Below are 60948 nucleotides of genomic sequence, written 5' to 3' on the forward strand. Positions count from 1 at the left end.
GTAGTACATGCTAGGGTTGGATCGAGCGACGAACCCGGATGCTTATTTGATTTTATAGGACAGATACAGGAACCAGTTCGATGAATAATAACGAAACGGAATATTATGTGATCGGTATGCGTAACTATACTATTTTTTGAAGGTATACTTCTTTAGGCGCGTTATGAAAAAATGAGTACATGAAATTTTAAGATGCGCGCGCATCACTATAACACAAAAGTAAGTAGTAAGTAGGGTGAAGTTGGTTCCTAAAATTTTCTGACATATAGTCCATTTCATAAAAGAAGAAGTCTCGCAGCCGCGGCGCCTCAATCAACTTTTTTTTTTATTATTTATTTAGTGGCACGGGATGCAAGTCCAAAGGCCTCAATCATATTTTTGTGAAGAAATGTGCCTAGTGATTGTATTACACTCTTGGGTCTCTTCAGGTTTTGACTCCCTTAAAAATTCATTGATAATTTTAACATTTATTTTACTTGATTTGACAATCCACGTAATAGAATAATATTTAATTAGTTCCATTTAATGCTGCGGGACTTCCTTCATGAGTCTGTGCGACATTCGTTATTTTTTTTTTTGATTTCTTCGTCTAATAATGATTTGGAGAGGCAAACGGTGTAAGCCCGTACAGCCGTATTCGTTATTTAATAATTAATTGTCAAAGCCATCGTTGCAAGATTTTTACAATATTGTTATTTCTACAACTTGCTAGGCCAAAGAAATATAACTTCATGTGTGCAAACATAAGTACACACACACTTTTTTTTAATATTATTCTGTGGCTGTAGTCTTATGGCGTTCCATCTATTGTATTCTCCCTACTGTGCCTTCCGTGGAAGGTATACCACAATTTATCCAATGTCACGTTAAAGTGGACTACCAAGCTTAGAGTACCTATTTGTTCTCTGATTTCTATGGTTATGATCGGTGCTAAAGATTAAAACAAGTTTTATTTCTTTATTTTATACCTAAAACAAATATACAAGTTGTTAGACTATACCGGCCTTACAAATAAACTTGGTATAAAGTTATAACTGATGACAAACAAAGAAAATGCAAAATGTTCACATTATCGTTGACAACACTGTCAATACAATGATAATTCTGAAGTTTTCCTAATGACAAATTGAAAAAATGATTGCAAATAAACGCGGGAAACGATATACGTCCAAACGAACCATTCGTAAGCAAAATGTCTATTTGTAAACATTTTACATATTCTTGGTTTATGATTATTTATAACTTTATGCCAATTTTATTTGTAAGGCCGCATAAGTACATTATTGCAAAGGCCGGGAAGTAAGCAATTGCAGGTCGAGTATGAGTTTGAAATCAGAGCCGTAGGCGAAGACTTTACTTAAGGCGACACTAAATGCCAGCGACCTTGAGCGATGTTAGTTCACGGCTGCCGCCATCTATGTAACAAAGCCAATATTTTCAAAATTCTTGCCTGGAAAACAGTTTATATGCTTACAATCCTCGTTATTCACTACTAATCTGAATAAATGAACCTACAAAAAAAAGTACAAGCTATAAGAATAACTTTTCTGAGAGAAGTACCAAAAAAATGCGTCACGCCATGCCAAAAAACTTGTTTAACTTCAAAGAAAAGTGGTAGTTCAAAAAGGCTCGGCAGTGTTAACTATAACCAACAGCAAGCATTAGCAACCTACAAATAAGACTTAAGGATATGTGTAACAGGATTAAGTAGTGTTCATAGCTCGAAATGCTATACTTTCACCACAAAACTTGTCTAAAAACATCCTGTTTGCGTGTTTTCTGCTTACTCTTCGCCTTAACACGAGATAGGCAATTGCCATTTCTCGCCAAGGCATACATAGTGCTTTTCTCAAAAGAATGCAGGGAAATAAAAGACACTTTTTATATTATACATTAAAGTAGTTAAATTCCCATAATTTTTCAAGTTAATGCCGTTTTTAAAATGAATTATACATTTCAGCATGGAATAAATTGCTCATAATGAAGATGGCTTTTTAGTTTTAGGAATCTCATTAAAATACGCCAAAAATACTGTCTTGTAGAAAATTTTCACTTTTTCTCGTTTTTCCAACTCATAATCTGTGCCGACAGGCAAACGCAAAGAGACTATGGTATGCCAAGAATGACAAAAGAGATCCGATCAAAGAGTATTTGATAACCCCAGCACGCCGTTTCATACATCAAATCTTCAAAATTCATTACAGGAGCGTTTATTTACAACGCTCCTGCAATGAATTTGATTTTCTTTGACCGAAAATTCGATACTTCGTGTGATCTTTTTTCGAAAATAATGACAATATTTCCATGCATGTGAAAGAGACATTAATTACCTCTAAGCTTCGTTTGAATTCCTGACACATGATTTCAACAGCTATGAAACACATTACTATCACCGCTACCATACTTATGTCCTCCTGGTGTCTGTGTAGTAACACGTCGTGCGCATGACCTCATAATATATTACAGTATACTCGCGTCATACTTATGACAATCTTTTCTTCAACTTTTGTACCTAAACACTATATAATGCTTCCTATCTCGTTTCCCCCCACTTTAAATCTTATGAATTTATGCATCTGCCTCTTTTACTGTCGCTTTTTCGTATCATCAAAATTCAATAGATGTAAACTATTGCATGATGAAACCTCAGAATACAGAACAAACTCTGTATTCTGAGGATGAAAAATAGATTTTTGTTTCCAAGTCATGCAAGTTAATATATATGTACATTGTATTAAGAATATTATTGTTTAGCACCTATTAATTTGTGTCAAGTGACAACAAAAAAAAAATAAACAAATGTCCGATGAGCAACAGTCAAATAGAATATTTCAGGCACTATTTCGGACTAATTCCTGAAATCAATATACTTCTGTTTGTTACAAAGCTTAACGATCCAAAAATCAGCAAAGTCAACTATATCTTTTTTTATAAGGTACGAGACGAGCAGGACGTTCAGCTGATGGTAATTGATACACCCTGTATTACAATGCAGTGCCGCTCTGGGTTCTTGAAAAACCCAAAAGTTCTGAGCGGAACTACAACTGCACTCATATGCCCAGTAATTACACTAGGTACGGCACCCTTCAGACCGAAACACAATAATGTTTACACATTACAGCTTCACAGCAGAAAAAGGCGCCGTTGTGGTACCCATAATCTAGCCAGCATCTTGTGCAAACGAGCCTCTCACTGGTATATTGACTCTCACTGGTGAGCCTGACATCTACGGATGTCGGATATACTTTAAGGTATGTACGGATTGCCGTACAGTTCAATGGACCAGTGCGAATATTCAAATTGCGAAATCAAGTGAGTTAACAATATTAAATCCCATTGTAGAATATAAAAAAAAATATTGTTGTCGTATAAGATTAGTATACGTAGCGACATCTATGTATACGCCTTAAAAGTAAAACGCAAGTTCCAATCTGACCAAAGGCGCTGACCTGAAGTGCCGCGGTGTTGGAGAGCTGCGCTTACAACCAAAATCTATAGATGGCGTGCGAGGCTTGAATATATATTAAAAAATTTATTTCTCGTGAAGGTAGCTAAGTATTTCATTAAACGACAAAGTAATCCATTAATTCTCATTTGTAAAAATATTTCTTCAAACTTCAACGTTTGACAAAACAATTCAAACATTATTATTTAATGAACAAAGATCAGATTAAAAAGTATTTTTATAATAAGGTAGGTACTTATGATATGTATTATGTATAGTACAATACCATCTTACATTGTTTGATTTTTTATTCATGACATGAAAAAAATGTAGGTAGTGATATTAGAAACATCAAATTGGTAACGTGGCTCTGATTTTAATTTATAATAAAATACTACAAAATATGATTAACTACTGTCTATCATTCACTAGATATTATAATTATTAATTATAATGTGTTACAAGATCAGTTAATTTTGTGAGATTTGTATCTTAAACTGTATATTTGACGTATCATACAACGGTTCCATGGTGTAATGGTTAGCACTCTGGACTCTGAATCCAGCGATCCGAGTTCAAATCTCGGTGGAACCTGTACTTTTTATTGTATTGATAATTGATTTACGATACATAATTTGTACTTAACTTTTTGTCTGCACTATTTATTATAATCACAGAACTATTTAACAAAAAAAAACCTCTGTTATATTCGGACATAACTAGAGTGAATCCCATACAATATTATTATGATACAATACAACTACGTGAAAAATATGCGATTTCAATAGAATCTTCAAGTGATTCAAAATATTAGCTGTGTTTTATTTATAGTAGATGGAAGTTCTGAATCAGACTGTATGTCCGCCCTCTCCGCTCTTATTGGCAACATTCATGATAACGACGAATTTATTTCGGTATTCAAATCAAACTTATGCATAGGTTTTGAAGTTATGCTTCTTTAGCGTTATGAAAAAATGATGAGAGTGAAATTTTAAGATGCGCTCGCATCACTGTAACACAAGAACAACAAGGTAAAGCTGGTTCCTAAAATTTTCCAAAGTTTGCGACATTCGTTATTTTTTTTTTTTGGTTTCTTCGTCCATTACTAGGATAGGCAAAGAGTTCAAGCCCGTACAGCCGTATTCGTTATATATTTTTCTTTTTACAAACACAAATTGAATAGCACGAGGAATAAATAATTTTAAGGTATTTTGCTTTGTTAGGCCAAAGAAGTAAAACTTCTTGGGTGCATACATAAGTACACACACAGACTTTTTCAAATGAGCCTGTGAGCATTTCACTACTCAATTACACAGTATACTGAAACCGAAATAGAAACTTAGCGAGTTAGCGCTTACGACAGCCTTAGCGCAAACGACCAAACAATACGACTGGGAACTTTCAACGTTAGTACATACACCGAACCTCCTGACAACTGGTGTTGCAGATGCCCATGGGGGGTTGCCTCGCCACTTCTAACCACGTGAACCTTTTGCCCGATTGCCCCCTCTTATATTAAAGGGTGCATATTGTGTTGCCATCCGTACTCTAAAAAAGAGTATTCAGTAGTTTACTCTTTATATTTTTTTATAAAAATAAGGGACGAGACGAGCAGGATCTTCAGGTTCAGCTGATGGAAATTGATATGCCCTGCCTATTATAATGCAGTGGCGCTCAATATTATTGAAAAACCCAAAAATTCTGAGCGGATCTACAATTCTGCTCGTCAACTTGAGACATAAGATGTTAAGTCTCATTTGCCCAGTAATTTCACTAGCTACGTCGCCCTTCAGACCGAAACACATAATATAGCCGGCATCCTGTGGAAAAGGAGCATCCCACTGGTAGAATTGCGATATTATATCCCTATAAAAAAGGTGCATCTAGGGTTGCCATCCGTACTGTGAAATAGAGTATTGTACTTTATATCATGTATTCGTACTCTATAATCTATAACATTAAAAGAGTATGCTAAAATACTCTTTAATATTGCGTTATAACTAGTTAACTTAAACAGTTTACTATACTAGTGCCAGTCATGTATTATTATTATGCAAACCCATTACCATAAACAAAAAAGTCGACTATTTACGACGTTTTTGATCGCAGCCACTTAAGTCATTACCTATGTCAATGTCATGCACAAATGAATTACTTTTTAAGAATTTTAAATAAATGATACTCTTTTTTGGAAGTCCGTACCTTCTTTGAATTCAGATTATACACTCTATTTCTTATAAAAGTTGCCAACCCTAGCTGCACGCGACATTGTCACCTCGCTACAATAAGGCCTATAATTAATGTAATGTTAATATACCTGATCTTTAAGTCAAGTTTTTGAAACCGGGGTCAACCGGTTTTTATTTGCTTCTGGAACCGATTCAATACATAGCTTTGAAACAAGTGTCTAAAAACAGAGTAGAACCTCTGAAAACAAATTGTATCCTAATCAGATTTAAATGTCTGGTTCATGTAATATACCAGCTTTTAAAAAAACAACTCTACTAGAAGAACATCTCTAACGAAGATTCAGAGAGATAAATAAGATTCGAAAAGGTAAGCTAAAAAAAGCGCGTACACTTTCCTTAAAGGCCGGCAACGCTCCTGTGATTCCTCTGGTATTGCAAGAGATTGTGGGCGACGGTGATCACTTAACACCAGGTGACCCCTACGCTCGTTTATCCTCCTATTCAATATTATAAAAAAAAACAACTGATACTGTAACCGATTTTTATTGACAAGTCGTAAACATTCAGCTACACTTGAAAACAGCTCCTCAGTGTTTGAATATTAAACCACCTAACGCACACATTGACAAATCAAATCTGGTCACGCATTATGGGGCTGTCAGGTCATCAGCCAAAGAAGCCAGCTCAAAGAAAAAAGCTATTTACTCGATTGTATGAAACGTGCAGTCATTGATAGATTGACAGATGACGGCTATAATCTTGTAAAAAACGGAGATATCGGAAATCCACTACGTTTTATGCAACTGTTGGCTTTCAATCTTAGCCGGATTATACTTCGCCGCCAATCAACATACTGTAACTACTACCATTTCAAACTTATGCCAAATTACTGCTACGTTTCATACTAAACTTAATTTCAATTTTTACTTAGGAGTCTTTATTACATAGTATTTGCATCCTCTTTGGTATCTTGACTGGGACGGCGGCACAGTAGACATAATATGTACTACTGTGACAGCGGTCTCAATGTACGTACGTATTCAATTGGTGGGTTCCTTCTGTCTGTTGCCTTCTTCCTCTTCCTATCTTAGAATATTAATATTCTAAGATAGCTATAGTACGGACGGTGTAACGAAATGTCATCGTCGCCATAGCAACTGTCACACACACAAACACTAACAATAAACAATTAAATAGTAACTCTTGGTATTATAAAATATGAAGTTTATTGTATTAATACAATAAAATATAAATGTAGTGTATATTATTTGTATTTTTACGTAAGAAGGAAGATGAAATCTCAAAAATTGAAAATATTAATGATGGGACCATCTGAAGTACGTAATAGTTATTAAGGATTGGCCTCCGCTGCGCTCCAACTAAATACCGCAGGCGTAGTCGAAAAGTGCGGCAACTAATACCACGCCCAAGTAAGCGTACTCGAGCCAGTCTCGAACAATGTGTGACGTTAACGTGCCCCATGTTCTGTTAGACTTTGCCAATAATTATTGAAACTAAATTGCTGGGATGCGTAGTAAAACTTTGTAAAAATAAATACTACAAGAATTAATATGAAAGACACCCAGTGTCTTCATATCACATAATATCATCAGTAAGTATTTTGTATTTTATTAATTTCAATGTAAAATACCACGAAGCGTATGTTACAAAATTGGAAAGATGCCATTGAGTGTTAAGATGCCACGCACACAAGCATCTAATAGTTGCCGTTATAAAAAAGTATCTAGTTGGAGCGCAGCGGAGACCAATCCTTAATCTAAGTAGTTGACTAAGCGGGAAGTTCGTGAATATTTACAAACATATTTACGTCGTTAATTCAATGTTTGTAGAGCGGCAAGACATTGATATCAAATATAATATCGGAATCAACAAACAACGAGGAATTAGGGACGCAAAGGCCGACCCAAGGTGTGAGGATTCTTGAGTTTGACACATCTGTTATGACCCATAGTGGAAATAATATTAAAATCGATATTGAGTTGTGGGATTGTAGCGGCGATCACAAGTAAATATTAATTATGCTTTTTTTGTGTATAATTTTGAATTAGACGTAATTCCAGAACAACGTTCCAAACCACAATCATGTCGAAATTGAGTTAAGAACACAAAACTGGTCACGTGATTCATATTAACGGACTAATATAAAATAGCAGCCCTACTGTCACTCTTTAAATGGCATCATGACTTAGTAGCCCAACCCACATGTATGGAATACACTAATATGGGTATCAAAATGGATATATTTTATCTATATAATATTATATTACTCAAGCATTTTTTATATATATTTTTATTAAATACTTGTGTAGCTAGTGGGGATGTACTTTAATGCGTGTATCCGCATCACTACGTGATATATATTTTCTTTTCAGATTTATAAATTTATTAAGTTCTGAGCTTTGTTTGTTAGATATAGATATACGATAAATATTTAAACATTATAATTATTTTTTCACACATTACTGCCAAAATAGCTTGCACGGAAAAAAAAATTAGGAAGTTCATAATATCAGTGTTAGGAAAATACGTCCTAACGTTTGCTGAGAACTTTCCTTTATGCGAATCGCGCTGCTGCCTCGTTTTCTAGTTATTAAATAATCCTTACATGTTTTAAAGCATTAATATCTCTGTCTTTATTGTTTTTTAACATTTGTATTGTTATTTTTTCTTTTCTTTATTTAATGTTAATTGTTCATATCTATTATAATTAAAAAAAAATTGGTGGCAGTTTTTCGCAAATAAATAGTTATTATTAAAATTTCGTAAAGTTTATAGTGTGATGTTTGTGGCTTGGAACGTTTTTCAGGAACTATCTACGTCCAATTATGAAGTGAATACGGTGGAAACCATAAAGCACGGCAATGCTTCAAGCCAGGCCACATTCAAGCGCTCTACAAGGAGCAGGTCCGGCCACAAATATGAAGTATTGCTGTCATCTCTGGTCTGGCGCACCCCAGTATCATCTCGAAACATTTGACCGCGTGCAACGCAGAGCAGCTTGAATTTATTGACGCACGGTTTGACAGTTCTGCTGTGAAACAATTTCATTAACAGCTCAGTTAACAACAGTGAGCAATGACGTTCTATACATAATATCGAACGTCATTGACAGGGAGCATATTTTACAAAATAATTTTTGGTGTTATGAAATATAAATGACAAATTCATAAAAAATAGTATGTTATTTATTATGCACAGAACAACGTCTTTCCGGTCAGCTAGTATATATATACTAGTGGACCCAACAGACGTTGTCCTGTACACACGTCTTAAATTTGAAAAATCTGTCCAGCCGTTAGGAGGAGTTCACTAACATACACATTAGCAGGAGAATTATATTATATGGACGTAATTGAGAATCTAAACCAATCTCAAATTCACTGAAACAAACAAAAAGTCATCAAAATCGGTCCAGCCGTTTAGGAGGTAGTTTAATTGGGAATCTAAACCATTCTTGAATCCACCCGAAGACACACATCAATCTCAAATTCACTGGAACACACAAAAATCTCATCAAAATCGGTCCAGCCGTTCAGGAGGTAGTTCAAATGTGAATCTAAACCATTCTCGAATCCACCTGAAGACACACAGAAAGTTTCAATAAAATCGGTCCAGCCGTCTAGGAGGAGTTCAGTGACATACACACGCACACAAGAATTATATATATAAAGATAAAGTTAAAACAAAACTAGTGTAAGCGTGTCTCTACATTGGATATATTTTTTATAAATACCGATTGTAGGTGATACAGGCAGTGTAGCAGGGAACATAGCTTAACCATAATTTATGTATTCTGTGGCTGAACACAAATTACAAATTTTATAAAAAAAAATGTCCGACTGTCTTTCTGTCTGTCATTTATTAATCACTGGACCTGCTGGATAGACTTTCAACTTTCATGATTTGATACCAAGGTACCTTACGTGTGGAGGATTCCCGGTGAGGATTTCAATATCAGATCTTTAATATACGATTAATTAGAATCTAGATTAATTTATTAAGATATCATCTCTCTATCGATACTGAATCTGCATTTCAGTTACATTCTGTAATAATAAACTTATGATGATAACTAACACATCATCCCACAGATGGATTGAAAAAATAGTTCACCAAAAAGTATTATCGCTGATTTAAATGTTAAAAGCATAGTAAATAACTTTGATCAACACACATTTATATAAAATACTTTTAAAAGTACCTATTAGAACGCGTTTAATTGTTACTTTATTAAAAGTTTAATTTTTATTATATTTATATATTATATTATTATATAATAAATATACTTAGTACAAAATGTACTTTAAAAAAATCAATTGAAATGATTGTTAAAAGCACTCAATAAATTAAAATGTCAAACTCGGCTCGGCAATTTGGGATTGCAATCGAAATTCAAAAATAGAAATAATGCCGTTGACGGTGGCAAATGGAGTTTCATGATCACTGCCAACTGCTTTTAGACACAGATAATATTATGATCATATTTCTAAGTATGTATGACGTAACAGACAGCCGCCTTTTCGAAACGGTTGGTAATTAATAATTATATTCTAAACTAGCTGACCCAGCAAACGTTGTATTGCCGATATTATAATCGCGATACAAAAGTAACTGTTGATCGTAGATGAGAGAAAATTTGAAGTTGTGTGTATTTTTTAATGCTGACTCATAATCAAACAAATTTAAAAAAAAAATGTCAAAAAAATTAAAAAAAAATTGGCGTGGACCACCCTTAACATTTAGGGGGATTAAAATAGATGTCCGATTCTCAGACCTACCCAATACGCACTCAAAATTTCATGAGAATCGGTCAAGCCGTTTCGAAGGAGTTTAACTACTTACAAACACCGCGACATGAGAATTTTATATATTAGAAGATTACTTCTCACCGCGACTACATTTACCGTGTTAATATAGGGCACATTTCGGGATAAAATGTGCCCTATATCTATAAACACCTAACAACGTCTGTACATAATTTCATGATAATCGGTTCAGTAGTTAAAGCGCAACAAGCATAGGTACAAACTAACTGACAGTTCGAATAATGAATAGTTCGAATAATGCTTTGTGAAAAATATAATTGTAAAAAAATACTGTATTACTAGGTGTTATCTAGTTATCTAATAAGCCGTAAATAATTTATGTATCGCAATAATGATAATGAGATTAAGTACAAATATAGGAAAGATTGTACAAAAATGATTTTGCACCTTACGCGTATAGCAGGTGCCTTATTAATTGAAGCCACTTTTGTACCAAGAAAAAAGGTTTTTGCAACGCGACCGCACCTACCTACTTGGTTAAATTTTTTATCGAAACCATCAAAGTCCCGCTCAAAAAACACATACCTAAAGCGGCAAACAGCAAGTTTTTATTAATTTTTGCTTACAACTTACTTTAATTAACTTCTCGCTGTCCTAGCACATTCTAAACAGTGACTTTGTGAAAAAAAAACCTGTATAATTTTACTATAAAGATCAAAACAACTGTATAAATTAGTACCAAAGCTTAAATTAAAATTAAATTAAATAAGAGCGCCATTTTGTGTTTAAGTTTCTTAATACTTGATTACCTATATGCCTACATAATTTTTAAAACTCTTGTTTTATAGGTTTGAGTCGTGTTGGCCTGCGTTACGAGCAGGTGCTGACGGAGTTATTCTTGTGTGTTCACCAAATACAGCAAGTGTGGCTTCTAGAGAATTAGAACTGTTCTATAACTATTTCGTATCGCAACCGAAACTTACTTCGAAACAATGCGTTGTGTTTTACAACAATCTAGAGGATCAAGATGATTTCGACCTGCTGAATTTGTGTATGATTTTTTCTACTAATATTATGAGTTGAAAATTGTAAATTCCAATAGTCTAACTCTATCTACAATGATATACCATAATACTTAACTGATCGAGAACGGCTAACGACCTCTGGTGGCGTTTATCGGGAATAATAATACCACTTGGACCTTGGCTTTCATCTGTCGTCTGTTTAATTAATCTTTGTCTCCTTAGTGGCTGGTATTTTACTTGTAGACCGTGGCAAGTACCTTTTCACCTAGGAGTTCTACGCTATAATGATAATAATTGCACAAAAACGACATCGAGATTAACACGACATCGTAATAACTTTTAATGAATATAATATGTTGTATAGATAATAGATCCCTACTTATTTCATAATTTTGAAAGTCGGTATCAAAGTTTCTCTCGAGAATAATGACTAAAAATACTGTCATTGTGTGATAAGTAATATTTCATTTATAAATTTTATTTCAGCGTCTACATTCTCAAGGGTATCGAGAGCAACAGTCAATTTAAAAACGGGAAGAGATAGACTAAAAACAGACTTCAACAATTTTGTAGTTTCAGTTGTGCAGTCAACTCACAGAGAAGATATTAATTAATTTTATATGACTTTTCACTTTGTTGAGTGTGCCCTTGAGTATACTTACGTCATACAGTATGTGATGGTAATCATCCAAAGTGAAGATATCATACATTTTTATTGAAATATACACATTTACGAACACTCATTGCTGCATTTCATTGTATTCCGCTGAAAAACATCAACTGAAAAGAACCAACCTACTTAACACAACTGCCCTCCCTGTCTACACAAAAGGTAAAAATTGATACATTTCCAATTTATATAAATAGATTTATTTAAAAGTCCACGGCTTTCATCTTACATGTGTAATCGAAAAACTAAAAAATATGATTCTTACCCTTATCAAGTATTTTAAACTACATTTCATGGGACCACGATTAGAAATATAGCTCTCTAACTTTATTGCTTTTGTCTATAAGAGAACAATAGTTTAATTACAGCTGTAGGTACAATCAATCGGGAATAGATCATAAGGACATATACTACTTTAACACAGTTCATTTTCACTTTTAATCATAATAAAACTAAAAACATTAAATTCAGATATAACCCACATTCAGTCTTAAAACTTTTGGCTCGTATGAGTACCTTTTGCATAAACATAATTAAATTAAGCATTATTAATAAAATAAAATTATATCGAATATGTCTATGATTATGCTTATGTAACTCTAATTTAAAAATATTATTAAGACGTATTTATATACACTATCAATTATTACTTATTGACATGAGATATATTTACTAAAGGATAATCATGAAATGATATCCATTTGATCACATTACAATGGAAGGGAAATTGAGTACCTAGTAATACCTATAACATAACTTCAGCCTAATATTAAATATGAAGTATTTACAATTTAATATATAACAGACTTAATTCTTCCAACCACCGCGTTCGTTGAATTTCTTCCGATCCCTTTGCCCTCTGTTGGAACCTCCCCGGTTCCACCTATCGTTCCCGCGACCGCGAGGGCCTCCTCTGTTTGAGAATCTTTGAAAGTTATGATCACCGTCGAAGTTGAAATCACCCTGCATTGGACCGTTGTAGCCCATGTTACCGAAATTATTAGGGCCCGCGAACCCATGAGGTATGTTCGGTGCGATACCTAGCAGACCCGGCGTCGGCCCACCCCTGTGATCCTGTTGGTTGTACCCGTGTAAATGATTCATATTATTCATACCCCCCATACCCATCGGAGGGCCATTCATCATGTTCATATTTGACTCAATACCCCCATGAGGCCCGTTCATATTATTCGTCATGGCGAAAGGGTTAGGATTAACAGGAGTTTTTAATAAAGGTTCTTTCGGTTTTGGTAAATACGTGAACTCGGCGTTTTCACCCAACGAAACGCCCAAATTCGTAAATATATTACCTAAAATAGTATTGCTTTGTATAGACGCAATATCAAACTTCTTCGCAGGTGAAGTGTCCTGGTGATACTGTTTTATTATTTGTGTAATTGGAGCCAAATGTTGATTTACGAATATCTTCTGTGTTGAACTCAATTCTTTGTACCAGTTTGAATTTTGGAGAATTGTCTGCAAATCCAACGAATTGGTTTTTGGTTCTAAAGTTTCTACTTCTTTCGGCTTTCTTCTTGGGTCAATTCTTGGACCCGTACTCACTGGTGGCTTGACTGTAGCTTTTTCATTGTCGCTATTTGACTCGTCTACCGATAGGCGGAAAACTTTTCGTAATCTAGGATCAACCAAAGCCTGTGATTTCGCTGTGCTATTTTTTATGTCAGTATAGTCAGGTCGAGGTATAAAGACAAGCGATAACTTAAAGGGTATAGGCGGATGACTATTAATAGAGCCATTTATTTCAGACGCTGGAGTGTAATTAGGAAGTGGTTTAAACGGCAAGCTTAAACGTAAATCAATATCTCCACTAGCACTCTGCCTTAAATCAGTGTCACCGAAATTTGGTGGAAAATCTGTTTGTCTTAAGTCTACGTCAGTCCGTCTCCGTCCATCTGTGGGTTCACCTTCAACACATTCGTATATTGATACACGATTTGACTTTTTGTTTGTGACTTTAGGTGCTTCAGCGGTCTTGTCAGGAGAACGTCGCGATCGAGGATCCCGTGACGAAATCGTATTCGCACTTTCTGTAGGAATTGGAGTACTTTCGTGTAAATTATTTTTCATTGTATTTAACAGCTTAGTTACTTCTTCAGTTATATCAATTTTAGAAAGATCACCAATTTTACTTAAAACTGCTGAAGGTTCTATAACAGGTGTTACAGAGGGAGGCGACATAAATCCCATTTGAGGAGATGTTGTAGGCGATTTCTTTTTAATTCCCTTTTCCTCGTCACTGGAATACCATTTTTCATCAATCAGTAAATTATTCTCATCGTCATCATCGGTGGTAGAACGACGATTTCTTTTACCGGGAGGACTTTTGAAAATCGGATCAGGCTGTAGGAAACGTATGTCGGTGTCACCTTCCACACGAACTGTGTTTTCATCGAAACTACTTCGAGGTATTTTTGGATCACTTTCAATATATGGAAGCACTCTTTGATCAACGTCTTTAATTTCACAAGCTGTAATTAGTCTCTCATGTTCGTATGTGTCATTAGAAACATCAATGTTCTCTTTGTCTTTAGAAGCAAACTTTAGAGCATCCTTTGTGTACTGGTCTATGTCTATCATATCTTTAGATTGCACAACATCTCTTTGAATAGTACGAGCCTTTATAGAATCGGCGTTATTTTGTGGAGCTGTTACAGATGGTTGAAAACGCATATCAACATCCTGTCCAGGAAGATCTGCCATAACAAGTGTACTGTTAGGCACAGGAGCCGTGGGTGGAACCCGTAAATCTAAATCTTTATTGCCCGAGCTAATTAATGGAGTTTGGTGTGGTTCAGTATTATTTATTAAACCAAGTTTCTGAATACTCATTGTATTCAGTTGTATTTCTGTAATTTGTTTTAATGAAATACCAATACTATTTAATTGCAATACTGTTAATTGTCCAAGTTGGTCTAAATTTTCTATACCCAATTTCGTAAGATCTGATATTTGACGCGGTGTTAAGACACCCGATAAATTTTTAATATTTAATACATTCGTCAAACTGCTATTAGGCGACATAGTCACATTAAAATTCTGAATAGGACTGTTTTCGTTTTGCCACCTGGACTGTCTTATTTTTGGTGATATTTTGTTTTGTCTGTCGTTATTGAAATTGCCTTGCATTGTGTCTAAGTTCTGTGGGTGTGGTATATTTATATCAAAAAGTGATGGAATGTTATTATCATTATTATCATCATCCGAATACTGAGGTTTTAACTTTAGCTGCGTACTTTGAATCATCTTCATCGCATCATCGCGGTTTAAACGAGGGAAGTCACCCAGGATCTCTTTGGGGGCGGATTCTATATGTTTCAACAAAATACTTCTAAGGGCATCATTTAAAGGTTTCCCATGGGCAAATTTACAGTCATCTTTATAAATACACGGAAGACCTGTATGAAAGTATTTACATGGAAAGTCTGAGTGCATGTAGAGACATTTATCTCGTTTCGCACAGCAGTCCATAAGGTAAAATTTACATAACTCCATTTTACGGGGAGGGTTTGCGTCATGCGAATAAATACAATCATCGCCTAGGTGGCATTTACCTTGCATGTAGTAGATGCAAACACCCTCAGCTTCTTGCAAGTTATTGTTTCCTCTTCTCCTATCATTCTTTGACTTTTTATCACGCTGATTTTGCCGATTCCTTTTGCTTCGCTTATTATGCCCCCGAGAATCATTACTGCTGTCGGACTCATAAGAGTCCTTATCCTCTTCTGAATATGCATCATCATCACACTGTTTCTGTACTGGTGAGGCTCCCCGAACACACATCATTTCAGATTCATCCACTTCATCTTGATATTCTTGTTTTTTACGCTTCTTACTTGAACCCTCCTTAGCTTCCTTTTTTCTCTTCTTATGTTGTCTACGTTCATCTACATCGATCTCATTTTGCTCTTGTCCGTCATCAGTTTTTTTCATCGCTTTCCGAATAGCTTTTTCAATGTTTCCCGCGAAATCATCTTCTAAAGGATTATTATATTTTCGTGACTTTTTGCTTTTATCTTTAGACTTCTGCTCATTTTTACTTGACTTTGATTTCTTCTTCTTACCTGATCTTGAAAAGTAAACATCTTGTGTTCCACCTCCATCTTGAGGTTTATCATCAACCTTTACTAATGGGGGCTCATCTCTCAACTGCTCTTGATTTTCATTATTCTCACCATCACTTTCAATCTCTCCATCCTCCAAGTCCGTATTAGATATTGGCTCCATCATTTTCAAGGAATTACTGAAACAGAAATATAGTGGTGTTAAAATAAAGTGTCGAACAGAAGTTTTAACGTAATCATTTCTAGAAAGCTAATGATTATTATGTCAGGCCATTATACTGTATTTTTATAAAAATGTAGTGTGAGAAGATTTGATTTATTGCGAAGGTTCCAAAGCAATTATTATTTAAATATTCACTTTCAATAATTCATATATTTTTATATAACGTGAATAACTGTACAGCGGAACCATCGGTGCAAGTCAGACTTGAACTCAACCGGTTTTATTGTAGAACGTTACAATCATCTTTCATGTTTCCTAACAGAGACAATGAACCCATTAAGTGTAAAAAAATGTTTCATTAACTGTCCAACAACTGATCCATACTCTGGCATGGTATTCATAAATATTACTTCTATATCTAGACTTCATTTGCTATTATTAGTAAATGCAGTGAGCCCTAGCACTGTGATCGAAATTCATGTTTCTAAATTAGTTAAGCCAGAAATACGTACTACTGGAAGTAATCCTTATTTACTTTACTATCAGAACTAATGTGCACGCACATAGGTAAAAAATAACCTTACTATTATTTGTTATTTCTTTTAGTCCGGTAGGCCTGGATCATTACGATCATTTGATAATGATCATTTACTAATTAATTATAAAAGCAATTATTGAATAATATGTAGCAAACTTGTGTATTTATTCAATTATACATGTATTTATTATATTGTGTAGTGTACAATTATTGTGTACTATTTAAAACATATTTTATTACCCAACCAGACGTACCAAAAATACTAAGTAATACCAAATTACCTAACAACTTTCATAAATATAATTTAAATTTATAGTTTCACGAGACGTGCTGCCACAACCATACATTCATATTAACCTATATCAATAGAATAAAAAATACAATAAAATTAGTTAAATGTATTATTACTGGCCGGCGGGCGGCCGAGCATTTATAATCTAGTAAGGAATCAACTAAAGTATATTATAAATACTATAAAATAAATAATCAAGACAAAACGGAACCGTTTTTAAAAAAAATATTTCGGTAAACAAAAAAAATATTCTGTGTACGAATTAGACTTTGACCTTTTGATAAAAAGTTGGAGACGCAAGACGTTAATTGTCTAGATTGTCTAAATGAATCTGGACTGTTAAACCAATAGAATAGGAGTAAGCAGCTGTTTTATTTAAATCTGATTAACACAAATTACTTAAATATAGTTACGATTGGTAGAGTTTAGTGCGACCACTGAAAATAAAATTAATTTACGTCACGAGATTCAACGCCATATTTGTATAATCCGGACAAGTAAAATAGGTCGTATTATAAGACGTCAATCAATACAACTTCTCGATAAATTTAACACAAAGAATTTGAAATATAAATTAGGTAATATCTACAAAAAATATAAGCAAAAAATATATATATTATCTTTGAATTTCTATAATTATAGAAAAGACCTCTTCTAAAGCATTTCTCATTTATTTAGCGTACGCACACCATTTCAGCTAAGTCACTTACACATAGACAGATCCAATAATAGAAGACTGACGTTATAAATAGGTACCTTATAAAATAAATAATAATGCGACTTTCATTATTATCTGAATTTATACAAATCCATTGAAATTTACTTGTAAGAATAAGCAAGATAACGATCTAATGATTTTGGTGACGTTAATTAGTTTGACGGAGCTCTCATAAATACTATACCTAATTATTGACGTTGAAACAATAGTTATAAGAACTATTTCTCCAAGTATCACTAAATAAAAATTATGCGCAGTTAATCAACATGTATGGCAGAATACAGTGGACTAACTGTACAATGTACATGGCCACAACTCTACAGTAATATATTAGAATTGAGTAGCAGATAATATGCAAGCAGTGGGCGGCCGTTCACATTTCACAATGTCTGCGCTAGGTTTTCGTCTCTCGAGCGCCGCACCGCCACGATTTGTAAATGACGTCAGCCTTCTAGAATGGCAAGATATCTTTGTCCTTCCTTTAACGAGGTCACGATTCGTGTAAATGTTCACACACACAATCACAATAAATGGCGTATAGTGACTCACCCTACTTTCGGCTTTTGTTAGCAAGTTATAATGCTACCAGTTTCAATAGGTTATAGATTTTAACATTACAATTACTATTATTTATGTATTACTTAGCATTTTAATTTGTGAATTTTGTCACTGGAATTCCTATAAAAACAATGCATGATGCAGTAGCTGCACATTTTAATAATTATTAATATTAGGTAAAATCGGTTTATAAAACCTAGTTAAATATTATTTTGCACATTTCATACATACCATCACCAGACCCAATATTATACAGTAATATTATATTTAAATTATACATATACCAATGCTATAAGTATTAACATGCATTACGACTTTAAAAAACTTATTTGCAAGAATTGGCAGTGTCCATTGCCAAGTAAATTAAATAACGCCATTTTGTTTTTCGATTGAAACATGAAAACGTAATGGCTTTTAGCTCGGTCATTATTAAAATTATAAAATTAATTAAACCATGTGTTTTAAAGAAACTACACAATGTTTAAATTAATTATTAGAACAAGCACTAATATGTTTAGGTAATGTGGGGACACGCATACGTAGAAATGACCTAACAAGATAAATAATTATAAGTGTTACCAATCTTACATTATTAAACAATTCACTATGTGCGACTACTATACGCCATGTAAAAAAGATATTCTTTCATAGCATTGCTGCATATAGATGAAACAGATTGACAAATAAACGCTATAAAATTCTCAGGTTCGGACGGCGACTGCGGCAAACAATGCCTGCCTAGCGTTGTGGAATTTTAGTTATGGATTTTATCACCACATTGTGGCAGCGCTACAGTCCAAAACGGAAACAGTTCTACCACACAACACACCTCCAAAATCTGAACGTTTACGACTTAAATACTTATTTTAAGCATTACGGGTTCACTATAAAATTAGTTAATTTTAAGTTATTTATTTATTTCCTACAATAAACCTATCTTATCATAAGTTGCACTAAAAAGTAAATGTTACTATAACCAGTGCAGCCAATCTAAAGAAGTATGAAATCCATAAGCTAAGCCATAGACGTAAAAGTGTTCTGTGCCATAGACTAATAGAGTAATAATTCCTCGTGCTTTTCATAGAGAATTCTCGATGTTCTTTGACTTAGTGTAGAAATAAACCAGTTGTTATGGTCGGTCTCGATAATATTATACAGGATTCAATATTATGACAATATATTTTAAATTATAATGAGCGTTTTTCCTTATATCAAACTTCATTATTTATATTTATATCAATAGATGGCGCTGTTATACTTTACCAATAACTCTCGTGAGTAATGAGTGTATATATTATGATTTGATTTTTAATAATTTTTCTCTGAATAAACTGCTGCTGTGGTATCATGTTTTTCTTTGGATTTATTAAAATTGGCTATTTGAATAGCTTTAGTAAATTTCTGCTTTAAATACGATGACTTGGCTACAACGATTGGATTTTTGTTCCTGCTGTACGCCTAATTGTATCCTTACTTCTACTTCGTTACTAGTAGGTAACTGTAGGTAACTAGAATACCTAATTAATACCAACACGATGTTGATACGCCTCAGCTATTTATTAATTAACTATTAACATTGCTGTGGCAGACATATTAATAAAGAGTATTTAGGATGATATCTCGTATTCATCCGCGTATAGACTGAGCACGTAGAAGCGACATTGCAATTAAATTTTCAACATAAAGGAACACTTATGACATAATATTATGCTGTCGCAACACTTTTTGTAAATAGTAATGTGTTCTTCAAAGTCGAAGTACATTATTTTGTTCTATCATCAATACTTTTCGCAACTAGCGCGATGTGAAGAATATTTTAGCCAATTTTGTCACACCTTGGGTTATATTATTGAAGTTTTATTAAGGATCCCTTCCCACCAGTGAAAGATTTTTTCAAATCGGTTCAGTAGTTTCGTAGCCTATGCAATGCAAATAAAAAAACAAACCATCAAATCTTTCCAATTTTTCTTTTTAGTATAGATAAAGTATAGACTATTATCTAATAATTTTATTATTAGATAATAATCTAGTAATTTATTTCTAATTTGCCAAACTTTTTCCTGTTTTTTATTTTATTATTTTTTTGGGATTTAGTCAATAATGACTATATCACCCCCGTAGCTTACAAAAAAAACCTTAATTACTTCACACAATATATAAAAAAACAGAGAGCCAATATAACCAAAAAATTGAAAACACATTAATAACACATCTTAACGAGCGACCGCGCGGCCCTTGATAATGGCCACTCCATTAGTAAGCTATTACACATACCCACATTGTAATTATTTTTAAGGAGCCTCGGCCGCTCTGAAACGTTCCGTACACATTCCATCAAAAGATGGAAAACATCATCGATTCTTGTGTCTCCACAGTCTGTACAATTTTATGGAATCGGTCTTTTCATTAAAAATTTAAATTTATTTGATGGAACGAAGTCTTAACATTGTTACGATATCCATCCTATGCAATGCAAACAAACAAACAAACCATCAAATCTTTCCTATTTTTCTTTTTAGTATAGATTAAGTATAAACTATTATCTAATAATTTTATTATTAGATAATAGTCTAGTAATTTATTTCTAATTTGCCAACCTTTTTCGTGTTTTTTATACAAGAGCTTTTTGAAAATTGAAGCTATGCAAGTGAGATTGTGTTACCCATATTTCCCCAAAAGAATCCAAATAGTGAGCAAAACATTCTCATGATATCCATCAAGTTTTTTTTATCAGATTAATAATCCATTATTATAATTTCTCACGATAGTATTGACTCAAATATCATTAACGGTTAGAGCTTAAATTATTTATAAGTTTATTACTTTAGTGTGCGTGGCAAGCTACGGCTTACACTCGTGATTTGTATGTCACTTTGTGTTAGTGTTGCAGAATTGCTCTAAATAGAGATAACTGTCAACCACAATTTTCGGCAGTTTTCAAGGAACTTTCATCCACGTACAACCAAACTATGGAATGAGCTTCCTTTTACGGAGTTTCCAGGACGGAAACGACATGGGTACCTAAGAAGTGCGTACAAGGTGTACAGGTAGGTTTAAAGGCCGGCACAAACCATGTGATTCCTCTATTGTTGCCAAAGAGTGGGGGCGGTGGTGATTACTTAACATCGGGTTACCCATACGCTTGTTTGTCCTCCTCTTCCATAAACAAGTATGGCAGTATAGGCAGGGAGAAATAATATATAAAGTCATTCTATTTTTCAGAGCTCTCTTTAACTATGGGTTATTCATGAAAAATGTATTATCAGTCTTTAAATAGTTTATAGTAAGAACTATAAAATTTTATCGATATGATACAACTTGTTGAGTAGCAAAAAAAATTAAAATTATTTCAATGCTTGTTCTAGGGTCGGTAATTATTATAAGTAAAGGTAAGGTTCATTTTCAATTGTAATTTTTGCGCTTCACATAAGTAATATTCATATCCTTAAGTAATCAAATGTATTTAATTCGAAATATATTTTTATTGCAACATTTTTTTACAATCTAATATAAAACTTTTACACTTCGTTTGACTGTGATTATCTCACTTGAGCCTCGAGCAAAATACTTGGAGTGCGATGCCCCGAGTAAATTTCTATTAACATTTGATTTTCTTTATTTAGAACATCTTCCCTACTAACGGGCATTAATGAAGATGTCGCGAGACGCGTGTAGGTATGTCGATATCCCAGCTCTATCAAATCTAAAAGGCATACCTTACCTTCTGTGATATTTTAATACCTGTTTATTAAAAATTTACTATAAAATTTTACATTTTTACAGTGACATTTAAAATTTAACTTGGTATTTAACTTACATAATTGAAAATAATTTTTAATTAATAAATATGCAGATTGCGTCAAAACTATTTTGGTAATATGATTTTAATAACTCAGCGTTCCAACGTACCACCTTTTCCCACTTGTGTTGCATATATATCGCGAAGATGTTCTACAGTTTATAGATTGAGCGAGCTGTATGCACTTGTCTAAACAGTACATTTTTATTTTGTGTAACGTATAACGGAAGTTGCCAGCATTCTAAATAATTGACAACTGACAAAGTAAATTCTTTGCAAGATAGTCACAAACAATGACATTTAAAATTTATAGATAAAACTACGAGATGTTGATAGTTGGTTGATATAAGAAAATAGATATTATTTATTGAATGCTCGTGTATTTCAGTCATCAGTGAAAATTAAAGTTAAAAGTTGATATTTTGATAATGTGATTCAATCAATTGTTGTTAGCTTCTGTGGATAAATATATCAAATCAAGACTGCTATAATGAATATGTATTTATATATGAAAACAAGTAAATAACCAGGGTGAAAATGTCTGAATCAAACAATCCTTTTGCTGGTTTGTTAGGGGCGACTGAAGTAACTACCAGTACAAATGGAGAGCATTCATCGGAGCTAAGACAAAATCCGTTAACAATGAAAGACAGTAAAGAAAACGAACAAATTTATTCTTTAAATAATATGGTTGAGGATGTTTTTCACTTTTCTATCAATCCAAATGCTGTGGCAGAAAATTCCAACAAGCAGCTGGTTTACCTAGAAGAATTAGCTCAGGCTATGAAACCCAATGTACTAATAGATTTAGAGGCATTAGAACAAGCCTTATTTGAAAGATTGCTTCTACAAAATGTTGAACAAAGTGTAATACCAAAATCAAGTAGGGGATTCAAAGAACATATTGTTCAAAATAAAGTATTTCCATACTTATTTAATTCGTTGCAAAATCTTCAGACCTATGAGAATAAAAATGATGAATATGTTAAAGAAGCTGTTAAGACTATGAAAGGGCTCGTCTTTAGGAATGCTGTGACAGCACTTAAGCAACCAGCACTATTTGAGGGGCAAGACTTTTCTATACAATTAGTTAAACTTTTACAAGATGTTGATAAAAATAGCCATACCTTTTTTAATGATTTAGTGGGAGCATTCATGATGGATGGTAAGTTATTGATCTTAAATTATTTGTAGATAATAATTGTTTTCTTATTAACTTGTCTTTAAATCATGATCAATAGAACACTAAATGGTTTATTCTGTAGATCATAAAATAATTGTTTTAAAGAAAACAATGAATCAAATTAGAAATGTAATCTTCACACAAAGTAACTTTGAATGGGACATGTGTGCTCATAGCTCATGCTTACTTTCATGTATCAGAAATAAATATAATACTTTTTTAAATTAAAACAGGGCAAATGCCCTTGGATGATGGAAATAGGATGGATAGGCAACCACCCAAGGACATCAGCAATACCAGGGGTGAAGAGATGCATTGCAATCCTTTAAGTTAGTAGGTAGTATGCTTGAAGGTCCATAAGTTACATTAGTTTTGGAAAACTGCAGCCGGTTATTGATTCCACTAACGGCCATTCTCAATATTCAGTCTATTGCTTACTTGAGATTAAAATCGTAACAATTGTTGACTTTTCTGTCCCAATAAACTTATCGATGGTAACTCACCTTATCCGTACACACTGTCTGTCAGTTGGATGACATATAGCTTACCAGTGATAGAAGTTTGTATGGAAATTGCAATTCACGCGTCCCAATATAAGGCAATAAGAATGACTTATCGGGTATATTGGGACAGCTTCAGATTATTGACAGCTAATTACTGACAGTAGAAGGTAGTAATTTATCTCTATCTGTAGATAGTATATTGGGAATGGCCGTTAGTGGCAGTGTGTGAGATGAAATTTCTAACTACTTGCATGTTTTTAAATTGCCACATGTCAACATGGTGTAGGTGAAATTACTACTAGTTATTTAATTATTACTAGTTATTTTATGTCCCATCACACTTTCCTGTAGCTGGTGTTTATAAGGGCTGTTACTAAAATATTGGCGTGGCAAGACACTCTATTTTTGTATCTCTTTGATGCCTTATTTTATCCTTGAATGTGGTAATGTCGAGGAGTTCATGTATTTCAGCATTAGTAGCAAACCAAAGTGTATTTGTAATATTTCTTGAAGTTTTGAATTTGATTTGAAGTTCCCCAATATTATATGCCATGTGCCCACAATGGTTTAAAGTTTGTCTATATATCAGCAGTTTATTTATCCACTACAAGCTTACAATTTTGTTTGATTAACCAGTGGTACCTGAGGTATTTTATTTTCATCTTTACTCTGATGTGTTTTTTCCACATGCATCTTGCCTGTCTAATTGGTCTCTGAGGTACTTCACTCTATATTTCTGTGGCAGTTCTTTGTTTCCCACTTTCACAGGTGGGCAAGAGTCTCTTCTTAGAATGACAGTCACATGCCTTGATTTTAATTCTGAGCCCTTTGTAGTCATCATCTACCCTTATTTATCATGGAAGTGTCTCCAAGAGCTGTTACTCCTAATCGCTGATGATTCCACCTTCTCCACAATGCTGTTTTCTACTGTGTACTGCTTAAAACTTAACTACGTAAACTATGAAATGAACTTTCTTGTGTGGTGTATTTATTTATTATTACAAGGAAACATAACAAAGACATCACAAGAACTGAACAATATAGGAAAGAGATACAAAATATAAATGTAGATGCGTGGCTGGGACGTGAAAGCCTACGAGACTGAGGAGCTCAGAAGATGTCAGCTCACCAGTACATATTTTCTTTAAAGTTACACAGTCTGTTATAGTGCGGCGCTGACATAGCTGAAGAAAGTTGTATTCACGCAACAAATCATTATAGTAGGCTCGATTTCCTTTTACACGATAATTTAATGTGCGTAAGAACTTTTTTTGAACAGTCTCGACTCTTTTTTCGTGGATCGAGTAAAAAGGATTCCATATTGGGCTTGCATATTCTAGTTGGGGTCGCACGAGGGACTTATAAAGATATGTGTAAGTACACTTGTCCTTAAATTGCTTGGACACACGTGTAATAAAGCCTAGCATGCGAAGAGAGCTATTTAGAATATGGTCTATATGGGTGCCGAGGGTTAGTGTGCGGTCTAAATGAATACCCAGATCTTTGATGGTAGAAACTGAAGTCAGCTGTTGATTGCCGAGCTGAAAATGAGTCGTAATAATATTTTTATTTCTGGTGAACATGATATGTTTACACTTTTTGTATGCCAAGTATAGTTTATTACGTGTGCAGTATGCATCAAGTCTGTTAAGATCCTCCTGAATACGGACAGCGTCAGATGGACAAGTAACTGTTTTGTACAGCTTTAAATCATCAGCGTAAAGTAAATAATGACAATGTGAAAAGCACTGAGATATGTCATTGATAAAAATAGTGAAGAGCAAGGGTCCAAGAATAGAGCACCTTTAAGGTGATTAGATGTGGGTATTCAAATTATTATTAAAACTTTAGTGAAACATTATAACTTTATTAATTAACATGGATTTACTCATGGTTTATCGGTGTGGGCACAGACTAATCTCAGACCATTCACCACTCACCCAGATGGAGGACCTCAGAATGGTCTGAAACTAGTAAAGCTGTGTAAATAAATAAAATAAAGATGTGGGCATCTTAAAAAAAAGCATATACAGTTACTTTAATAGCCGGCAACACTTTTTTGATTTATTTGGAGAGAGTTTGGGCAAAGAGCACCCATTAGTTAATTCACATGCTTTGACAGCCTTTTGTTCAGTAATTCTACATCATTCCTTTGTATAACATTACAGGAGATCCTGATGCACAAAATCAGTTAAAAGAGACAATGCTACCTGTATTGGTAAGGATACACACAGATGTTAATAAGGCTAACATAATAAATCTCCCGATTTATGTTTTACCAGCCATACTAATTTTCGCTAGTAAGTATATTATTTCGATTTCTATTATTACAAGCTTATGCAGAAATCTTAAATCTTTTAGACAAGTAGTATGTTCATCTGATGGCTTATGATTCTTGAAAAACCGAAAAATTCTCAGAGGCACTATAATTGTGCTTGTCACCTTCAGACATAAGCTGATAAGTCTCATTTGTCCATTAATTTCACTCGCTTTGGAGCCCTTCAGACCAAAACATTAAAATGCTTACACATTACTGTGTCATACCAGAAAAGGGTACCCATAATCGAGTCTTTGTGGGCTTCAAAGCTACCATTATAAAATTTAGCTATTCATCAGGGTTAAACTCTTTTTTTTTAATGAAAATAAGGAATGAGACGAGCTGTACGTTCAGTAATTGATGCGCCCTGCCCATTACAATGCAGTACCACTCAAGATTATTGAAACACCCAAAAATTCATAGTGGCACTGCAACTGCGCTCATCACCTTGAGACATAAGATATCAAGTCTTATTTGCCTAGTAATTTCAATAGCTACGGCGCCCTCTACACATTACTGCTTCACGGCAGAAATAGGCGCCGTAGTGGTACCCATAATCTAGCCGTAATCCGGTGCAAAGGAGCCTCCCACTGGTATTTCAAACTGCTTTACCAATTCCATCTGTTACCACAGTACACTAGGTGTCATCGATTTTGATAGCTCTATCTAGCCATATGCACATTATAAGCTATAATATGAGATAGCTACACTATAGATAATATATGTATTATTAGAAAATAATTGTAGTACATAGTAGTGTAATAATAGTAAAATTTGTGTCAGACAATAAAGATCATATGCACGTTATTCCTGAAAAACATTCCAAGCTACAAACATCACATTTTAAGGAATTCGTGTTTAATGATTAATAAATATTAGTGTGTTCCATACATGTGGGTTGGGCTACTAAGTCATGATGTCATTTCAGAGTGACAGTAGGGCTGACATTTTTTGTCAGTCTGTTAATATAAATTATGTGACCAGTTTTGTGTTCTTAACTCAATTTCAACATGATTGTGGCTTCGAATGTTTTTCAGGAATTACGTCCATATTTCCACTCATTTTAGTACTAAAAATACAGATTAATTCTAGTAGTACAGATTATTATTATCAAATGAGGATCTTATCATGACAGCAATAATTAAGCATTGTGCTTTGTTGATTTTGTACTCCAATTAAGATATATACAGACACAAGTTGTAATACATATTTTTTTTGTTAGTTTGTAGTGAATAGGTTAGATTTGTTGGTGTGTAAAATATTAATAAACTACTCTAACACAAATGTATGTAACTTCTCAGGTAATCAATATTTAGCGCCAATTCTAATGTCGGCTTGTGAGCCAAAAAATGAAAAGATTGGAAGACAGTATCAAGATACAGTTCTCGGAGCTCTTATATCATTATCTGTTTTGCCCAGAAATCCTACATCACCATATGAATTTTATGACAACCCTGAGGATGAGGTAAAGTGATATATAAATATATTCTTTATACAGGTGGCCGAGAAGTTAATGTCCAAAGCTAAAATTTGAATTTTTCTAATTTTATTGGCCAATGTTCTGGGAAGTTTTTAAAAATAGTAAGAAGCATAGGCTGGGACATTTTTTTTGATACCTTGAACATTTTCATGAATTTAGCTGGAGCAGTTATCTTGAACTTACCACTTGATTCTAAACTAGTTCCGCATTGTCTAAACTATTCATAGTTTCTTATGTGGTTATTGCAACTGTAGTTAATAATTATCAACAATAAAATTAACTAAAAGTGTTCAAAAAAATTAGAAAAAAGTCCTATACCACAATTAGGTGAAAAAAGCGGATAAAAGGGGAAAAAAATTATTATCTCCTAAACTACGCAAAATCGTAGTACATACATAGGGGTGATTCGGATACTCATCACCATGAGGCTTTCAAATTTTAGCTTTGGACATAAACTTCTCGGCCACCCTGTATATTCGAAATGTTATCAATATTTTTTTATTTGTAATGCAATTGAGGCTTATATTGCCTAAAATTTAAACACCAACAGAGTTAATTTGGGTCTTCACCCTTTGAACTGCTATTTTTGTATCTGGCATTGTGTCTTTTATGACCAGGTGAACCCTAGGCTTGTCTGTAATGCACATCCTATTTATATTAATTCTCTAATTAGAACCACTGAGTTTCTCACACCCATTCTGATGCATATTATATTTTAAAATAAGTAGATTTTGACATTCAATATTGAATAAAAATCCTATTTTGAAAAAAATATATAATTTTGTTTACAATACCTACAATTGCAATTTTTTTGCGCATCAAGTATTTGTATATAATAATACAAGTTAATCAAATCACTCCCTATAGTTCATCACTCATGTTATGCTATGAACTAATTCATTCTGAGATACGCTGGAACGATATATTGTTTGGTTACTGTGACTTTAATTTAAATTAACATTATTTTCACATTGCAAACAGACACTAAATTGATTTATATGTATAGATAATATAATTATGTTGTTTTCCAGTCTACTGTATCAGTAATAGACACCTCAATTAAGAATTCAACGTCACATCTCATTGACGGCTTACACAAGATCTTCTTGACACTACTCAAAAGTGGACCTCAAATGAAGGAACGGCTATTGAAATGGATTGGAAAGTGTCTCAAAGCAAATGTTGCCAGAGGAAAGCTGTGGAATGTTCAGGTATTTTTTTAATTTTATTTTGCATGCTAATCATAACCATATTCAGTCATGATTGTTTATGAATTAATTTTTAGGATTCCATGATCTGCTTAGAATCCTTATAAGATCACTGTGTTGTTTACATGTTTACCCTTTTTCTCAGGTATGTGTTGAGGAACTAAGTTAAAATGCATATTACATTCTAATGTATCTCTAAGAATATGAAGTGTCTAACTTAAGATTCAGATAGTTAGTTGTACTTGGCTACATACGTACTTCGCCTCTTGATTGGGCCATTGTGTATGTCTTTTCGTTTTCTTACTCCAGCCCACACTGTCCCAGATGTCTAACAGATTTTTCATATTGCTACTGGCATCAGGAAATAATGCTGGAAATTGGAGGATTTATGCCTGTTGTTTGGTCACACTCCTGCATTCTATATGCACATGATGTGGAATTTCTTCTGCCTCCATGCATCATCTGCATTTGGGGCTGTCTGTCATACCTATGATAAATAGATTCTTGTTTAAGCGAGACTAGACATAACACCTACAATGGACACTTTAGTTCCACTCCCTTGTCAAGCTCCCTGCCAAAATGTATAATAATATTATAATATATATTTCTACATTTGATTATGTTATACATTATGGTATGTATAAATTATAAATATATTTTACCACAGAGAAATAAAATTGTTAAATCAGTTCTTAGCTGACCTCTACACGACGAAAGAAATATACCTACCAAATTTCAGATCTCCAGGCTTGATAGTTCCGGCGATATCATGATAAGTACATAGGTGAAAATCTTATAATATATATATTATCACCAGTTGGAAGCTCAGTATCAAAAGGATACCACAGTAACACCATTTTCTCTGCAAGTTTTGATTTAAAGGGAGCAGCAGTCATTTCAACTTTTAATACGACTTATTTCTGAATGTGACGAACGTGATTGCGCTGGTTCAGAATTATGTGCTTTTCAAGAATTCTCTGCTGGCACTGTATTTTAGTAGGAGGCTGTATTTACCATTAGGTGAACATCTTGCTCTTCTCAAGTGGATGGATGTGATGGATCACAGCATCTGGACATGCTGGTTTGCCCTTCTATTCCATTAATAACAGATCAATGTATTTAAGTAATATTGATAATTTACAGGGTGGAGAAATAAGCGCTGCATCACTGCAGTGTGTCTCTGATGGATTTATGTTGAATTTGGGTTCGATTTTGTTACAACTCTGCCAGCCATTTTGCTCCAAAGCGGGTGATCCAAAGTCCTTGAAAATTGATCCCACATATGGTGCTGTACCTGTAAGTAAACATGTTCATATTTTTTTTTATGGAATAGGAGGACAAACTAACGCACGAGCACCTGATATTAAGTAATTAACAACGCCCACATTCTCTTAGCAACCCAAGAAGAATCACAGGGGCGTTGCCGGCCTTTTATAAAGGAGTACGTGTTTCTTTAAGGTACCCATTAGTCCTCGAAACACCACACGAGGAAGCTCATTCGACAGCGTCGAAGATAATTCCTTGAAAACCGCACTGTTGAGTAACGTCACACATACATGGTGCCGATGATATCCTAATTTGTGGCTTGTCGTTTAAAGGTAGTATTCGGTTTAAGGAATCAGGTCAAACTCTCCCCAAGGATGGAGGAACACCCCCATTATAAATGCGGTAGAAGACACACAATGAAGCGACGTCTCTACGCAACGCCAAGTGATCTAGCGGTTCGCCATATGCCAGCGGCAAACTAATTTACATAGGATAAAAAAGGCATAAAAGTCATTTATTTTCTCAAAATTGATTCCTTTAGAACCGCTCTGAGAGAGAAGCGGCGCAAGAAACTCTGCCAGCATTCTTTTTTTGCGCTCTTTTCAATAAAAATATACAATATTGTACAATCATTTCTATCGCTATAAAATAATCACAATCTAGTCCCAGGCTGTCCGATCATTTAGATATTCAGCAGTGGAGTTATAGGAATTACGACAGAGCCATTTTTTAATAAAACATTTAAATTTATTTATAGATAATGCCTGAACAGTGGCTGGGACTTTATTATAGAAGTGTATACATTTACCCTTAAAGCTAAAGGATGCTCGCTCTATTGATTTATTTGTCTATTGGGTCTACCAGCGATTTTACATAATTAATATTTCTTAAACTATTTACATTACATGCACAGGGTATGAAAAATCATTCAAAGGTAAACACCACATGCTGATGTCGCTTCATTGCTTTATAAATATAAAGTGAGTTAAAACATGAATCAACTTAAACCATAGAAAACCAAAAAAATATTCAAAAGTATTTTTCAGGTATTGCAGACTATCAATTGAGACTTATAGTTAGGGAAACAAAAAATAAGTGTTTTTAATTAAAATTAAAAAAATCTTAATCTAACCTAACTAAATATATAATAAAATAAAAGTAACAAAATTAAAATATATTATGTAATAACTAACGTTCCTCCAAAATTAATAAGAAAAAATGCCTATTCGTTGTTTGTAGTACCACAGTCAAGGACTAATCTGGGTCAAAACGCATCTATTTCTAGGATCTGTAGGATATCGCAGAACATTGATTTAATCATTCCGCTTGCTAATAAAAAAGAAAATACTTAATTTACACACGACTTAGAAACCTTGTTTTCATATTTAATTTTTATTTTAAATTATATATATTTATAGATTTTAGTTTTTAAATTGTTAAAATTACTATCTTATAAACATAGTAAAAATTATGAATGCTGTGGTAGCTTATGAGTGAGTTAACTCTTATCCATATTATTATTATATTTTAAGTTTAAGCATTTAAAGAGTGTAATTTATTAGTTGCCCAAATCTATCTATATATATATAAATAAATTGCTGTTCGTTAGTCTCGCTAAAACTCGAGAACGGCTGGACCGATTTGGCTAATTTTGGTCTTGAATTATTTGTGGAAGTCCAGAGAAGGTTTAAAAGGTGAATAAATAGGAAAATGCTGCTAAATTCAATAAAAACAACAAATTTGTTTTTCCTTTGATGTGTCGATACATAATTTCTATGAGAGAATTTATTGACGCACGGTTTGACAGTTCTGCTGTGAAACAATTTCATTACGACAGCAGGTTGCATATTTTACGAAGTAATTTTTGATGTTATGATATATTATCGACAAATTCATAAAAAAAAAAACATTATTTTATTTATTATATACAGAACAACGCCTGCTAAATAAATAAACATGACAAAAGTGGCCTGACTCTATTGATTAATGTGGTAACAGCGGTGGTAATTACAATAATGCAACAACAACACAGTATCCTGCTTAGCATCATCACCTTATCTCTAAAAAAATTCAAAACTCTATTAAAAAAATGTCTCTCTCATAAATCTTATTAATCAACTATAGGTCCCTATGGGTCAAAATATATATTTAAAAAAAAACGTTAATGATGGGATGAATAAATAGTTATAATTTAATTCATTATATTATAATTACACATGTTTAATCCTTTAAATTTTATTTATTTTAATTGACTTTTGAAATATTCCAGCCAGAAGAATGTGCAGCGAAGTCGGTACATTTAGACTTTCTTCACAGTGAAACATGTCTGTTGCCAGCAAGGGAAACTGAAGATGGACAGACAGTTAAGCGACCCACCGCTGAATCATATAGTTTTGTAACTGAGTGCTTTTTTATGACACAAAAGTGCATCGACTTAGGTAAGAATTTTCGAAATTTTACTTCTTTAGGCCCGAGAGATGAGAGTGAAATTTAAGATGCGCGTGCGTCGCTGTAACACAAAAGTAACAGGGTGAAGTTGGTTCCTAACATTTTTTTGGTTCCGTCCATTATAAGGATAGGCAAAGGGTTCAAGCCCATACAGCCGTATTTGTTATTTAATAATTAATTATCAAAGCCATTGTTGCAAGATTCTTACAATATTGTTCTTTCTACAAATGTAGAATACCATGAGGAATAAATAATTTTAAGGATTTTTGCTTTGTTAGGCCAAAGAAGTATAACTTCTTGCGTGCATACATAAGTACACACACACTTTTTTGATATTGTTGTCGAAGCTAAAACAAAATGTGTGTTATATAAGCAAGGCAATTCTTCAAGCCGGCTAACTTTCTAACAAAATACAAAGGTCTGCCCATATATTAAGTACCTATTGCTCTCATCTGCGGTCTAGTTTAATATAAGCTGGAAGTATTTGACCGCAAGCTTCTCGAGTTGTCGGGTATGCTGTGCACTGTGAATTATTGATTTGATTAATTGGTATTGTGTAGAGACATGGGGAGTGTTCATAAGATTCCCGCAGAATTCTACCTTCGCAGGATATGCCACCAACTAGGATCATCCTCGCCTTCCGGATGTGTAGAGTTAACCGGTTTCTAGGAACTTTTTGCCAAGTATCATCAAACTGGAACGAACTTTCTTGTGCGATGTTTCCACCATGATACGATATGGATACTTTTTTTTTTTTTTTTTTTTTATTAGGAAAAGCAAACAACTACAACTTACAAAGTAGATACATAAAGAAATAACAATTAAGTCTAATAAAATTGTAGTCAGATACGCTATCCACATCTTACTATGAAAAACTTAGAGGTATTCAATGTTAGGTACAAAAATAAATGTTTATACAATACTAATTGAAACTAAAGAGAAATAAACAATGTTCTTAATATTATGGCTAGTTGGAGTAAATTAAATTTATAAAAATCAAACAATTAATAAACACAAAAAGGAAAACATAAGAAATAATTATCTACACAAATCTACACTAAATTATGACTATATATACAATGATATTAACCTAAAGTACTTATGATGTTTAGTAGGTATTTAAAAGAATGTATGTAAATAAATCAAATATTATCCAGTATTTTTTTTTAATTTGGCACTTGAACTGGCTCTCGGATAAATGGAAAATGTCAACACTAATGAATTCTTTGTTGTAATTGTCAACTAATTGATGCAGAGGTGATCTTATTCCTGCATTAGTACGAAATTTACCTGTTGCAAAAAGTTTACGATTACACAGTCCCCGGATATGGGCTGTTCTAGGAATAACATAATTTAATTTGTTGGTCAATTCTGTACAATCAAATTTGCTATGTATAATGCCGTGCAGAAACATACATTGAAGAAGTTTGCGCCTTGATTGAAGGGATAGTAGTTTATACTTATCTATCAAATCTGCGTACGACATATTGTAATTGTCATAGCATCTGTAACTCATGGATCTTAAGAATTTACGTTGGACATTTTCTATCATTTCGTAATACTTTTTATAAAAAGGGTGCCAAATAGGAACGGCATATTCCAATTGGGAACGTACAAGGGATTTATATAAATGTAAAAAAGTATAGGGCTTCTTAAAGTCAATGGATGTTCTCATGATAAATCCATACATTTTGAAAGCAGTGTTAACAATTTTGTCAATATGAAGATTTAAGTGTAATTTATTATCCAAGATGACTCCTAGGTCCCTAGCAGATAAAACTTTACTCAACGTAACATTAGAAAGAGAATAATTATAATTAATAATGCATTTTTTTTTTGAAAAGTTGATAGAATTACATTTATGTAGGCTTAATGTTAATTTATTCTTTCTGCAATAATCAGATAATCTATTTAGGTCCTGTTGGATTAACTCACAATCGTTGAGGTTTGTAATTGACTTGAATATTTTTAGATCATCAGCATATAGTAAAAATTTACAATTATCAAAATACTGCTTTATGTCATTAATATAAATAATAAACAGGAGAGGTCCAAGTATGGAGCCCTGAGGTACGCCAGAAGTGACATCTATACTTGACAACGATACTTATAAGAAAAGTGTGCGTGTAATCTTTTCGCTTGATTGAAGTGAAACTTAATAATAATTAACTTTAGTAATAATTAACAGATACATAAATACATTATAATTATATACATTAATTAAAGCCGTGTTACCAACTAAGCACTCATGATTGATGGAAAAGCTAGGAGCATTGTTAGGTTTTTTGCAATTTTTAGTTCGGAAATGTTGACGATACAACTTCATCTTTTGAGCAAAGTTGGCATTTCATTCTCTACCTAGAATTAAAAAAAATCTTTATAATTATTTTTTTTACAAGTGAGATTTTTTTTATTTTACAAATAATGATGTAGAGTTAAATTGGTATTATTCCTTATTAAAATAAATAAACTTTTTACAGGTTAAGTCATTATCAGGTTCTTGATTGTCTTTTTTATTCTTATTTATTGATGAAAATATATGTTATTCATTAATACCACTTAAAATATTAACTACTACATATCAATATGACGTTGTTATTACATATTAACGAATCAGGCTGTATGGGCTCGAACCCTTTGCCTGTCCTAATAATGGACGAAGAAACCATCGTAACGGACTTCCGGTTCCGTTGCATTGTCGTCAGGTTACCTCGTAGTCGCGCCTAAAGAAGTTGTACTTCAAAAAGCGAGGTGTGCAACGCTTCTATGCTTCCTAGTGTTGGAAGAGAATGTGATCACAAAATATCAGTTAACCCTTACACGCGTTTGTCCTCATCGGTAACAAAACACTGCATAGAAATATCTGACCTGGACACGACTTGTGATAGGACAGTGATGACTTACGGTACACAGACGTGGTCGCTAACTATGGGCCTTATGAGAAAGATCATGGTCGCTCAGGAGGCAATGGAGAGGGCTATGCTCGGAGTTTCCCTGCAACATCGAATCAGAAATGAGGAGATCCGTAGGAGAACCAAAGTAACCGACATAGTCCAAACGATTGCGAAACTGAAGTGGCAGGGCACATAGTTCGACGTACAGATGGCCGTTGGGGCAGTAAAGTCCTCGAATGGCGACCACGTAACGGAAGACGCAGTGTTGGCAGGCCCCCCACAAGATGGACCGACGATCTGGACTGCCCTCATCCGGCGATATTGAGCAGCAATATCGCCGGATGAGGGCAGCGCAGGACCGATCGTCGTGGAAAGCCGAATCTGTTATTTTTGAAACCGATTTTGATTGACAAGTCGGAAACTGTCAGCTACGCTTAGAGCTGTCCTTAGTATTTTGAACGCTTAGAATTCGCTCCTTAATATTTTAAATATTAAACTTGCAAAATCACTGGCAAACATACACATTGGCAAATCATAATTGGTCACGTATTATCAGGCTGTCAGGTCGTCTGTACGCTATTTAGTCTTTATTATAAGTCTATGCACAGTACCATGCTAAGATTATGAAAAATTTCCGTTTTTTTCGGAACTGTCTTCCGAACACACGCTTCCAGAATACACCTCAGGCTTATTTCACGTAAGAGAAAAGGACCAGTTCACCAGTGGGAGGCTCCTTTGCACAGGTTGCCGAATAGATTATGGGTACCACAACGGCGCCTATTTCTGCCGTGAAGCAGTAATGTTTCGATCAGAAGGTGCTAGTGAAATTACTGGGCAAATCAGACTTGACATCTTATGTCTCAAGGTGACGAGCGCAGTTGTAGTGCCGCTCAGACTTTTTGGGTTTTTTCAAGAATCCTGAGCGGCACTGTGTTGTAATAGGCAGGGCGTATCAATTACCATCAGCTGAACGTCCTGCTCGTCTCGTCCCTTAGTGTCATAAAAAAGGGAAATCGCAACGTAAACAATTTTGTATGAAATTCTTGTAGTGTTTGGAATCTCTACGGCCGTACTAAAAGTGTTTTTTTTTATTAAATTTCCATGCTTCTTTGCATTCAGGTGTACGGGTGTGTGCTGAAAAAATATATCGATACAACGATGATATGGCCAGGACAACAAGAGCCTTGATGGATGTTCGTCATTTGGGAGTCTCATCAGAACATATTGCCCCTATCAGGCAGAGGCTAACGCATCTACAGAATAAGTAAGTTGTTGTTAATCATTAACCCCCTTATTCATAATGGTCCGCTAACTTAAAACAGCCACTTAGGAGTGCTTTTTCTCATTCTGACTTAGGTCAATAGAAGAAGACAGAGTGAGAATTAGCAATGCTTTAAGTTAGCAGACTATTTTGAATAAGGGGGTAAAACTTAGATAATTTATATTTTTGGATAGAGCCTCTTGCTGCTAGACAACCGATGGAAACAGGCCAGGTTTAGCACTTTAGTGTGCGTGACATGCTACGTCTTACACTCGCGATTTGTAGGTCACTTTGTGTTAGTGTGTGTGATTGCTCAAAATAGAGGTTAACTGTCAACCTCTATATTGTTTAGACGTTTTTACAGCTATCGCAGTCTATTTAGAAGTATAAATGATCTTAGAATTCAAATACTTCTGCGCGGAAAACTAAAATCATCTATGAGTCTTAGTCTTATCTTATTACAGCAACACCTCTAATCCGAACTCCGAAAATGTTACCCTCCGTTTGATTTTTTAAACGTTTGTATTACGAGTACAGAGTAATTATTGAACGTAATATTGATAAAATTAACTGTGTTACATATGTCATAATATAAATCATCACATTTCATTTAAATATTCGGCAATTTGTTTCGGAATCGAATTTTTTAGAGGGACTAAAATTATTTGAAAAATAGATGTTTTCTTTTTTTGTTTTCTGTTTGGGTTCTTTTTGATATCATTTAATTTTTTGTATTACATGTTCAAGTATTTAGTGTAATTAATACTTGGATACGGATTAATATTGAGTAGGCTTGAGTAGTAATTGACGAAAGTTTTATGATAGAAATGTTTGCTTTGGTTCAACTGTAATGAAAGTAAGTAGTAAGTAATAAATACTTATATAATTGTGCGAACAGATTAAATCATACTGCGCTTGTCAGCCAAGAAGTTAAAACGAATTGTTAACCACGTCAACTTAGATGTATTTTGATATTTGAAATATTAAAGTGTTATATAGACTTCGAGTACCCCACATTAGAACCACTTTGTACCAAAAAAACTGTCATGCTATATGTGTAAAAATCTATATATATATATGAATTGCTGTTCGTTAGTCTCGAAAACGGCCGGACCGATTTGGCTAATTTTGGTCTTGAATTATTCGTGGAAGTCCAGGGAAGGTTTAGAAGGTGAATAAATATGAAAATGCTCGGAATTAAATTAAAACAATAATTTCATTGTTAACTATCTATCAGATTATTTTTATGTATACTGATAAAATATGGCGATATCTTCATTTAATATAAGGTTAATAAAGTTTTAAGAAATATTTTTTTTATAAGTAGTACGTGCTTAGTCATGTGTGTAGGTACGCGGACGAAGTGGCGGGTATCAGCTAGTATTTAATAAATTACCAACAGAAATAAGAGAGGAGACAGTGTTAAATAGTTTTAAATTTAAATTATTAACATTAAAAAATATTGTTTTTACTCAATAAATGAATATTATCAAACGAAGTGGTAACTGGCACCAATACTATCTTTACTTTAATTTTATATTTTGTTGTGATTATTTTTACTACATTATTTCATAGCATTTCATTTATTATTGTAAATGTGTATTGTAGGGTCTTTTAGTAGGCTTTACGTTGATAAAATTAAATGTAGCACTAATTATTGATGTGAAACCACAAAAATATTTGCATGTCTGTCAAGACGAAACATGTGCCTGCCTTTAAATTTGTAACAACTTTACTTGTGAATGTTTCTCGCAAATAAAGAACTTTGACTTTGGCTTTGACTTTTATAATATGTTCTTTTTAAATGGACACTAAACCGTCGTTTAGCATACATAGGTACTGTATCCGGCGGTGATCACTTAACATTAGACCCTTACGCTCGTGTTTCCTCATAAAATAATATTATTAAATCGTATTTTTACAATAGTAAAAATGTTTAACTTGAGAAAAGCTAAGGTTATTACTTACATTTTATTTATATTAATATGATAATGTAAGGAATGACTATTTATTATTATAATCTTTAATTGATTATAAAATTTATATTATTTTTATTTACAATACATTATTAGTATTACTATTTATCCTATAAAAGTAACAATTGGTTAGAGTGAGAGAGGAAGGGCGTACCTGCCGTATGCGTGACAGAAAAGGAAGCCAGACAGACTGGCTCCGTAACGCGTAACGTTACAAACCGCCCTCCCATAAAAAATTATCAGTTCAAAAATATTTCCCAAATAAAATTGAGACATGTTCTGGTACATTAGATAAAATGGTACTAAACACAATCAAATTCAGTCAGCTTAAGTTTTTTTTACAGATATCTAAGTCTGCGATGTGCACTTATGGAGACTAATATGCTACCGTTTATGCGACGGTTGCAAGGTGCTACTTGTACATGGCTGGTGCAGATAGCGATACGGGAAAATGCTGAGAATTTACCATGCTATGCACCAATGAATATAATACCAGTTAAAATGCCCATAACTACTCCACCGCCAGATACTTTAAGGTGAGATAAACCTACAAATGTTAAATGTACCAAAAAATTTACCACACTACGCTGCTACACACTTTAGACACAAATTTGCAGGACAACGATATATCTAATACGATACACATACAAAAATATAAATGAACGTCTATGACTCGGAAACATATATCCATATTCAGCACCTACCGGGATTCGAACCCGGAACTTCTAGCTCAGTAAGCAGGGTCACTAACCACTAGGCTATATGGGTCGTCGAACATGCTACAGTAGTATCGTGTGCTGCAGCCTCGTTTGTTGTTAATATATTGCATACACTTAGAATATACTACCTGACCCCAAAGCCCGATAATGTGTGAACATTTTTGTGAATGTGTGTCTTAGCTTGTTTCAAAATACTAAGGAGATAATTCCAGGTGTGGCTGACTGTTCACGACTTGTGAATCAAAATCGGCGACAGTAGCTTTAGATTCGCTAACCTTTTCTATCTTGTTGTATCTCTGAGATGTTCTCTCTTGCACTATTTTTTTGTCTATTTGCTTGTATATTGAAGATAGTTTGTTTGATAGATATATAAATTCTTGAGCAATTTTAATGCTTGAAAGATTTGGATGAAATTTAGTACACGAGGGTTTTTGGGAGCGATCTCGTTTTCCGAGTTTTCAAACATAGCTGAGCTGAGTCTCCCAAGTCTCAGAAACAATGACAGCAATTGTTCATTTTATTGAAGTAGCAAGGCGGGGATCAGTGACCCAAGTAGCTGGCCCATTGCTACTCTTACTGCCCTCCAGCCAAATACGTTGATGGAAACTCTCTCACCAACAACCTACACAACACCCGATGGATAAATTCCTACACTATCGCCCAAACTGACATGATGGGCACTCTAACGGGTCACACATCACTAAACAAGCACCTTTCCACAATCGACGTAATGGACTGTCCCTAGGTGCGGCCAGACAGCCTCTGGCTGTCTGGCCGATAACGAAACGGTCATTCATGTAATCCTGGAATGTACAGGGGTGGCCAACCAACGGAAAAAAATCTTAAGAAACAAGGTCACTCCAAGAAGTATGCGAACACTTCAGGAGAATTCTAAAGGGAAGGAGCTGGGCTGTTTGTTTAAACTGGGAAACACTGCACGAAAAATGGGCCCAACTTAGTGGTCTAATTGCGGATACAGGAGCCCATTTATTTGTTCATTTTATGTTTAAATTACAGATGCATTCCAGAGTTCGTTCTAGAGAACGTGGTGGTGTTGATCACCATAGCCCGGCGGACTGTCAAGCTGAACATGGATGATGCGGACGTGGTAAACCTTCTGGCGCCTGCTCTTACCCTTGTGCTGACCTTCATGGGGGACTCCTCGAGGACATACAACCCGCATTTAAGGTATTTTAATATTTATTACCATCATTCAGCCGGAAGGCGACCACTTCTGGACATAGGCCTCCCCAAATATCTCCATGATGATCGGTCATGCGCTGCGCTCATCTGTCCATTGAGCTATGTGCCCTGCCCACTGCCACTTCAGTTTCGCAACCATCTGGGCTATGTCAGTAACTTTTGTTCTCCTACGGATCTCTTTATTTCTGATTCGATCTCGGATTAGTATTTATTATTTGGTCAAAATTAAAACGACCTATTTATTTATACCTACATTTTGGTTTCGTTACTGTATGTGGTCAGGATTCAAGAAACGTCGGGAGATAATATTTATATTATATATTTATATTTATATATAGATATTATAATAATAATTTATGCTTATATATTGTGATAATTTTATTAGCGTTTAATCCTTAAGAAAGTAGGTATTTTCTTTAAATACCAATAAACATAATTTAAGCTTCTGTTTTCTTCAAATTACAAATTTTGTACGAAGTATTTTAAAATTAAATTACTTTTACTTATTCTGAATATTGGATCCCTCTTGTGGGAGGCCTTCTCTATTGCTTTTCATTTAGTTCTATATTTTTATGTCATTGGTCCATCCCTTATTTGGCAGTCGTTGTTTTATATTATGTATTATTGTTTGACAATCATAGTACAAGCTATGTTTATGATATGGTGGCTCCTGTTTCCGCAATTAAACCACTATTCATCCATTTTGCGTGCAGTAATGGCCAGTTACTCCAACCAGCCCAGCTCCTTCTAGAAGTTCAGAACATTCCTGGGGTGTTCACAGACTTCTTGGAACGACCTCGTATTTGTTAAAGTTTTTGCCCATTGTTTGGCCACCCCCGCACATTCCAGGATTTCGTCAGTGACTGTTTCGTCCTCGGCTAGACAGCCTCTGCACTTAGGACTGTCCTTTACGCCGATTGTGTGTTTGTTTAGTAATGTGTGACACATATAGGTGCCCACGGACCGATATGGATATCATTCATCCATCGGGTGTTGTGTAGGTTGTTGGTGAGAGAGCGTATCCATGAGAGCAATTTGGCTGTAGGGCAGTGACAGAAGTGGCAATGGACCAGCCACTTGAGTTTTTATAAAAGTAAATGTTGAATTAATATCTCATTTTTATTTTCAGAGCTCGTCTTGCAGAGTGCTTAGAGGCTATGTTGCCAAATAACGAAGATGACAGTTCATCGCACAATAACATCTCATCTTTCTACAGGGAACAAATATTCAAGACGCATCCTCATAGATTCCAGGTATTGCCAAAACAATGTCCAAAACATTTTGAATGAGCCGTCTTGCCCAATGTTTCCATATTAATTAAAAATGGGTATGTTGAAAAAGTACCTATATGGTTGACAACACTCATGTGATTCCTCATTCGTAAAAAATAATCCCTTATTATTATTATCAATTATGCTGTGAAATATATACAGCCAATACTATTTCATTAGCTTTTTAATGTATTTAACCATCAATTAAATATATTTTTTTTGTAATGACCAGACCCATATACTTTGTATCGCAGTAAAAAAAATCATATTATATTCATAAATTAATAAGAGAAGTACCCTATAGTAGGTTTTAACTCGACAAGAATTTTCTTTCTTGAATGTTGTTAAATAGTGGACCGATAGGAAGATAAACGAGTGTTGAAGATAATTGCAATTTTAGCCGTAGCTAGTGAAATTACTGGGCAAATGAGACTTAACATCTTATGTCTCAAAGTGATGTGGTGCCACTGAGAGTTTTTAGGGTTTTCAAGGATCACTTGTTATGGGCAGGGCGTCTCAATAACCATCATCCAAACATCCTAGGTTATAGGTTAGCGATCCTACCTACTAAGCTAGAGGTCCCGTGTTCGAATCCCGGTAGGTGCAAGCATTTATATGATGAATATGGATGTTTGTTTCCGTGTCATGGATGTTTAAATGTATTTATGTATGTTTAAGTAAGTATATTGTATTAAATATATCGTTATCTTGTAACCCATAACACAGGCTATATATGCTTAACTTGGGGCAAGATAGTTTGTGTAAAAAGTGTGTCAATATTATTATTATTATTATCCTGCTCGTCTCGTCCCTTATTGTCATAAAAAAAGTACGCCCTTCAGTCGCAATGTAAAATTTCAACCCCCCTTCACATGGACCTGTTTTCCTGTTCAGTGAACGAGTTCAATATTGGGGTAGTGCAGTACAGTTATAGATTATTTATAGCTATTTTGCTAGATATAATATTATTTTTATAAGATAGTTTAAATATCTAGATAGAAGTAAGCCTGTATAATAAAATATGTATATAATATGGCCTCAAGCTTAGATAATTTATACAGCCATATAGAGCCTCTTTGAAGAAAACCAGCCGGGTTTATAACTTTAGTGTACATGAAAAACTGCGTCTGACGCTCGCGTTTTGTATGTTTGTGTTAATGTGCGTGCAGTGCTCAAAATAGAGATAAACTTTCAATCTGGTTTTTTGGCGTTTTCACAGCTGCCACAGTCTATATATAAATGATCAAATGTCTTAAATTAAAAAAGTTTTGAAATTATAGCTAGTCCCGTGTCTTCTGGATGTGTTCGTTGGAATAGAGATGACAGGACAGAGCGTGCAGTTTGAACAGAAGTTCAACTACCGGCGGCCAATGTACGTCGTTATGGACTTTCTGTGGGGCTTCGAGGAACACCGAGAGGCGTTTACGTAAGTTATATTATCACTTCAGAGATTAAGACAACTGATTTCCGAGGAAGGACAACAAAACTTAGCATACTTATCAGGGATATATCTCAAAGGGCCAATAGAAATATATTTATTTACCAGATAACGAATAACATATTGCAACGACACTCTGTAAACGCCATGAAGCTATATCAGTTAGTAAAGGGGCTTAGACATGGGGAGAAGAACTGATAAGAAACCATAATATATCAACTTAGCCTGCTTAATATATTATTATATAATTTTAGGCTATAAGACGTAGTATTTATTTTTTAAATAGTGTTAAATTTGACTGACCGATTATATTAATACTTAAAATTAGGTTTCCAATGTCTTGCTAGGGTATGAGGCCCCCTGTGTTCTTTGTTAATGATCGAAAAATAGTTTTACCTTTGTCAAATTGAGCAAAATATCTCCGAATGCATGTCCGAACCCTGAGGGGCAAAGTCACAAAAGATATATTATACTTATATAGTTGGTCAATGTTAGTTAGTTTTTGCGAAGGATGCATGGAGGCAGTAGACACGCTACATAAAGAGCTTATGGACTGCAGTTGCATGGCCTAAGAGCGGGCACAGTTCCTCCGATTTCCGAAATCGCTCCTTAACGTATGCACCGGTCTGAGGCTGAGATCTTATAGAGCGTATTTTGCTGAGACTTTAGTCACGTAAAATTCAGCTGAGTTTTAGCTTAGAATAACCTTTGATTTCGTTTTTATAGTCATTTGACAGATAAAATTATGCTTAGCTTAAGCTAAGACAGCCCAATGCGAAAGCCAAGTTTGCGTTTCATCACACTCAGCTAAGTTTTACGTACTGACTGAACTTCAACCAACCGTCCATGCCGCCGTTGCACATGAGGAATGACACCCTGGCCCATACGGCAAAAGAGAAAGCCGAGCTCCTGTGCGCTCTTTTCGCCGCCAACTCGACTCTTGACGACAGCGGAAAAACACCGCCGACCATCCCGCGGTGTCAGAGCTCTATGCCTGAAGTACAGTTCAGACAGAAAATTTTCAACCTGATTCCTGCCGCCGAATTCCACCTTCGCACGACACGCCACAAGTTAGGATTTCATCCTCACCATCTGGATGTGTGGCGGTCCTCCACAGTGCGGTTTTCAAGGAGCTTTCTTCCTCGTACCACGAAGCTGTGGAATGAGCTTCCGTGTGCGCGAGAAAAGCGCGTACACCTTCCTTAAAGGCCGGCAACGCCCTTGTGATTCCTCTGGTGTTGCAGGAGAGTGTGGGCGGCGGTGATCACTTAACACCAGGTGACCCGTACGCTCGTTTGTCCTCCTATTCCATAAAAAAAAAAAAAAAGAAAACTGTTAGGCGAGCTCTGTTTTCGTTGGACATCAGGAAGTCGAGCGGGCCGGATGGCATTTCTCCAATCGTGCTCAGAACGTGTGCCCCTGAGTTGACGCCGGTGCTAACGCGTTTATTCCGACACTCTTATTCCAAAGGCGTATTCCCTAACTCATAGAAGTCAGCCCTTGTCCATTCGATCCAAAAAAAAGGAGATAGTTCGGATCCGGCCAACTACAGGCCTATTGCTATTACCTCCCTGCTCTCCAAAATCATGGAGAGCATAATTAGCCGCCAGCTTTTAGTATACTTAGAGGGTCACCAGTTGATCAACGACCGACAGTACGGCTTTCGCCATGGATGGTCGGCAGGTGCTCTTCTGGTGTACCTAACACATAGATGGGCGGCGGCTATTAAAAGCAAGGGGGAACGCCTGGCAGTTAGCCTGAATATAGCGAAGGCTTGCCTTGCCCCTTCCCGAGAGCTTGTGCAAGTGGATTTCCAGCTTTCTGACTGGGCGCAGCATACAAGTCGTTGTCGACGGTTTTTGCTCGAATCCTAAGCCCGTGAATGCTGGAGTGCCCCAAGGCTGTGTGCTATCTCCCACGCTGTTTCTTCTGCATATCAATGATATGTTGGACACCTCCAACATACATTGCTATGCAGCACTGGTGATGCCGTATACACGGGCCATGCAGGTCTCTCTCGGGAAAACGTCGACCAGTGCCGGGAGCAACTTGTGTCTTTCATCGAGTCCTCTCTCGAGAAGGTCGTGGAATGGGGTTAATTGAACCTTGTCCAATGTAACCCCCAGAAGACTCAAGTTTGCGCGTTTACCACTAAAAAAACCCCATTTGTCGTATCACCGCTCTTCGATAACACTTCCCTTAAAGCCTCGCCTAGTATCGGGATACTGGGTCTCAAAATCTCGAGCGATTGCCAATTGCGTGGCCACCTTCGCACGACACGCCACAAGTTAGGATATCATCCCCACCATCTGGATGTGTGGCGGTCCTCCACAGTGCGCTTTTCAAGGAGCTTTCTTCCACGTACTCCAAAGCTGTGGATGAGCTTCCTTGTGCGGTGTTTCCGGGACGATACGACATGGGTACCTTCAAAAAAAGCGCGTACACCTTCCTTAAAGGCCGGCAACGCTCTTGTGATTCCTCTGGTGTTGCAAGAGATTGTGGGCGGCGGTGATCACTTAACACCAGGTGACCCGTACGCTCTTTTGTCCTGCTATTCCATAAAAAAAACGTAAGCAAAGTCTGAGCAAAGTCCCAAGTACGCTTTATAGGTCTCAGCCTGGCAGCTTGGGCTAACTATTCTGTTAACCTGAGGTCACTCTTAGACATTTTATTTGAAATAATTCTTCTAGCAGTAATTTGAGCAAAAAGAAGTACCACCATTCCACCTGTTTAGTTGTTTCATATAATCAATCAAAATTTCAGGTCGCTGGCACGTGAGGCAGAAGCAAACATGGAAGCAGTCCATCCTCCAATATTCCTGCGATTTGTCAACCTGCTCATGAACGACGCTATCTTCCTGTTGGATGAGGCCCTCGGGAATATGGCACAGATACGAAATCTGCAGAATGCACAGTATGTAATTCTATTAACATAAATGTACTAGCAATTGCCCTCGAATTTGTCGGAGTATAATTTCTGATTTTCTATGAGATTATTTTCCTGCTGGAACGGCAGTCGAACGTATCGGCAAAAGTCCTACCGCTAGTCAAAACCGCACAGGGTTTAAATTGCGCTTTAAAATAATTGGGGCGCCAACTTTGAGGTTAAGGATGTGAGGTGAAGAGTGTGAAAAACTACAGGATAATACATCATCGGCCTACAAAACAGTGTCTAAATTCATATTTTATTTGAACAGCGGGAAGCTTTTCTTGCAAAAAAATATTAATACAGTTGGCTGAGTTGGCTTTTTGGAGAAAGAATAGCTCTTTCACTTAGCCATGCAGCGCAATTTTCTCCAGATTGAACAAGATTGGAGTAGGTTTTCATTATTTTTTCAATCAGCGTACCAAACCAACCAATTACATGAAGAGAGTAAACTTCTCAGTGTCCGTCAGCAATATATTTATGGAATAATTTCACGATTTCATGTAAAAAGTAATATAAACTCTAATGATAATAACAGAATAACCACATTTCGTACACCCAATCACTAAAACAGGCTTTGCTCAGTCACAATATGAATTTAATTCGGCATACGCCTATAACTATTTCAGTAAATTTAATAAAAATATAAGTAAAATAAATAAATACTCTTTAACAAAATCTTTAAAATCGTGGCTAGTAGTATTAAAATACGACAATACAGAAAACATTCTTAAAATTAAAACCTAAGCATCAATTACTAACACTTATTTAATCTTGTGTACAGTTTGACAAAAAAAACCACACACACACACTCAAACACACACATACCTCTTTTTAGTGATTTTGCTTATTATGTATACTAATACCTTTCGGAAGGACCTAGCCTCTGCAACTCAGGGTATCCTACCGCAGAAGGTAGGGCACAAAACTTTCTGTACCACATATTATTAGTATTCAATAAATGATTATTATTATTATTATTAAGCTAGTCAGATCTCTCACAACATCACCAAGGTTACTGGGAATGTTTATTTTACCTCCCTCCTCCAAAATGTTTCCATCACCAATGTCTAGCAACAAATTGGAGAACTCCTCCGCCTTTTGAATCATGTTGAAGACACCCATGTTTACTTTTAAGGACAAAATATTAACCTTAGGCCATCATAGCACTTCAGGCAAGCCTTCCGTTCATCTACATGTGTCCCTCGTGAGACAACAGGCAAAGTCTCTCTGAAGTCTGAAGTCACCAGCCAATAGTACCATGACTCCGCCCATATGTCGCTTACAATTCCATAAATCTTGGAGGGTGCTATTTAGTGCTTCAATGTATTTCTTATGGGCCATAGTACACTCATCTCATACAATAATTCTGTCTTCTCGAAGCACCTGTGTCGTCTCACTCTGTTTAGGTACAGTGGAGTGTCAGAAACATTCAGGTTCAAAAGTAGTTTGAAAGCAGAATAAGCCGTCTTGCCTCCATCAAGCAAAGTAGCTGCAATGCCTGAGGAAGAAACAGCAATGGCATTATTCCTTTCTCTTCTAAATGACTGAGTATAACAATTTTTTTTATTCTATATTTTAACATCGAAAGGCGTAGGTGTCAAAGGAATTTTAATTATATAGTTACCTATACAAAAAATAGCAGTACGTTCGAACTTCATAAGACTTTCATCCAACATTTCAACCCCAATGTCACCCCTATCTAATATCCATTTTTTATACCGTGCGCGAGTGCAAGTCCAAAAAAATACATTAATACATTTTAAATCGCTATTTTACACAACAAAACGGGTTTATAACGCCACCTGGTGAATAATTGAGGCATTGATGCTTTTGGTTATTAAAAGATATGTAGAGGCACCACTTAATAAATGGCATTTATTCAATTAAAATTTCCATAGGGCATAGGGCATTAGAGCATAGGGCATTTATTTATTGGACAGAAGAAGTGTATCAGGGCGGTTTGTGGAGCCGGCCCCCTAGATTCTTGTCGACCGCTATTTAAAAAATTGAAAATTCTATCGCTGCCATGCCTATACATTTATGAAATAAGCCTATTTGTTCAAAAACATATGTGTGATTTCTATACAAAAAAAAGCCAGAAGGTTTTAAACACAAGATATCCAAATAAACTCATAATGCCCTTCTGTAGAACTGCATCTTTTAGTAGAAATTGTTTCAGCATGTCTGTGAAAATATATAATAAATTGCCCAATGAATTGAAAGATTTACCGTTCAAAGTTTTTAAAAGAAGACTGCATCAGTGGTTAACAAATAACTGCTTCTATAGCTTAAATGAATTTTTCAATACAAAATGAATAATTCTATTTGATAATAATATATGTAAATTAATATACTTTTATGACATTGAATTTGTTAATATTATACTAAATAGGTACTAAATGAATTGTTAAGTTATTTACGTCTCATATTATAATATCTTAAAATTTCATTTTATAAATATTATTGATATCATTGTGAAATCCGACATGTTTCAATATAACAGTACGATTAGTGTTTAGACAATTTTGTAACATATTTTGCATGTCAATTGACGAAACATATTGGATTATCCATTATATTGTTAACACCTTAAGTACAATGTTTCCTGCAAATAAAATTTCATTTCATTCGAAAATGAATAGCCAGTACCTGGGTACTCACAGCAAAGTCTTCCAGATATTAAAATATGAATCACGTGTTCCAGAGAGTCCGCTGCTTGGACGAACTTATCCGCTCAGGAGCGAGAGCAGAACCTGACAAACCTATCCCACACCGGCATGTTGGCTCGCTTTGACAACATCTTAGGGCGCGACACGATCCGCACACTGGTCCGACTCACTGCGCACGCGCCGTTCGTGTTCTGCCACCCCACTCTAGTCGAAAGGATCGCGTCCATGCTCAACTACTTCTTGCTGCATCTCGTCGGACCTAATAAGAAGAACTTCAAGGTTGGTCATTGTTAAAAAACAACACTATTTAATGCCAAAGTTGTAAATTTCACTATTTATCACCACTTTGGCTAAGCTCAAATGAGAAATGGCAAGAAACTAGGTGCTACTATTTTTGGAACGCTATTCTTTACGAAACTTTGAAGTCACAATATATATCACTGGATACTTTAATATTACGCTACGATCAACATGCCGCGTAAATTTTGTTGTAATATTTCAGTTAACTTAACTTTTATCTTGTGAACTGATTTGAACGAAGCAAACTACATTAAACATCAATGAATACCGTGTCAAACTCAGTTTGGTCGTTTCTAAAGTTACTGTGAAAAAACAGACAGACAAAGAGACTAATATTCTAAAAACTGTAAATTATTGGCAGTTCACAAGGACAATATTGTTTAAAACTTGTTTTTTCTAATGAAGTTCTTATCGCACAGTATGGGCTTAGTGGATGGGGCTAGACAAAAAAAAATGTAAGAATTTTCATGACCATGACATTCCAATCGAAAGAATGGCCAAAAAGTAATAACTCTTCTTAAGTAACATAGTCTTTTAAAAAAAAGGAGCAACGTAAAATGTTTGAGGCAAATTTCAAGAAAGTTATTTACTGCCGACGACGACGTTATAGATAGATATTTAGATTATTCGTAAATAAGTACCCACTTCATAATTAAAATACTTTATAGCATATTATTTTTAGTTCAAAAGCGATACGAGAACGTGGGCGAGTTACAAACAGAATTGTGCAATATCATATCGAGTATTCACCATAAAATGATAAAAAAATCAAAAGGCTGCGGACTCATTAAATGATTGGTGATTTGCATAAGACAGGAGGGATCACATTTTGAGCATTTAATTAATTAATATACAAAAAAATACTTACTTAATTGACTACTTTCTCATATTATCTACATATCACAAAAGTAGGGATGTTTTTTTAAATTTAAGTCGGTTCGATTCCCACACGAGGCAAGTAATTTTTAGAAAATCTTTGAATGCAGAATTACTAACTTTTAAAAATAACATAAAGTCTTCTTTCAGTAAAATACCCTATCTACGATATTAAAGGTACTTTCCCTTCATGTCCCATAACTTTGGGACTTCCTGTATAGTACTGTATAGTATAGTGTTGACGGTACTCCATAGCGTGTATGCTATTGGCCGTACTCAGTAATAGGTGCGCGCTTTTTGCTTCAAGGCAGCCAATTAAAATTCAAATATTTTTATTCAAAAAAGGATTATAATCACTTATTGAACGTCATTATACTATCACCCATTCCAAATAGTCTGCCTTAGACCTGCGAAGAACGAGCGCAAGATTTTTAAGAAGTGATTTTTAAATAATTTAATATTAATAAATAATACTACTACTAATCTTTTGTTAAATTGATATTATTGTAACTAATGATTTAGAAATGTATTTTGTAAAATTTGCACGTCATAAATGTGGCAAACATCTACGTTATATAATTTTTGTAACATCAATCTAACATGTTTATGCAAATAAAAACTTTGACTTTGAAATTCAATTCAATAGCGCTTATTTTAAGCCTAATTGATTAGAGTTGACTTTGACTTAGATAATACCTACTAATCCATTTTTTTGAGTTATCTTGAGTGTAAAGTCCGCTAATATTTCTTCAATCAATTCGTCACGTGTTTCGCCTCTACACGAGGCATCCTTAGAAGATGTTAACCCGCCAAATTGGCGCTTTTTTTTGGATAACACCTAATTCAATAAATTTTCTAATAGGTACCTACTTAACCTAAATTAATCATGACGAGTCGCTTTCACTTTCAGGTAAAAGACATGAAGGAGTATGAATTCGATCCGGCGAGTACGGTCCTCGACATATGTCGCATGTATGTGGAGTTGGGCAAGAATGAACGGTTCTGTGCGGCCGTGTCCGATGACGGCAGGTCTTACTCCCCGAAGCTGTTCACTCTCGCCGAGTCTGTGCTGGGTAAGTCCTACATTCACATATTCAAAAGATTAATATGTTAAAAAAAAGTCGTTTAAAAAAAGTAGAGATACTCATGATATCCATACTAGAAACTTGAATTAATGAGTGGTCTCCGTTGCACTCCAACTAGATAGCGCAGTCATAGTCGTAAAGTGCGGCAACTAATACTACACCCGTAGGCGTACTTGAGCCAGTCTCGTGTGACGATGACGTGTCACAATGTCATGTTATGTCAAATTTATAATTAATTTCAATGTATAATAACATGGACCATGTGCTCATTTTAAAGATGCAATTGAGTGTTTAGATGCCACGCACACAAGCATCTCATAGTAGCCGCAATAAAAATGCTATTGTACTTAGGTTGTGCGGTATCTAGGTGTAGCGCAACGGAGACCAATCCTTAATCTAAGACTAGAAATAAGGATAGGATTGCTTGTCATATAAGTCGACTTCATAAAGTCACAGATTCATACAAAGGTCTATGTATACGTTTTTACATAAGGTCTCTCATTTCTGAGGGTAGGTTTTTATATATCTGAGCTCCCTCAAAGGTTATTGTGTGATCCATAGTTACTTCTTACTATTGGCAGCTCGATATTACTAGCTCTTCGTATAACAATTCTGGTTAAATCCTTTTTTTTTTAAAGAAGGGTGTGTTAGTGTGAAATTTTTTATTTAAAACCTTGTAAATGAGTAAGCATGTTGTGTGTGTGTATGTATAATTGTCTGATTGTCATAATTTTTTGTTTCTGTGAATATTATTTCAGTTGAAGTTAAGTAGGGATAATAAAACAGTAGTCTGTAGTATAAGTCAGTTGGCATACAGATCTTGCCTTTAAACGAAATTAAATCAAGTAATTTAAAATATCTGAATATATCGATCGAAATATTCCTTGGGACTGGGCTGCTGTGCTGTTGTTACATGTCTGTCTCAGATTGATAAATGTAATTATAACCATATAAGAATTTGTAATAATCTGTTTTGAAAAGAGCAACCTTAGAGTCTCTTTCTAGTTCTTCTCTGGGGAAAGCTGTCTTACGAATGGCTGTAGTATAAAAAAATACATATTTAAAGTGTAATGTTGTTAACCTACGAAATAAAATATTTTTGATCTGATATTATTTTTTTTATCATCTCTTTACTATTCTAATTAAGGCGCGGACTCACTTGGATTATAAACGCTACAACGAATAGTACAATATTTGAGTTGATTATGAGCCTCATGCTGTAAATGGGCATTTATTTTACTGGTTTTCGTTTGTTTATTCAAAATATACAAATGAAATTGAATAATTGTCCGGTTTAAGTTTTAGAAAAATACTAATTCTATTAAATTCTTTAAAAAGAGGAATGTTGCTATCGCTGAAAATTCAGAGATTTTAAACTCCGATGTTTATTTTTGGGAAGCAACTTCCAAATTTTTTATTGGACATTCCAAATTATATATAAATATTCTATTCGGTTCAAATTTTTCTTTAAGTCCTTCTTTTTGTAATGTATTTTTCGCGTAGGAATATTTTCATTGCGTTATGTTGTAATCGACTTTCTAAGAATCCAATTTTTATAAATATTGAGGTATGACCGCGCCTTAATATAATATCATCTTAGCATCGGCAGTGTTAATAGGTAGATCATTGACTCTCAGCATGGTGCCCCCTGGTTTGATCCTCACACGCCACGCACCGAGAAGTTTTCTGTTTTCGAATTCATATAAACCTTTATTTATGTATGTAATGATACCACAGATTGGGAATGGAGCGACCGCCCTAAGGCTATTAAATAATAAGTTTTATTGTATGATATTACATTGTAACCATATTTTTTATTTAAAACAAAGAAGCACGCCGAGTTTCTTGCGTCCGTTCTTCTCAGGTCAGAGGCATACTTTTTGGAATGGGTGGTAGTTTTTGACTTTCAATAAGTGATATCATATTATGATATTTTGAATAAAAATATTTGAATTTGAATCCTACGCGGACGCTTTGTACGGTCGGCATAGCTCTTGTGATTCCTCTGGCCTTACATATTATTTCTTGCTGTTCTTAAATTTTTTTGTTATGTGATCACCGCCGCCCACATTCTTGCCACACCAGAGGCCTCACAGGATCGTTGCCGGCCTTTAAGAAAGGTGTACGCGCTTTTTTCGAAGGTATCTATGTCGTATCGTCCCGATAAAACGCCGCACAGGACGCTAAAAAATAATTATTAGCAAAAATTAAGATACATATAAAGTAATTTAAGTTCAACAAAGTAATTAATTAATGGTTAAAGTTTTAATGTCTATTTAATTTTAAAAGTTCATTATTTACAATAATAACGTTTGTTAAATAAAATTATAATATTGATTAACTTGTACAAGTATTATCAAAGTGAAAGAAAATATAATTTGATTAAATTCAGTGCAAAGAAGTTCATACGTATTTAAAATATTTTTTTTTCTACCCTCATTAAATAAACTAGATTTTTTGTGTTATTGAGGCATCTGATAATGCTTCAATAATTGCTATACATCCTGTTTACTGACCAGTTATATTCCTTTCGTGTTTCACAAATTTGTTTGTGCTGGTGCAGTAGTTGTATCAATGTCTATTGATTCACTTCAAAAATCGTTGGTCGATATGACCACAGCTTTCGCCAAAAGATTCGAGCAGTTCGAGAATAACCTCCAAAACATTAAAAACACAGCAGCTGCTTCAAATAATAATTCAAACGTCAACGACGTAGCCGGGGACTTTTACGCTTTTCGGTCATTTGTAATTGCGTCACTGTCGACGCTTCACAGCCAAGTAGAATTACTTCAGAAAATATCTGACCAAGCGGAGATGAGGTCCAGAAGTAAAATGCTACTGGTGCACGGAATACCAGAGCATAGTAAAGAGGAAACATCGGCAGCTGTCGTTAAGAATCTAACCCAACATCTTAAAACCCCCAAGCTGGATACGACTTCCATTAGTAGGTCACACCGTGTTGGTAAAAATAAAAGTGATAAGCCTCGGCCCATACTTGTAAAATTTGAAGACGTGGATTTAAAAAAATCAATATGGTTTCGTTAAACTGCCCTAAAAGGGTCTGGAATTACTCTGTCTGAGTTTCTTACCAAATCTAGACATGATACTTTTATGACTGCCCGTCGAAAATTTGGGGTGAACAAAACCTGGACAAGTAATGGTACTATTTTCATACTTGATTCAAAGGGATCGAAACACAGTGCGAATTCTGTCGCTGAATTAAATGCTATTACCACCGACACAACGCACGAACAATTGAGAGCTGGAGAGTGTGGTGCTGTTCAGAGGCAGGAGGCTGCAGGTAACAGCAGGCCAAAGAGAACTAACAGGAATAAGTAAATAAGCATAAACTAAACTTAACTAATAATTACACAAATCAAATCCTAAGTTCTTTTTCATTTAAATTACTTGAATTAAACTCCTTGATCTAGTGTTTCTATAATGATTTGCAGTATGTATGGCCAGGAATTTATTAAATCTACGTATTAATCTCAATCTAATTCTATTTTGTTTAATGTCTCCCTACTCCTCAACTTGTATGTCTACTTTATAAGGCTAGCAACATTTTATAACAAATTATTTATTATTATTAAATACTGGACTCTTGTTTATAATACTAATCTCAATTTATTCAATGTTAAATTGATATCTAATTTCTAACTTAGACTTCACTTATTTGAAAGAACTGAAACTGAAACTGTGAATCTTGAAATAAGTTTGTACTTTAAAGTAGAATATGATAAATGTTGTACAATATGTAAGCATTACTTGATTATATGTGCCTAGTCAACATAATATAATATTAGGTAATATTGTTTACATTTTTGTGTCACTATTTACCTACAAGAAATTTAATTAACTATATATTTAATAAACTTAAAATCAAATATTAAGTTAGAGTTAAACTATATACTACTTTTTGGTGAACAATAAACTGCACTTAAACTATATTTATAGTTTCTAATTGTTTGGTTCATAATATAATATATCAGTTAATCCAATTTAATAACTTCTATTCATAAAACATATGCATAAATTAACAATGTTTGTAAGTCTGTTCTGTAAGTATCTTCATTTATATTTACTATACATTTCATTGTAAAATAATATTAATTTGATATTCTAATACTCTTGGTGTAACATTGCATATCATTATATAGCAACATAATCTATAAATTTTATAATGTTATTGTTGATTTGATTAGTTGTAATAATTTGCGCTAATAATTTTGTTCAATTAATTCATGTGACACTGGCGTTAACAGGATACAGTTTTTTGAATAAAACCACTAATATTATATTAATTTCAAACACATTAATATAACTTGAAAACGCAATATAATATATACATATATTTTTCGTTGGATTTAGATACATAACATTAGTTATAATTTATCTAAGTATTATTGTTTAGTTAGTTAGTTTAGTTATAATTGATCTAAGTATTATTGTAACATACCTACTTATTAATTATTATTTAGAGCTGGCTCGAACCTTGTCTTTCTTCCACTTCCTACTCCTTACCGGGTTTTCAGCTTGTCCGCAATGACCGAACCGGCCGAGTCGGCGGCGGTGTTGCAATATATATTCGTGAACGATTCTCATATTCTATAATAAGTGTATTTCCTCAGCCACCCCCCGGTGACTCTGCGGAACATCTTGTACTTGAAGTCAGCATATCACACTACAAAGTACTATTGGGTGTGTTTTACAGGCCTTCGTTAGGCGTTGATTAGTTCATTTGAATCCATTCTTGACTGTCTTACTCCATTATACGAGCATGTGATCATAATGGGAGATTTCAATACCTGCATGTGCAAAGTTAATCATCGCAGCAGAAAGCTCCAATCAATAATTGACTCCTTCAACTTGCAGTTGCTTCCTTTAATGCCTACTCATAACCTACCTAATTGTGAATCATCGTTACTTCATCTAATAATTGTATCAAAAAATAACCTTGTACATAAGCATGGTCAGTTCACCTCAGTGCCTTTTTCATATCACGATCTGGTATTCTTGTCATATAAAGTTCGTGTACCTAAATTAAAACCTCAAACAGTCTGGCTACGTAACTTCAACAATCTTAACATGGATCGTCTCAACTATGATGCTAGCAATATCGATTAGACTGTAGTATATAATACTGACTCAATTGATACCAAAATCAGTTTTTTCAACTCTCTAATTTTACAGCTTTATGACATGCATGCGCCTCTAAGACCTGTTAAAAAGAAACATCTCCCCGCTCCTTGGCTCACAGATGAAATTAGAACATTAATAAATGCAAAAACTCGGGCATTAACAAAGTACAAAATTAGCAATTCTAGTTCCGATCGAGTTAAATATAAAAGTATCCGAAATCATTGCAACAGAATATGTAGGGATGCTCAACAACGTCACATATTTAAATCAGTCGATAACCCCGATCCTGCTAAAGTTTGGAAATTTTTAAGATCACTTGGTGTTGGGAAACAGCAACAAACAGTTCTTCCTGCTTCACTTAACGTCGATTCTCTTAATAGGCACTTTTCAAGGTCTCCTGTTCTTCTTGATCACAATACAAAGCTAACTACACTAAATACTCTCTCTAATTTCATGAAACAAGCTCCTGAACCTTTCTCTTTCGTACCTTTTACTGAAAGTGATGTCAGGAATAACTTACTATCTATTTCCTCAAAAGCCATAGGAAGCGACTGTGTAGGCCGAAACATGATTATTCCAATTATTGACATTCTTCCTTTAATAACCCACATCCTTAATTTTTCGATTAAATCTAATACTTTCCCAGAAACATGGAAAGAAGCTCACTTAATTCCTTTACCAAAAATTTCAAACCCTCTGTACTCCCTTTCCTTTCTAAATTACTGGAACGGTTAGTTTATAAACAACTTAGTTATTTCCTTAATAAATACTGTCTTCTAAGCCCCGTGCAGTCAGGTTTTCGTCCTGGACACAGCACCGAGACCGCTTTGGTCAAAGTTACGGGCGATATTCGTCTCTCTATGGATAACCAACAGCTTACTATCTTAACCTTACTTGATTTTAGTAACGTATTTGGTTCTGTCGATTTCGACATCTTAGTGAAATCATTATCTTCTTTAAATTTATCAGCAGAGGCCGAGAATTGGTTCCATAGCTATTTGATAGGGCGACGACAGCGTATTAAAGTTGCGGATATAGAATCATCCTGGGTTGATGTTTCTGCCGGTGTTCCACAGGGAGGTGTCCTTTCTCCCTTGCTTTTTTCAATATTTATAAACTCCATCACTAGCAATCTAAATTCTTCTTTCCACTTATATGCTGATGATGTTCAAATTTATAGGCACTCCACGTTATCTGATTTACAATCTACAGTTCATAGTCTTAATAAGGATCTCGCTACCATATGCGAGTGGTGTAAAAATTATGGTGTAATGATAAATCCAGGAAAAACGCAGGCAATTATAAGGAATAGGCAGGCAACATCTGATCTCTAAAATTGACTGGGATGTACTGCCTAGACCTCGTGTCAATGATGTTTTAATTCCTTTTAGTAGTAATTTAAAAAATCTAGGCTTACATATAGATTCAAATTTTTCTTGGCAGACGCAACTGAATGAATTAACTAAAAAAGTTTTCTCCGCACATGGATCCCTGCGCCGGTTACGTAATCTTCTCCCAGTACCTAGTAAAATATGTCTTGCGCAGACTTGCCTGCTCTCCATTCTTGATTATGCAGACATTTGCTATCCCGACCTTACCGAGGCTCAGGTGGATAAACTCGAACGCCTGCAAAATTTATGTATTCGCTTCTTTTTTAACCTACGTAAATACGATCATGTCTCCTCCTACCGAAAAAAAACTCAACTGGCTTCCTATACGTCTCCGTCGCAATTCCCACATTCTACACCTTCTTTACTCCATAATTTTTCACCACTCCTCTTTACCTTAAAGACAGATTTGAGCTACTAGGGTCTCAGCATGAGCTTTCGTTGCGCTCTGCTGCGAAACAAATACTAAATGTTCCTTTCCATAAATCTGATAGCTATCACTCTTATTTCACCATTAATGCCATCACTCTTTGGAATCAACTGCCGCTTACTATCCGTCAAGTACAATCATTAGCATCCTTTAAAAATCAACTAAAAAAACATTATCTGTCCTCTATTTGATAGAATCTATCTGTATGTATCACCAACATAATTCAACAATTTTGAAATGTTAATTATTGTTCCTACTTTTTACATAATTTACTTTCTTATAAATTTATCTATATTTTAGTATAGTATATATTATGTGTGTCTATATTTTTGACACTTCTTACCGTTTTAATGTACTGCCTTTCTCTTTTATTGTATTACAAATGGTTGCCTGGAAGAGATCACTATATAGTGATAAGGCCGCCATTTGCACCATATCATGTAATTATGTATGTTAGTAATTAAGTTATATTTTGTTAATGTGGTGTCAATAAAGTGTAATAAATAAAAAATAAATAATTAAAATTAAGCTCATTCCACATTAATTCTTACAATATGCTATTATGGCACGTTCTTCACACTCTATTTTGAATATCAACTATTCAGTAACCAGTATTAATATTTGTGTTTATAGTTCGTATCAGAGGAGGTGATTTGATATCGTCACTACGAGACGTAGCGGCCAGGGTCAGCACGATTGCGGAACAGAGACAGCGCGATGAAGAGATACTGGCGAATGCGCCCGAAGAGTTCCTGGACCCCATCATGAGCACCCTGATGTTGGATCCCGTTATACTGCCCAGCTCGAGAACCACCGTTGACAGAACTACAATTGCAAGGTATATACTTTTATCTGTTGTTTTTCAGTGGAATAGGAATGAGAGCATAAACAAGCATACGGGTCACCCGATGTTTTTTCTTTTATGACAATAAAGGACGAGACGAGCAGGACGTTCAGCTGAGGGTAAGTAAAACGCCCTGCCCATTACAATGCAGTGCCGCTGAGGATTCTAGGAAAGTCCAAAAATTCTGAGCGGCACTTCAAGTGCGCTCGTCTTGAGATATAAGATTTTAAATCTCATTTTCCCAGTATTTTGACTAGCTACAGTGCATTTTTCACAGCACTTCCCATTCTCCTGCAGAACCAATAGAATCACAGGAATGTTGCCGGCCTTTTAGAGAATAGAGATTAGAATTATTAAAATAAAAATTAAAAAAAATTACATTTGAATTCTTCATAATGTTATGTATGTTCATAGCCTTGTTAGCGAATTTGCTAGAAATCTTAATGTTAACTGTGATAATCTTAATGTTATCATCAGGAGCAAACATAAATTTGTTATGCCTACTTCTCCGCTAATTCGAGTTAGTACGTCTTTTGTGGGGCTTATGCTTCAACATCAGGATCCCAGAAAATGTGCAAAACAAATGTGTTACGTAATTCAAAATAATTGTTTAAAACATTCAATAAGTAATTTTAAAATCTATTTTGAATAAAATTATTTCAATTTGGATGTAGGTAATTGTACGTTGTTTTGAAAAATGCTTTAATTAAAGTACCAAATAATTTACTTGTGGGAGGCTCCTTTGCACAGGATGCCGGCTAGATTATGGGTACCACAACAGCGCCTATTTCTGCCGTGATGCAGTAATGTGTAAACATTATTGTCGTCGTTCTGAAGGGCACCGTAGCTAGTGAAATTACTGGGCTAGTGAGACTTAACATCTAATGTCTCAAGGCGACGAGCGCAATTGTAGTGCCGCTCCGAGTTTTTGGGTATTTCAGTAATCCTGAGTGGTACTGCAGTGTAATGGGCATGGCGTATCAATTACCATCACCTGAACGTCCTGCTCGTCTCGTCCCTTATTTTCATATATAAAGAAACTTTATATATAAAAAACTGATAAATTTTATGAAATTTATATTACGTTAATTTGCTGTGTTCAGATAGGCAATGTCAAAAGTAATCGAACAAATAACGCTTACGAAATAAAAAGTACCTCAGAAGTGGGATTTAAATAATTTTGTATGTAATTTTCATTCCAGACACCTTCTTAGTGACCAATCAGATCCATTCAACCGTTCACCACTGTCAATGGACCAGGTGAAGTCGAATACTGAACTCAAGGAGAAGATTGAAGCCTGGATTGCAGAACAGAGAGGGAAGATTGCTCACACCAGTACCTCCAGTACTTCGTAAAACGTTCCACAAATATAATTATTTTTCCATAGGAGTTGACAGCAAATTTTATTACTTCTATATTGTATTGTTTTTTTTTTAACTAGTTATTTGGGTCTTTGTTTTAGGGTTTTGTTGAAAGTATTGTTGAGTTGTGGGTGACGGGGAAATCTGTGATGTGATCGGGGTTGCATTGCGGTAGGAGGAGAAGATGACTACTTGGACGCTGCTAGTATAGTGTAAACACATGATACGAATGTACTCCTATACTATCTAGCTCGTGCGACGCTCGTACTCAGATAGTGGAAACCCGGCTTTAGTGTTTGGTAACTCTGATCATATTTTGACTCAGCTGTTGTTGTAGTATGTACTTCAGGATTTAGTCATTCAAGCTGTAAGAACAGCATTCTTATTTAAGTGTTCAAATATTGATATTTTGAATATAATATTTATCAATATTTCTTCCCACCTCTCCTGTAAATATTACCTTTGTACAATTACCCCTATAATATTAATAG

At 34.8% G+C, this 60948-nt stretch overlaps 3 protein-coding genes and 1 non-coding gene across 5 annotated transcripts; 3 read left to right on the plus strand and 1 right to left on the minus strand.

The window, feature by feature from the left end:
* The first annotated feature begins 3967 nt into the window (after positions 1 to 3967).
* Positions 3968 to 4039, plus strand: Trnaq-cug (transfer RNA glutamine (anticodon CUG)). Its single transcript has one exon. It is a non-coding gene; the product is annotated as a tRNA-Gln (tRNA).
* A 2783-nt stretch (positions 4040 to 6822) lies between these two features.
* LOC126976514 (intraflagellar transport protein 22 homolog) lies at positions 6823 to 12189 on the plus strand. Its single transcript, XM_050824886.1, has 4 exons — positions 6823 to 6971; positions 7485 to 7660; positions 11270 to 11472; positions 11933 to 12189. Exons 1-4 carry the CDS (start codon positions 6927 to 6929, stop codon positions 12058 to 12060), a joined length of 552 nt encoding a protein of 183 aa, XP_050680843.1. The 5' UTR covers positions 6823 to 6926; the 3' UTR covers positions 12061 to 12189.
* A 111-nt stretch (positions 12190 to 12300) lies between these two features.
* On the minus strand, positions 12301 to 19208 carry LOC126976490 (protein suppressor of sable). 2 transcript variants are annotated; one of them, XM_050824846.1, is made up of 2 exons: positions 19056 to 19208; positions 12301 to 16377 (listed from the first exon to the last, which is right to left on the minus strand). In XM_050824846.1, exon 2 carries the CDS (start codon positions 16362 to 16364, stop codon positions 12924 to 12926), a length of 3441 nt encoding a protein of 1146 aa, XP_050680803.1. In that variant the 5' UTR covers positions 16365 to 16377; positions 19056 to 19208; the 3' UTR covers positions 12301 to 12923. The 2 variants fall into 2 exon arrangements, with proteins under 2 accessions (XP_050680803.1, XP_050680804.1); XM_050824847.1 differs by lacking the exon at positions 19056 to 19208 and adding an exon at positions 18094 to 18516.
* Positions 19209 to 22581: 3373 nt separating this feature from the next.
* On the plus strand, positions 22582 to 60571 carry LOC126976491 (ubiquitin conjugation factor E4 A). The gene is made up of 16 exons (XM_050824848.1): positions 22582 to 23431; positions 26121 to 26252; positions 27571 to 27734; positions 28781 to 28960; positions 30101 to 30253; positions 32493 to 32661; positions 36685 to 36829; positions 39147 to 39338; positions 40539 to 40709; positions 41854 to 41977; positions 43276 to 43421; positions 46197 to 46346; positions 49066 to 49309; positions 51117 to 51279; positions 58885 to 59089; positions 60298 to 60571. Exons 1-16 carry the CDS (start codon positions 22804 to 22806, stop codon positions 60449 to 60451), a joined length of 3120 nt encoding a protein of 1039 aa, XP_050680805.1. The 5' UTR covers positions 22582 to 22803; the 3' UTR covers positions 60452 to 60571.
* Positions 60572 to 60948: the final 377 nt, after the last annotated feature.

The sequence above is a fragment of the Leptidea sinapis genome, chromosome 41, assembly GCF_905404315.1.
Source record: "Leptidea sinapis chromosome 41, ilLepSina1.1, whole genome shotgun sequence".
In the NCBI taxonomy this organism is placed as follows: Eukaryota; Metazoa; Arthropoda; class Insecta; order Lepidoptera; family Pieridae; genus Leptidea; species Leptidea sinapis.

Coding starts and splice junctions, on each gene's coding strand:
- LOC126976514 (XM_050824886.1), top strand. CDS start 6,927: ATGAAATCTCAAAAATTGAAAATATTAATGATGGGACCATCTGAA. Junction 6,972..7,484: donor TAATGATGGGACCATCTGAA/GTACGTAATAGT, acceptor CAATGTTTGTAG/AGCGGCAAGACATTGATATC. Junction 11,473..11,932: donor TTTCGACCTGCTGAATTTGT/GTATGATTTTTT, acceptor ATTTTATTTCAG/CGTCTACATTCTCAAGGGTA.
- LOC126976490 (XM_050824846.1), bottom strand. CDS start 16,364: ATGATGGAGCCAATATCTAATACGGACTTGGAGGATGGAGAGATTGAA.
- LOC126976491 (XM_050824848.1), top strand. CDS start 22,804: ATGTCTGAATCAAACAATCCTTTTGCTGGTTTGTTAGGGGCGACTGAA. Junction 36,830..39,146: donor CTAACGCATCTACAGAATAA/GTAAGTTGTTGT, acceptor TTTTTTTTACAG/ATATCTAAGTCTGCGATGTG. Junction 59,090..60,297: donor GACAGAACTACAATTGCAAG/GTATATACTTTT, acceptor TTTTCATTCCAG/ACACCTTCTTAGTGACCAAT.